The sequence below is a fragment of the Micromys minutus genome, assembly GCF_963924665.1.
Source record: "Micromys minutus genome assembly, chromosome: 4".
Lineage (NCBI taxonomy): Eukaryota > Metazoa > Chordata > Mammalia > Rodentia > Muridae > Micromys > Micromys minutus.
This window is the reverse complement of record NC_137973.1, coordinates 28,892,542-28,947,357: the sequence shown is the minus strand read 5'-3', so window position 1 is coordinate 28,947,357 and position 54,816 is coordinate 28,892,542. Positions and strand designations below refer to the sequence as shown.

General features: G+C 41.2%; 1 protein-coding gene across 1 annotated transcript; it reads right to left on the bottom strand.

The window, feature by feature from the left end:
- Positions 1 to 14,749: 14,749 nt before the first annotated feature.
- Positions 14,750 to 17,112, bottom strand: TCHHL1 (trichohyalin like 1; the record flags this gene model as incomplete). The annotated part of the gene is given in 4 exon segments (XM_080916612.1): positions 14,750 to 14,879; positions 14,881 to 14,897; positions 14,901 to 16,490; positions 16,972 to 17,112. Coding segments are annotated over 4 exon segments (1,878 nt in total).
- Positions 17,113 to 54,816: the final 37,704 nt, after the last annotated feature.

Sequence of the window (54,816 nt, the reverse complement as noted above, 5' to 3'; positions counted from 1 at the left end):
TTAATTTTGTGTGTGTCTGGTGCCAATGGAGATCAGAAGAAGGCAGTCGATGCCCCTGGAACTTGAGTTACAGACAATTGTGAGCTATGCAGTAGGTACTGGTAACCAAACCCAGGGCTTCTATAGGAGCAAAAAAAAAAAAAAAAATACTTTTAATAGTTGAGCCATTTGTCCATTCCTCCCTAATAACCATTTTTTTAAAAGTGTTCAACATCATTTGCTATCAGAGGATAGCAGGCAAATTAAAATGACTCCGAGATTGTATTTTATCTCAGTCAGAGTGGTTATCATCACAAAAAAGATAACAAATATCGGCTCAAGTGTGGTGCCCACAGACCCTACTGGTAAAAAATGTAAATTGGTGCTTACACTATGAAACTCGGTGTGAAAGGCCTGAACATGCTAAAAACTACCCATGACCCAACAGTGTCAGTGCATGTCATATACCCCCAAGACTCCATGTCTCACCAGTGAGCTGCTTGCATGTCATATTCGCTGCTACTCTCTTGGCAAGGGCTAGAAAATGGAATCAGCTTAGATATTTGTCAGCTCATAAATGGTCAATGAAGTGTGCTATATATGTGTAATTTTATTCAGCCCCACAGAAAAATGAAATTCCATTAATTTTTCAGGAAAATATATGTAACTGGAAAAGATTCTACAGAGTGAGGTAACCCGGTCCCAAGAAAGACAAATGTTACATGTTCTTTCTCATAGGTGGATTCCTGCTTTAGATTCTTACCTTTGGGAATGTAACTTGGAGTGTCTACAGCTGTCAGCAAGCTAGAAAGGATTCATGAGAAAGGGAAGAAGAGGCCTTTGGGATGGAAGGGATAGTAGGTCACATGTGATAGGAACGCTTCTGGGGTCTGAAGGCTTAACTGAGAAGGGAGTAGTGACATGGGGAGGTGAAAGAATGCTTAGCCAAACCTTAGGACCTGTGAAAAGGCTTCATTCCAGGGCACAAACAGATAGACTAACTTTTAGGAGGAGGAAGCAAATGGCCTCTATTATTTCAGAAAAGAAACTACAAACCAAGGCAGGTTTGCTCCTTTGCTTAGACAGATGAGTGAGTTCTAGCTGCTCTGGTGGCAAATGTGTTAAACAGTTATCAGTGAGCGATGGGAACGAAAAAAGTTCACTAGTGACTGACAGCTGATGGAATCATGCTATATTCTAGGGGAAAAATTGTTAGAGACAATGCCCTGTGATTCCAAAGTATACAAATGTGTATAATTAGGAATGTTTTGTTTGTAATCTGGACACTTGTACATTTCTTAATTAACAGTACTTAGGAGAGGGTTTCCACTGGGTGCTAAAAAGAGATTCAATGCATCTCACAAGGAGACACAGGACATGTGGATTCAAATTTTGCTTAGTATATAGTGGGGGTTGATATATAATATTCAGACCAGAGGAGAGAATGCCCATGGAGAACAATGGGCCCATACAGGCTTCTGCAGCCACAAAGACATTCTGAACTTCTGAATTGGCTCCCGAAAGGCAGGTAAATGATGGGCCTTCTCTGAAAGGCAGTGGGAATGTAATGCTCAGACCTGGAAACTTGGGAACCTGGGAACTTGGATTCTTTGCCTCTGGCTTCCTCTGTGGCCCATTAACCTACTTTTCAGCTTCGGGTTAGCAGAACTCCATCACTGCTAGGGAAGGAAATGAGGGTGGATTTCAAGCATTCACAGCCTCAAGCTAAACTGGCTACACTTGATCCCTTAAGTGTCTGAGGAAAAATGAAGGGAGAACAAATACTGTCAGGAAATATTATCCAACAAGGTAACTAACAAAAAACCCAAACCATAGCTGGAAAATGGAACACTGATGCCACATTTCTAGATGAGAAAACAGAAATGAAGGAAAAGTAAGAAAGACTACAAGACTGTTTCCTTTCTTATATTTTCCTCATAGAGCACAGATCATTCTGGAAAATGAAACAGAGAAAAACCTTTCAACAACTGCATCGCAGAGGTAAGACAGTAAGTCATTTCAATGAACTCATTTTGCTGGTGCTATGAGTTACAAAACCCTAGTATACTTGAATAAACCCATTCTCAGCCCAGAATAAAAGCAAAAAGGGGCAAGATATGAGAGTCAAGGACAGCACACAGCAAGAGGAACAACCAAACCATTACAAAATGATAAACTGACATCCCCAGAGAGACATCAGGAATCATAAGGTGTTCAGATCCAGACTCTAACACCCAGTAATGATAGGAAGCATGGGTGCCAGAAGAGAGCTAAGCACTGAGCTACAAGACTCTGGAAGCTAGTTTGACTTGTTCTGAGTCTTGGTTTTAGTCATCAGCCATTGCAAGAAGCAGCTACTCTGACCAAGGTTGAGAACAGCGCTAGCCTAGTGGTCACTTAGAAGTCAGTTTTACTCTGTGTCTATTTAGCCAAACACCTGTAGAATGTTCCCCGAGGCAGGGCTCCTGACTCTTCAGCCATAGGTTTTTTGAGTTGCAGTACCAGGCATTGTATTCCCTACTATGGAGCAAGCCTCAAGTGAACTGAGAAGTCCTCTATTCCTGACCCTGGATTTTCATTTAAAGAGCTAGGCTTGGCACTGCACTTCCTTAATCCCAGAACTCCAGAGGCAGAAGCAGGAAGGTTTCTGAGTTTGAGGTCAGCCTGGGCTGCATAGTTAGTTCCAGGACAGCCAGGGCTATGTAGAGAAAACCTGTCTCAAATAACAGTAACAACAACAAAAACGAAACAAGACAATAACAATAACAAAAACTCCCAAACAGATGCCAAAACAAAGGCATGGCCTCTGAGAAGATTCGATCATGAAAGACATCTCTGTTCAAATTCTTCTAAACTTTGACTTTCAGGTTAACTTATAAAGTATCAGGTTTCTTTTCTTTCTTTCTTTTTTTTAACACCAGAAGATGGCATCAGATTCCACTATAGATGGTTGTGAGCCACCATGTGGCTGTTGGGATTTGAACTCAGGGTCTCAGAAAGAGCAGTCAGTACTCTTAACCACTGAGCCATCTCTCCAGCCCCAAGTATTAGGTTTCTGTATGGCCTTTTCATTTATCCTCAACTTTTGTTAACTCTTCTCCTCCTTTTCACCTTTCCTTATCCCCCCAACCCCATTCTAATACTTCCCCCACTCTCCCTTCATGTCAACATGTTTTTACTACCCCTCCCAGCTTCAGTATTCCCCTCCCCTACTCGGTCCTTTTTTTTTTTTCTCCTGGCCTCTGTAAACACTCCAACTTAAACACAGAAATCTGAAAACTTGAGGGTCTGTACATGAAGGTGTACAGAAACACAGGGTGTTTGTGTTTCTGGAAGTGTAGAATGCTTTCCATTCCCATCCAGTTTCTTGCAAACTTCCTAACTTCACTGTTATGTACTGCTGAATAAAACTCAGTTGCACTTGGGTACCACATTCACATGACCCATTGGTCAGCTGACCTCGGCTGATTTTATTTCCTAGTAATTGTCAACAGAACAGCAGTGGACTGATGTGCAAGTATCTCTGTGGTGGGATATGGAGCCTTTTGGAGGTGGGACAAGTAGAGATACAGCTGTGCCATGTGGTAGTTCTATTTTTAGCTCTCAGCACCAATTTACACTCTCCACACATTCTTGACTTGTGTTGCCATCTTTTTTTTTTTTTTTTTTAATGATAACTACTCTGACTAAGATGACATGGAATTTCATGGTAGTTTTCATTTGCATTCCTCCGATGACTATTGATGCTGAATACGTTTTAAAGTGTTTCTCAGCCATTTGGGAACTGTGTTCAGTTCCATAGCTCCTTTCCCCTTCATATTTAGATGATTCAGTTCTTTGCCTCGTAGTTTCACACTTGACTCGTTCTTGTTTTTCCGAGGCCTTACAGTACATCATCAAGTGATATAGTTGATATCTGTTTGCGATATAGTTACATAGAACTCTAACAAATGTCCCACTTAGTTAGGATTGTCTATATTTCATCTCTTATGTTTTAGTGTGCAGTTTTTTAGTTATTATTTAATTCTAGGACATCTAAATTCTTTTATTTCTTGATTTTAGTCCTCAGTGTACTGTTCCAGTCACCGTGCTTCCCAGCCATGGTGATGACAGACTCTTATTCAACTGGGGCTGCAAGACCAAACAAACCCTTCTTTCTGTGCTGTCTTGATCGTGGTGTTTTATCAGAAAAATAGCAAAGTATCTAATATGGGAGCCTTTTCTATTTGATTCTAACAATCTTACCATGAGCCCGGAAGTTTGATTTTTATTTTATTATTCAAAAAAATGACAGAGCTATGGAAGTAACGCAGTTATAAAAGTGCTTACTGACTTAAGATCTCCAGAACTATACTCAACATTGTGGTGCAAACTTTCATTCAAGAACTTGGGAGGCAGAGGCAGGCAGGTTTGAGGCCAGTCTGCTTTACACAGAGAGTGATTAATCTGTCAGGTATACAGAGTAAAACTCTGTCATGAAGAAAAAAAGATCTCCAGAACCCATGAAAAAACAAAACAGGTATGGTTATCAAATTTGTAATTTCAGTTCTAAGGAGGCAGAAATCCCAGAGGTTTATCAGCCAACCAACATAGTCTGACCAGTGAGTTCTATGCCAGTGAAAGCCCCTGTCTCAATACAATGTGACTGGATCCTGAGGAATGACATCCAGGGTTGGTCCCTGGTCTTCACATTCAGAAACACCTACACATATGTGAACCCACATGAACACATGTATACAAACATACACCCAACATACACTATTTCAGTCCTAATGTTCCTATACATTATTCCTCATTTTCTAATGAAACTATCTATGTACATGTGATGCATTACCATAAAATCACTTCTGACAATAAGAATTTCCACTCAGTCTTTCAGAAATTTTAGGTATTTTTTTTAGAGATAGCTACTCCTCCAGTGTTACTTTGACCATAAACAACTTTGGCCATTAGTTACTGACCTTGTTAGATGCAATGGCTTGGTAAGAACTATAAAGCCACTGAAGTGAATGCTACAGATTCATTTCTGGGGAGCTTGATAACTTTTGCTTATTGCATTCTGAGATTTTTCCCACACGTATCCTATTTCATCTCCATTCCTTATGTAGGGACACTGAAGCTGGGAGCTTGTAATTCACAAAGTCACATAGACCTGGATCTTAAATCTTTTGGCCACCAATTTTGCTTGCTTGCTTGTTTTGCGGTTTCTTCCACAATCTCCAACTTTTTGTACAGTAAAAAAATATCTTCAATTTTCTTTTGGTGTTTGGTATGAAAACAGCCTTTGTAAGGAGTTAGTTCTAATGTTATGTACTCAACAGTATGTATTCATCATTCATAAATTTGCTACTGTTGAGAACAACAAAGTCATAAGGCCAATTCATGGCACTGTAAGGATATCTACTATGAGTCACTAAAACACAGCTGGCATCAGGCATCAGGCATCCTTGGATTGGAAACCAGCACAAAATGACTAACAACTAATGTTTGGGAAGCCATAAATAGTGATGTCATCTGTGACATAACTACGTTTTTATGAAGTTGTCACTTTTATGTGATTCTGTATAAATACGGCTATATGGCCAGAGGGCTGAGACTTTCTTTGCTTTTGCATTTGCCAGTCTGTCTGCTTGTCAGTAGGCCTATCATTATGTGGCCTGTGTACACCCTTCTCCACCCCTAAAGCCCCCTGTGTGTGCTGGCAGCTGCCTGAATAGCAGCCCTTATGTGGAATAAATAAATAATGTCTTACCTGTCAGTGAGTCCTCACATTTATTCAACCTCTCAGCCTCTCACTACTCTCCTCTTCCTGGCATCGGAGCAATGACCCTAACAGACGACCACATTGTTATGTTACGGGCATTGGCTGAAATGTTTTCTGCTACTGAGGGAGGCAGAGAGGAGTCTGACTCAACCCTGTGTGACCCTGACTCTCAAGACTGTGTGACCCTGGAGCTGGGTGCCTAAAGGGAAGGACTTTCATTAGGATAATCAATAAAGTAATACAATTATAGATCTTTGAACAATATTCTGTTTGAAAGGAATTATATTGTGACACCTCTCCACTGTCGTGGTAAGTCAGTCATTAGCAGTACTGATCCACTGTCTCTGGTTTTGCACAATATCACAGCCACAGCTGTCGCTGATGCTGAGGACATCATCTCTAATTCCTGGTGTCCTTCTTGCTTTTACTTTCTCTTTCTCTCATCTTCTTACTTCTTCTGTCTATTCTCTCTTCTGCCTTATTTCCATCTTTCCTTCTTGCCAATACGTTGAACTTTCTGCTCTCCCCCTCCCTCTTCCTACCTTTCTTTCCCCTGTCTCCTCTTCTCCTTCTTCTGATTCCAGTCTTTCAAGAACATCTGAGATTTCTTTGTTTCTATCTTTTCCTTGATTCTTTTAATCACAATTTTATTTCCTACAAGAGAATACAACATCAAAGTAATACTGGAAACAGATATGTCTGGCTTTACTCTGCAAAGAGAAAAGGAGCTCTTATGACTCATATGCCCTGCTTATCCAGGGAAAAGATCTTCTTGCTAGATATTGAGGTATATCACATGCCTGGCAGTGACGAATGATCAAGACCATCACTCATAACTAGGATAAGAATATCCCCAAGCCTGACTTCATGCATTTCATAATAACTCTTCATATTACCTGGGGTGGTGAGTTTACCTTAAAATTTCCCTTATTAACTCCCATCCTCATGGAAAGTAGCTTGGTTCTGTAAGAACTACATTAATTTCTTCAGAAGGCTGGCTGTTTAAAGGTAAATGGCCTTTATAGGCTTATATATTTTAATCCTAGGTCCCTAGTTGGTGGAACAGTTTGGGAAGGTTTAGGAGGTGTGGCCTTGTTGGAAAAGTGCATCACTGGAGCTGGGCTTTGAGGTTCTAAAAGATTCATGATTTCCAGTGGGAGCATCACCTTTCTGCTTATGATTTTGGATGATTAAGATGAGAGCTCTCAGATGTTTCTTCCTCTGCCAGCATGGACTTTAACCCACTAAGACCATAAGCCAAATTAAATGCTTTCCTTAGTAAGTTTCCTTGGTCATGGTGTTTGGTCGCAACAATAGGAAAGTAAGCAATATCATGCCTCCATCTCATTCTTTCACACTCACTCTCCTCTAAAGGTCTTTATCACCTCTTATACTAACAATGAGATCCAAGGCTCTCGCACACGAGCTTCTGGGGATGCATTTAAACCACATCCAAAGCAAAACAACCTGTGACTTGTTGGAGTCTCTGTAGCCTCTGACCTCATCTTCCACTGTCTCTGTCATTGCTCACCCATTTCTTGGCATGAGACCTGTCTTAAAGATGCCAGCACATTGTCCTCAGAGCCTTAGCACATGCTATTTTCTTTGATGGAATGTGTTCTATTTTGGAACCATCACAAGGTTTCTTTCCCCACCTGCTGCAGGTTTCAACACACACACACACACACACACACACACACACACACACACACACACACGTACACTGCACACTCTTCTATCCCTAACTGGATTTCTTCTCATCCTTTTATTTGCCATAATGTGTATTTCTACCTAGTACTCTATAAAATTGTTCTTTAAATCTATGCATTTTCTATTTTCTGCATGAGAACATAGCTTAGGGGACAAAGGTTCTGACTATGCTGTTCATTGATTTAATCTCAGCACCTAGACAATGGCACCCCACTGGTAGACTCACAATAGTTATCAACTGAACAAAGAAATGGTTGACTTTAATCATCTGAATTCCAAATTGCTTGTTAATGCTATGCTGAGCTGGGCCTGCATTGAGGTCCTAACATATCTTCATTCCTACACCCATTTACTACACCTTCTCCAACTATTTAAAGCACACAACATAAATGCAAGCACAGAGGCAGGAAAATCAGTGTGTGATAGGACACTCTGACAGCAGAACAGTAAGACAAAAAAAAATTGAACGTAGAGAAATACAGAGTTCAATTAGCCAACCCAATAGTAAATGCAATTGTTGTTCTTGCAACCAGTCTTGGGCCAGAGATTTCAGGTACCAGTTCACTGGAGAAAACACTCAGCAGCCCTTTGGTCACAAGATAGAAAAGAAAAAAACTTCCAGCCTTTTTGTGGGGAAAGAGGAATGTTTAATATTGAAATCTGAAAAAAATATCTCATATAAAACATCATAAAAGTGGGTCTCAACAGTGTTTTGCCATCGAAGGCAGTGATTACTGTCATGTGTCCAGAATACTGATGGTTTCATCAAATTTTATTCAATGAGCATAAAAACTGAGGATCTGACTTTAGAATGTAATGCAGGATGACAATTCTGAAACATGCAGATCAATATAATTCCTCTTATGGCTGCATTAAGATTTAACTCGACACTGGCATGGTAGCATACATGTAATCCCAGCACTTGGGATGATGAGGCATTAATGTCTAGAATACTCTGGACTATTGATGAGTTTAGGGCCAGCCTAGACTAGATAACAAGGCCCTGTATTACAAAACAAAACAGAATTCCAGCTCTGAATAGAATTTAACATATTTCATGTACAAGTGCCTATAAAAATGGTTGTCCCAGCAGAAGGGTCACATTATGGTGTTTGGTGAGAACATAGTGTGCTGGTTCTCTAGGTGTTGTGTTGGGGAGTTGATTTTTATATTCCCTAATCCAGAAGAACAGGTGTTAGGCAAGATGCCATCAAACTGGAGATGCTATAGCAGTCTTCTTTTTTGGGTAGACAACAGCCACATTTCTTCAGGGAGATGGGCAAGGTCAAATTTCTGTCTGTTAGAATCCCTGACTTCCTGCACCTGTGAGTAAGAGCATCAGGAATGATGCCACTCCAAGTGGCATGAACTTTCATCAGGAACAGAGAAGTAAGCAGAAGAGGTATTAGGTGTAATTATGAGGTGGTGCTGATGAGCTCTGGGAAACCAGCTGCCTCCTGCCCTATTGAAGGCTTTGATCAGGGGATAGTACTCAGGACATCGGCATCTTCAACAGGCTTGTCAAAAATCACAATAACAGCACTAATGCTCTTACTGATTCTGTATGATGTCTGCTGAGAAAATCTGGACTGGAAGGAAAGGCAGAAGTACCCTTTGCCTTTAGATGTCTGGACTCAAAAACTGCCCCACAGCAACGAAGCAGGGAAGGAGTATGCTGGGGTATCCTCTGCCTAGTAAGCACATCTAAGAAACTGAAGAAGATGGAATGGAGGTTAGGCAGCCTGTGGACAAGTCTTGGCTCTGTTTGCAAAATCCCAAGTGACTATGAGAAGTTACCTAACTTCTCTAGAAGTGTGTTACTTCAATATGAGGTTTAGACATCCCGAAAAGTAGTTTCCTTAGGTAATGTTCAGGGTTACTTGGTGAACTTGAATTTTTAGGCATTTTTTACATGTATTTTATTTTATGCGTATGAATGTCTTACCTGCATGTATGTATGTGCACCCTGTGTATGACTGGCGTGATGCCATTGAAAGTCATAAGAGGGTTTTGGGTTCTCTGGGACTGAAGTTGTATTGAGTCAACACGTGGGCCTCAGCTGAGCTATCTCTCCACCCCCTTTACGCATCACTTTTTGGCAGATGCACAAAATAAAACACAGAGAAGTTAAGAGAGTTGCCCAAGGACACACTGCATCTAGACAGACCTACAACTGAGTCTACCCTGGGCGCTGTCTGGATCCAGAGTCACTGCCCCTTGTCATTACTTTATCCTTCATTTACTGTGTTCTTAGAAACTTGCATTCAAACACTTTGAGGGGAAACTGTGCATTTTTATTCTGCATTTTTATAATATCCAGTGGGAGTCATGTACTTTAAATGCTATAGAAATGCCACATGGTTTTCTGGGCAACCTCACATATATCATTTATTTCAGCAAATATCCTTATTAAAGCATACTACCTAAATCATAAGTGTACACCTTTATGAATTATCACAAAGTTAATACTCTCATGTTATCTCCACCCAGATTAACAGATAGAATATCATCTAATGCCCATTAAGTCTTCGTTCTGTATATATTCTACCCTGCTTCCTAGCGATGGCACTATCCTGATTTCCAGCACGTCAGCTCAGTTTTTCTTCTCATTGTAAACTTAATGTAGTCATTCAGCACAAAGGGTTTTGTGTCTGCCTCTATTTTCTTCATCCTCATGCTTGTGAAAGTCTGTAAATGTACACAGGTTTAATTCTTCTGTTTTTGTTGTTGTACAACCATTCACTGTATGTATACAACACAGGGTCTCTTCTGGTCCCACAGGTGGCTAAGGGCCAAGGTCAGGGCCACCGACTGGGAAGTGATTACAGTGTGCTGAAGTAGCTTCCAGATTCAAAAGCTTCTGGAGAGAATCCTCTTCTCGAAAGTGTTACAGCTCCATAAGACAGCCGGTCCTTGATGAAATAACTCGTGTGTGTTTTATTCTTTGTCACATATGCATTTTAGGGTGGGTTGGAGTCTAAAAGCAGATGCTTTCTATTGGCTTGTTCTGTGATCTTGAGGACACCTCATCTACATGTGGAGGAACTTTGTGCACTGCTCCTCTTACATAGTCACACATTCCAGGACAGGAACCTGGCTAGGAGTAGATGAAATGCCTACCATCCTCAGGTATGAGAGTACCAGGGTTTCTGAATTCATTCGACCTTACCAATTTTTTTTTTCTGGTGACACAGTTCCATTTGCCCCATAGATTAGATGACATTTGCACAGGTGGTACTATTATAAGAGAAGTTAAGGAAGCACCTGGGGACACTTGAGGTGTTAAAGTGGTACAATGATTCATTTTCTCCAGTGCTTATAATCCATGTAGCTGTGAAAATAACATTTAGAGAACAATTAGTGAGAATTATTATATAGTAAGCACTAATCTGAGTGGTATCAGTTGCAAGTGGATCAGTGTGAGATTATTAAAGGAGGTAAGACTTAATCCAGGGCTTTAATGACAAGCTACAGTTGAAAGAAGGAGGGGAAGAAAGGTTCAGAGATGGTGAGCCATAGGACTAAGAGGCACAGAGATGGCAGGAAGTTACATTATTGCTAATTTCTGGTTCCCTCTCTGCATGACTTTCCAGTTGTCTTATGCAGGGCTTGCATCCTTTATGAGGGTGAGGACCAATACCTTTTTATTCACTTAAGAATGCCCATATCAACCACAGTGCCTAGCATAGAACCAGTGTTTGGTAAATATACTTAAATACATTCAATCCCATTAATGTCCTTATAAATTTAGTAGGATAGAATCAAAGTAGTGGTTAGAGACAATTAGACGAGCAAGCTGGTGTTCTCAGGAAGATTTCTGCAGGAAGTCGTGGTCAATTGTAATTAGAGGGATATAATAGAAGGTCTGGTCAATTTGGGCTTGATGTGGCACATGGGAAAGTATAAGTAAGGTATCACTGAGAGTTCTTAGGGAGGTGAAGAGATGAAGACGGTGTCTTGCAAAATTCAAGAGTGACTGAATGGGAATGGACTCAGTGGAAACCTAGCAAAGACGGTGTTGAAATGATGCAGACGTTCATGTGTTTGCTCAGCAAACACCTACTGGAACCATAACAGATATGTGAGGTCAAACTCTAGGGTCAGGATAGAGATGGAAATACTCATTGTAAATCTTGCCACCAAAGACTCTACACTGAGAGGGATGCCACTGTAAATACACCCGTAATTAGAACGCAGGAGAAAGTTAAAAGCAGAAACATAAATGTTATGAGATTACATCTCTTGGACAAGAGGGACCTCAAAGGTCAAAGGGTTAAAGCAGGGCTTCTAACATCTCCCTCCTTACCACCTCCATGCTGTGTCCCCTTTATTACTGCTACCTGGAGCTCTCTTGTTTATTTCTCATTCTACTGTTTGACTCTTCCTTCCCTTACAACACTATAAGCTCCAAGGCGAAGAGTTCTTATTTTTCCTAGTTTCAATTAGAACCTTAACACTACACCTACTATCCCTTACTACCATAGTTTTTATTTATTTATTTTTAGTCACATGCGGATGTCTGTGTCTGCATGTGGCTATGCACCAGAACGCCACACCTGAGGAGGTGAGAGTCATTGGGCCTCCTAAAGCTGGAGTTACAGGCAGTTGTAACTAAATAATGTGAGTGCTGGGAATTGAATTTGGGTCCCCTAAAAGAGAAGCAAGTACTCTTAACCACTGAGTCCTCTCTCTAACTCTGTTCTCTGCATTTTAAAGACATAAACATTTTAGAACAAATAAAGTGTCATTGGGGTTAGGTCCCACAGGGTAGGCAGCATTTAGACATTTGGTAAAATGGGAGGGAGAGACACTGGTTTAGATATGTGAAGTCTTATGTGTAATGAAGGAAAGATGATCTGTCTGGAAGATGGATGTACAGAAAGGCCTTATTGAAAAATACTGTGCTGGATTAGAAAGGAATTAAAAAGAAACAAGGGAAATGCTTTCAGTTTTTGTGTCTTTGAATCGGACAGACTGGGGACTGAGTGAATGGCAGGAGAGAGGAAATGGGGAGGACAACTGTAAGTGTGGGGCAATGGCTAGCAAATCTCAGAAGTGACAACTGTGAACATATATAGGTTGGGCTTAAACATGTGGAGTGGGGGCTGAACAAGGCAGACTGAAAGTGTTGGTGCAGAAGAGATGCTAATAGCATACACAGAGAGGGGTGTGAAGGGGTGAGCGAGAGAGAGAAGGGCCCACGCTCTTGGAGACTGGAGGTGATAGATTTGCAAGGGACACGGAGAAAGGGCATAAAGAGAACATTTGTGAATAGATGGTTTTCTGTTCCTCGTGCTGCAATGTCCGAAGCCGAGGACGTTTTAGGTATGTAGATGTGTCAGGTAGAGGTGCAAGTTAATACATAGATAAATAACCATAATATATATGCATATGGTATATATTCCTTGCCATGGTGCCCAAAAACAATAGAGAGGAGAGGACACATGTGTATATTACATTTATGAATATATATATGAATAATATATATATATATATATATATATATATATATAATCCTTTATTATCTAAATAAAACCTCCTCATAATGTCTGAGTTTTTATCATTTCACAATATCCAGAAACCACAAATGAGATAGCCATTTTCACAATGATAAGCATTTAGCTTCCATCTGTGCGTGGCTATTTTTAATACACTACAGGGTAGTGTATCTTTGTAGGAAGTTATTAGTCTATAACTCAAAGTTATTTATTTGTGCTTCTACCTGAAAAAAAAAAGTGTTTAAATACATGGTACATGTCATTGAGTTGCTTTCCTAGAGGCAACGCTAACTTACAGTCTCACTCAATTTGATAGTCTCTGTGATCCCACACTTTCAGCCTTACTGCTACGGTATTAAAAACAAGTAAGAAAATTGCTTTTACTGAATTGACAAATGAAAAGAAAAAGCAGTAAACTGGTTCCCTGGTTAAAAGTACTGGCTGCTTCGTTCCCAGCACCCACAGTGTGTGGCTCACAACCACTTGTAAATCCAGTTCCAGGTTATCAATGTCCTCTTCTGGTCTCCAAGGGTTCCGTCATCCGTGTAGCAGACACAGACACATACAGATGTACATACATAAAACAATATTTAAGAAACAATAAAATTATTTTTAATGTGCTTTTCCATGAAGATTTCATATGTGTGAGTCAACTTTCAATTATTGTAACAAATGGCTTCTGGAAAAGGTTTTTTTTTTGGCTCATAATTTACAAAGTATCAGTACATGACCAAATGGCACTTCACTTCTGGGCCTGTGCATGTCAGTACATTATGACAAACACCTACACTGGGGCAAAGTGCTTATGTTATAGAAACTGAAAGGCAAAGAGAGGGAAGACCAGAGTCCCGTATATCCTTGAGGAGCGATCTCTCAGGCACATGTGATCTTCCATTACATCCTATCTCTTAAAGTTTCCACTACTTCCCAATAGCACCATAGGTCAGGTACCAAGCTTTTACCATGTAACACTTGGAGGGACATTCCAGATCTAAACTGTAGCAGCACGGATAGTGGCCATCAGTAAGAATCTCTCTCATAAGTTAATTTTGATAAAGTTGCTAGTAAACTTTTGCTCGTGTGTGTGGGTGGGGGGGTGTTATCTCTTGTCATTTGGTTATTTAAGATTGTGTTTTATAAGCTAGGGGTATTCCTTATATTTTAAGGTAAAATGTGAAGAACTGGGAGCCGGGAGCCAGCTCAGCTGTTACAGTGCCTGCCATATAAACAGGAGGACTGGAGCTCATATCCCCAGTACCCATGTGCAAAGCCAGAGCTGGTGGCTCACCTGTAATCCCAGTAACTAAGGGGCAAAGATAGGAGGATCCTTGGGAACTGCTGGTCAGACAGTCTAGCCAAAACAAAACAAAAAACAACCAACAAAAAAAAAAAAAAAAAAAAAAAAAAAAAAAAAAAAAAAAAAAAAAACCAGAAAGAGCCAGAGGTGGAGAAAGATGGAAAAGGCATATTTTTGAATTTTAAGTTTTCTAAAAATATTCTAAGTGATAGAAATTAAACTGAAAAAATATTGGGGCAGAATGGCAAGAGAAAGAAGGCTTCGGGAAATATAACTCTTCCTGGGCCATTGTTAAGATCATTCTCTAATTATAGTATTCACAAGAAAACAAAAAGCAAAACCCCACAAGTAACTAAATTTTTTTTCCTACTCAGCATCTTTAAGGTAGATGAAAAACGAAGAAAGAAATGAGCCAACAAAAGAAATTGATCACCGGGGTATTTAATTGTCAACTTTAATCCAATGTCCCCATCAAGCCAAAAAGATCAAAATTTATTAGACTCACTGGGCCTCTGATTCCTCTGCCTCTAGAGATTTTCTGTTTTCACTTCCTGCTGTGGTCTCCAGAACCTCCCCTCCTTCACTGGGCTCCACAGCTGCCCCAGGACCTCTTTTGGTCCTTGAGTTCACTTAGCTTCTCTATGGCAGACTATTCCTGTTCCTCTGGGAGCTGTCCATCTTCTTGGATTGACAGCACTATTGCCTCCTGTTCTCTGCTGCTCTCATCTGGCTCTCCCTGCTTCAGGGCATCTGAGTTGTTATTGTGACTTTCTTGCTTAGCATCTCCATGGTGGTCTACCTGACTCTGTGAATTCCCTGGTCCATGTGGCCCAGCTGACTGTGAGCTGCTCTTACCTACCTCTGGAACCAGGCTGTTGGGAGATTCACAAAAGCCCTCATCACTCTGTGTAACTGATAACTCAGGATCTTCTACCTCATTGTGGTCCTCCTTCCTGACTGACTTTTCATGAGTCCTGGCACCCCTGTCCTTTTGCCCTTGGGATTGCTTCTCAAGTGGTTCCAGCTCTTGGGATCTTTCTCTTGTTTCCAGTGTCTCTTCAGCTGCAGGGGTGTTTTTGTTGATTGCAAATGTACCTACTGTGTCTTCCTTGCTGTGTCTTGCCTCTTCTCCTGAGATAGAGTCTTCCTTAATTTCAGGGAGATTCTGATTTCCTTCTCCAAAGCTTGGATCTTGCGCAGCAGAGCCCTTTTCAGCATCATTTTCCCTCTGTGATCCTGGGAATTCTTGACACTTCTCATTCTGTGTTTCAGCTTCTGGTGCTGGAAATCTAGTTTTTCTTTCATGTTCTTTCCGCTCCTCCTCCCTTTCACCTCTACTAGATGTTTCTGAAACGTTGCTTTGGATAGACTGGTCCCTTGTTTCTCTTTCTTCTGCTGGCAATCTGTGGCTCTCAAATGCTCCAGCATCAGCCTGAGGCTCCTCTAAGTCGGTGGTTTTGGGTGTTATTATGCCAGCATCCTTTCCAGTTTCTCGAGTCTCAGATAGTCTAGTATCATCCATAGGCTCGAAAACTTCCTGTTTCTGAGCTGATTTCCTGGTAGCAGCTACTACTGGCAAGTCAGTGTGTGCTGAGCCAGCCACTTTGTCTTCTTTCTGCAGGAATGGATCTTGTGTTGTAGAAGCACGTTCTTCATCTTTAGTTGGCCTCTGTATCATATGGTCGCTTTGCCTCCTGGATGGTCTACTTATTTCTCTTGGGATCTCCTGTGTTGGACTGGTGCTCTGTTTGAGTACTTCTACTGCTGTATTTCTCTTAAATTGGACTCCTTCATATTCTGTTGCTGGAACATTTTGTGCAGCTTCCTGAGCATCTTGTTTTGGCTGTTGGTCCTCAGGGTCATTTGGCTCAGACACATTTCTTGGTAGGCCATGGCTTTTAATGTCTTCCCATGAGCTCACCCTAGGCTCATCCCCTGCATCACCTTCTTCATTGCTGGGCTGACCTGTTAATACTATTTCTGATGGAAATATGAGCCTTTTTTGAGTTGGCCTAACCTCTACAACCCGCTGAGTGCTTCCATCAGTTGCTCCCAAGTCCACAGCATCCATCTCCTCTGATTTAGACATCAATCTTGATTTTGAATTTAGTGATGATTTGTCAAAACGAGAGGGGTTCAATAGGCTGAAGATTGCAAGGAGAAATTCCTCAAAACCGATGGTACCATCTCTGTCAGAATCCAGAAGGTCCAACTTTCTCTCCACAGCATGAAAGACATTTGGCTGCATGCAAACACAAAGACATCGAAGTTTATTCACAGGGGGTCATGAGTTCTGAATGTCTCCATGTCTCCGGAGAATTTCAAAAACAACTTTTTTTTAAACCTTACTCCCTTTAACAGTGAGATAGCCTTAAACAGTGAGAACCCATCCATCCTGGATCCACGTTTTCATCTCAGCACTAAGCCTAGCACCAGCAATTACATCACGTGTGTGCTGACTTAGAAGCATAATAGGGTTGTGACTCTGTGCAGAAGGCTGCCTCAGTGAAGCAACAGTTGCATAATGGAAACCTCCCTTTCTCTGTGTGACTGACTCAGCAATTGCATAGAACAGACAGCTGAGACTGAAATTTAAAGAACAAGCTGTTCAAAGGTCAGTGAACGCAGAGAGCCGGTTAACCTAGTGAAAACGGACAGATGGCTCTTATGCTCATTCTGCTTGGGTTACAAAGTGGCAAATGGGGTAAGAGTGAGCTCCTCACCTGAAAGAAGTTCCCAAGTTCTCCCTCAAGGAGTTGTCTCAGCTCTCTGTGGGTCAGCACTGCCTTCTTGTCACCGTCTTCACTTGCATACTTGTGGAATATCTCAAGGACACAGAAGATACCTCTCAGGAGCCTTGACATCTTTACAATCTCAGAAGAGGCTGCAAGAAAGAACAAGGGCTGGTAGGTATTAGAACAGACACTTTATTCTGTGCTGGGACAAACAGCAACACTCATGTGTTATGGGAACACTTTATGTCAAAAACATAAAGAGAAAACAAGAAGAGAAAGAAAAGGAGTCAAGCCTAAGTGTTAACACACACAAATGAAGCCAGCAGAGGGGGGTGAAACCTCTGAACCCCCTGAGAGGGTCTATCTTTTTTCTTCTCACCTTAGCTCAGTCTAGCCTTATTGCTAAGAGCATATAACTATCAAGTTAATAAAGCTTTTGGAAGGAAGAGAGGTCATGTTCAGAAAAACCAACTCTTGTGTAACACATTTTTACCAAATGACATTGTTCAGTCCTGGCCTTACCACATTAGTCAGCATTTAAATTAATATATCTTTACATCTTAATATAAATCTGAGTCCCATGCCTTATTAAGTAGAATTTATGGTATAGACCTTGTATTCTTTGAAAGACTGCATCTTGGATGGCAGAACTCCCAGCATAATATTTTGAAATGGGTTGGCTTCTCTCCTAGCCACCAGCACAGTCTCCACAAGTCTTATGCATAAGCAAGGCAAGCAGCAGAGCCCAGGCATGCTCAAGTGTATGAGACTTACCTTGTTCAGGAGTGAGAGCAAGCGGAATGTGGGGCAGTGTGGGGCAGCGGGCTGTGAGCCATGTAGGCACTGGGACCTTTTTATTGAGTCTCTAATTGCTTAGTTAGAAGGAGACACCCTCTGGGTGTAATGACCTGATTCATCAAATCATTCCACCAAAGCCAGTCCCTCTCCTTCTCTGCCTTCAGCTCTCCCTGTGATGATTCCTCCTTTACGTTGCTTCGGTTAAGCCTTATCTGATTCATTAAAAAGAAGAGGAAAGATCTCTTCTCCATGTGCTGATTTTTGCAGCTTATAATTTTGAAGTATTTCTAGGGCTTCAGGGTGGCAAAAGAGACTTGTTTTCTTCTAGCCTTTCTGTTCTTAACCCGAGGACATAATTATATTTCTGATTGACAAATCACAAGACTGGCAGGGACCTCTGAAGTCATCTTGATTCCACCCTCTGCCTGCAGTCTGGCCTCTGTTTGACCTAACATTGAGGAAGGGGTGTCAATCATGTATTTAAAATGAAGCCCTGCTTAATCATGAGACAAGGTTGAAGATACTTGTTGATTCAGCTGTTTTCAGGTTCTGCTTTCCTTGCTCAAAGGCCAAGTTATAAAAAGGTAATTTATTGTTAGATACACAAAACCTTACTCCCACAAGACAATGCTATATTTTAAATATAATTGACATCTGCTTTTAAAGGTCATTTTTATCACTGAAGGGGCTGAGACATGGGCATCCACATTGCTACCGTCTCTCTGTAATGGGAGCAGGGAATTATGGAAGCTGAGGTAAGACAGGAATGAGTCTAAGATGCTCACTGGGAAGAATTTTTTACTGCCATACAGTTTTATCTCCTTTTTTAGAAATATGCAGTTCTTTTATCTCCTTGGATGCTTTAAATGAGAATAGTATGTGTGTGTGTGTGTGTGTGTGTGTGTGTGTGTGTTTGAAGACATCCTTGCCACTTTTTCAGAGTTCATAAGATGCAGATAGGACCATAGAAACAAGGATAAAGATGAAGTCAATGAAAAGATGAAGATGGGAAGTTAGGTGAGACGGCAGAGGTGAAAGGAGTTGTTATTTAACAAAACCATTGTTCTGGGTTTCCTGGTAAGGTAAGTACAAGCTAACTGAGGTTGGGGAAATTCCCCTCTGGTAGTGTGTACCAACAAGCAGTTTCTCATCAACCCCCTCCTCACAATGGAGCACTGGTACCATGAACTAACATTAGCATGAGGTCAGTTTGGTTTCGATTAGTTAGCATTCTATCTATACAAACTAGTTTTCAAACAGGATGCCAGATGCTGGTTCACTTAGTATTGACTGTGATGTGTGTTCCTGCCTTAGAGTGCAATGGTCAGTCTGTGAGAAGTGGTTAAAGGAACCTGTGCATGTGTCTCAGCTGGAAAATAAAGACTGGGTGGAGATTACAAATAACTGTCTCTGTAATAACAGCCATGTCCATGGGTGTGGAGGAGAAAGGAATGGTCATGACCTATCAGGCGCTTTGCATGGGCTATTTTAAGCCTGGGAGTAACTTGTACATAGTTATTACCCTCTTAATAGATGGAGAACTTAAGGCTCTTAATTGTTGAGCAACTTGTGTGCAGACATGTGACCAGCAAATGGAAGTGTCAAGATTCAGAATCTAAATGTCTCCAGAACATGTCTCTGAGACCATAGACTTCCTAGACTTCCCATTAACCCAAAGTCCCCTGATCTGTGTAGTACGGAGACTAATTTCAGCTAAAAGAGTTCAGATTACACGACTGGAACTTTCTAGAAGCCAGATTTGAGTTCTTCTTAAGAACATTTTAATGAATAGTTGCCTGACACTAGTAGCCCCTTTCCTAAAACATGGCTTCATGTTCCTGGATCTGTGCACAGAGAGGCTGAATTGGGTTATGGAGGGAGCCTTGTCATAGGAAAATTAAGTAGTTCATGAGGAAACACAAGACACTCACAGTCAGCATTCAGCAAGTGTAGTTAGCTTGGGGACAATACCAACAGCAGCCTTCTGTTAATGAGGTGTCAGATTCCAAAGATTAAATTGTTTACTGTTACATGACATTGTGCCTTGCTTGGCCAGATGCCTTTTGTTTGATTTACTTTAACACTTATGTGTTTGTGTGTACAAACACACATGGTCTTTGGGTCCCCTAGAGCTGCAATTCTGAACTGCCTACTATGAGAGGTGGGTGCTAGAACTAGCTTTCCAGCTCATCCAGCGTTAAAATTTCTAGTTCCTATTTAGAAAGGCAAGGTTGCTTTTTTCATTATCTTGGAACACTATAAAAAAAAAGACTCCTAATTCCTTATACAGACCCTTTATTGTTCCAGTGTCTACTGAAAACCATGCTATTAATACTCATACTGTGAATGAGAGAGTGGGGTCAGAGCAAGAAGGTGATTGCTCTGTCTTGTGTTTAAAAGTCTTTAGACTGTAGTACAATATGCCACAGATAGTGCTACCATGACCCACAAAAAAAGAGCCTGGTTGACTTCTTTTGTCTTAAAGAGATCTTTGGAATCTTTCCCCTCTGATTTCATGTAAGTGTGACATAGAAATGAGAAGGGGGAGAGGGGCAAGAGAGGGAGGTTAAAGGGGGGAAAAACAGGGAAGGGGAAGGAGGATAAAGCCCAAGAACTATTTCTCCTGAAAGCTCACAACTAGAGCTTGAATAAAAGTACCAAGTAAAACATATATCATAGCTACTTCGGAAAGAATCGCCAATAAAGTAATTTATGGTTTTAAATGATTATAATAATGGGAAGTTTGGCAATAAGTGAAGTTGTCAGCTTATTTTCACAATCTTATTTTAGTTATTCAAGATGGAATGAAGGTTTATTTCAGATGGTGGTAAAGTTCAGAACTGGGAGACAAGGTGGACACAAATGGGACGCATGGCTGTAAACAGATTTGTGCAAGAGACGTGTCTATGTGGTCATTCTCCATCTTCTCCCTCCATTTCATTTTAGTTCGTGTTTTCTGGAAGACTGTAGGATATATTAAATGCATATTTGCAAGTTTTACCAAGAAGTGATATTTTGAGTTTATTTTTAGGATTTCATACTTAAGTAATAGTGACATCCTTCCCATCCCTACTCCATTTTTAACCACACACCACAGACATGCAGCTGTTTACTATCTAACCTCCTTGGTAAAGTTTGTTTTTTTTTCCTAGTAAAGTTATTAACTGAATCCTCCCAGAAAGTATTACAATCTTTTAGAAATTTTAGATATGAGATTCGTGAGGCTACAGATGGGAGACAGACTCTGCCTAAGTAAGTGAGAACCAGAAATAGGGTGCTCTATCAGTTTATGTTGAACAACTTCTAGACTGACTGAGAGTCACAATCCCTAATACAGACGTGAGCTTTCTGATAAAGTATGCTCCCCTATGACATTTGGGTGTGTGGAGGGACTCTGCAGCCAGCCAGTCACTTAATACTTGTATATTGCAAACTTTCATCAAACCCTGTGGCAAATTTTGTGAAGACTAGACTCTGGATGCACACTACAAGAAACACATTATCATCTTATTGATACAAATGGGCAAATAATACTATTTGCATATTGGAATGTCAGTATGGTGAAAGATAAAGACCAGGCTAGAAATACCAATCCTAGAGAAAACAGATATAATTCAGAAAACAGAAAAGAAGTTGAAAAACTTCTAGTTAAGGATTGATTGCTGAATCATTGGCAAGATGGCTCAGTAGGTAAATGTCCACCTGCTACTGTAGATATAATTCAAAATAGCTAATTTTTCCTCTTAGAGGTTACCATCTGAATAATAACGACAAAAATAGATGTCTGGGCTGAGAAGATGGTGAAGCGACTTGCTATACAAGTGTAAAGACATGATTTGAAATCCCCAGAACCCACAGAAGGCTGAGTGGGTTGGCATGTATCTATAGTGGTAGTGCTACTGTGGCTATTTGGGATGTGGAGACAAGAGGAGTCTCAGAAGCTCCGGAGCCAACTAGCCTGCTGTCTGCTGTGACAAACAGCAAAGAGGCTGTGTCTCAACCAAGGTGGAAGCTGAGAACTGACAGCTGAAGTTGTTCTGTGAACTCCATGCACACAATGGTACATGTATACACACACACACACACAGAGACAGAGATGGGGGGGGAGAACCTCGGCATTTCATCAAAAAAAATGGGCCTAGTGTGGAGCAGAACATTTATTTCATTGTTTAGTAAGATTTTTACTACTATGTAATATGTTGTCATTTACATTCTGAACTACTTAATAAAGTGACTTGTAATGTTAGGATTGTTTAATTATAGAACATACAGGTAAACTGAGATTTATCAGCTCTCCTCCTATGTGTTTTGTGTGCACCAAGTATATCTTCTCAGGTGCATTTGAGTCACCTGGAAGAAGAGCTTAGTTACAGATTCTTCTGGCGATGATGAGCTCTTGAATGCTGGGGAAGACTGCCCACCACGTGAGTTAGAACTAGACAGGCTGGGTTAAACAGCAGCCTCCAGCACTTAGAGTTCACTCCTCTCCGGTTTTTACATTTTAGTCTATGTGTTTCTTTTTTTTTTCCAGTTTATCCAATGTTTTTAAAATGTTCAGATACGCATGCAGTAGTCTGCCATAAGAATGGATGTATGATAGCACATATAAGGACCTACTTGTAGATACTTTGATTTCTTCCAAGTTTTTGTTATTGTTAGCTATGACATATGCATGTCTTATGGGTCAATCTCTGTGCAATCCTGCTCAAACTTTTAAAGTCATTGGCTTCTCCAAATTACCACTTAGCAAACCATTCTTATCAATAACAATTTTGTAAATGAAATGATTGATGTTTGTTAGAGCTAACACATCCTTTTATATATGTGGGTTATGCAAGTACTTAATAGTATATATACTAGTAAGTATGTATATATACATATATGTATAATCAACATGTACAATGAAGTTAGTTTATGCTTACACTCCATCTGCTTATCAGATGACTAAGAAATGATTTTGAATGGACAAATGAGGAACTCCATAGGGTCCAACTTTGAACTTAATTTGTTATCTGACCTTGAGTAAATTTCTACAGTGTCTGAATTTGATTACCTCAGTCATAAATGAGGAAACGGGGATAAATTATCTGGAATCACAGGACTTTGGTTGGAAAGACACGTGTCTTACAAAACAATTGTCTTGTAGTGTTTTCTGCTGAACTAAAACCTCAGTCAGGGCTGGCATGGTCACTGCTGCATTTCAGTCCAGCTCAATGCCTGGAGCACAGTTGTGTTTAGCAAGTGTTTACTAAGGAAGACTACTAGCAGAGGACTGGGCCGATTCCTGCCATGACGCCTACTTTCTTGTAGATTTCTCATATGTTCATGAGTATTGAACTACACAGTGGAATCCTTCTTATTCATGGACTATCCACCTTATGCTTTGCACAGGTCATTTTTACTTTTCATAACTCTAAAGACTAGGGCTATTGTAAGGCTACTGAGATTGAAGAGATTATATAAATTGTTTTACATATTTCTTTATTTTTTTACTCTTTCTCTCTCTCTCTCTCTCTCTCTCTCTCTCTCTCTCTCTCTCTCTCTCGTGTGTGTGTATGTGTGTGTGTACTAACATGAGTGCATGACCATGCCATTCATGTTAATACACACACACACACACACACACACACACCATTTATGTGTTAGTCAGAGAACCACTTGTGGAGTCTGTTCTTTGCTTCTGCCACACAAGTTCCAAGAATGAAATTCATCAGACTTGGTGGAAGTGCCCTGTACCACTTAGCCATCTTGTCCACCCATAAATCTGGGTCTCCATTCATCTGAAACCTAAGTTTGTCTGCTAGACTTTGCTGCCACCTCCTTCCAGGATTGGCGAGATGAAGCTAACAAAGTACTGTGGACTAATAAACTTATAAAGTACTGTGGCTTATACACAGCAGAAATCTACGTCTCATAGTTTGAGACTCTGAAGCCCTGAAATAGAGTTTTCATGTGCTGTGGCAGAGGCCGCCTTTCTGGTTCATCAAATCTCTACATAATATTGGTACTACTTCCACTCATAAGTACAGTACACGTACTGGCTAGTTTTATATCACCGTGATACAAGCTAAAGTCTTTTGAAGAGGGAATCTCAATTAAGAAAATGACTCTAAAAGACCTGGGCTGTGAGCAAGCCTGCAGGGTGTTTTCTTAATTAGTGATTTATGGGGGAGGGCCCAGCCAATTGCAGGTGGTGCCATACCTGGGCTGGTGACCCTGGGTGCTAAAAGAAAGCAAGCTGAGCAAGCCATGAAGAGAAAGCCAGTAAGCAACACCTCCTCCATGGTTTCTGCACGGGCTCCTGCCTCTTTGTTCCTGCCCTGTTTCTGTTCTGACCTCCATCAGGAGGTGGAAGTGTAAGCCAAATAAATTCTTTCCTCCCTATGCTGCCTTTGGTCGTGATGTTTCATTAGAGCAATGGTAATTCTAACTGAGGCAGTGCCTCTGTGCTTTAATCACTTTCTAAGGGCCCCACTTTCTATTACCATAGGTTAGATAGTTAAGAATGAATTTTGAAGAGATAGAAACATTCAGTTCATTCCCTCAAAACTGGGAGGTTGCTAAAGTCTATTCGACTTTGAACCATTTACAAAGATATTTAGAGAAACACTTGGTGTTTTAACCTTTAAAGAAGTACCTGAGGGTGGTGGTTTATACTTGTAATTTCAGCACATGGGAGGCTGAGGCAGGAGGATTGCAAATTTTAGGATAATCTGGACTGTGTAGAAAGACTCTGCTCCAAAATAAATTAATAAATAAAATAAAACTATAAAAACCCCAACAGAATTTGTAAGAAAAACAACAGTGAAAATTAGTTTAGTAATATTATAGAGAATAATTATTTTAGAACATGCTATCCTGGTAATCTTTACTAGAAGCACCCCCATCTGGCTTATATTTGGGGGAGATATCTTAGCTCAACAAAGTGCTGGCCTTGCATGTAGGACTTAGGTTCCATTACTAGAATGCAGATTAAATCAAAGCTAGGCAAGGTGATGAGCAACTGAGATCTCAGCACTGAGATAGTTGAGATGGGCAGATCTTTGGGTTTGTTGGCCAGCTCGGCATCGTAGGAGAGCTACAGATCAATGAGAGGCCCTGACTTATAAACAGGCCACATGGACAAAAGAATGACACATGTTCTTTGGCCTTCATGCATGCATGTACACACACACACACACACACACACATACACACACACACACACACACACACACACACATGCATTTTTAGAGTAAAAACCATTAGAATCCTTTAACTTTCTTCCATCACATTACAAATGTACTGGCATATATTTATATTTTATTTATATTTATATTTTTTATTTGTGTTTCACCTGAAAAGATACTTATCCAAACCTGGTTTTCCCTTTCTCTGTGGATGCTCTCTTCTGCCTTCTCATAAAACTTGTCATATAGAGATTGGTGTGGTAGCACATGTCTGCAATCCCAGCACTTCGGGGGCAGAGACAGAAGGATCACCATTTTGAGGTCAGACAAATGTCGAATAGAGCAGAATACAGAATAAGCAGAATAAAGCAAAGGAAACAGGAAAGGAAGAAGATACTTAAGACTGTTTTCTGAATAATTTCCTCTTCTTTCTACTTCCTCCTCTTTTTTTAGTCATTTCTCATCAAAGTCTTAAAACAAGCTCAAGCATCCCATTTTGCAAAATCCCATCATGGATCTCAACCCCATCCTTTCTGCATGTGATAGCTCACATTCTTGTGAGAATTGTTTTCCCAGGTTTCTGATTATTTTCCTTGGGTCCCGACCCTGCCCCATCGTCTATCATTGATGAACATGTTACCAAAACAAGCACTTTTTAGCATTATTTTACTTGGTTTCTCAGAAGTCCTTAATATCTTTTGTTTGTTTTAATTACTTACATTCCACCTGTTGCCCCCTATTTCTGGTCCCCATTCCTACAGTTCTTCATCGCATTTCTCCTCTCCCTTGCCTCCAAGATGGTACTCTCCCCCCAACCCCAGCAGGCTTTCCCCTTCCCTGGGGCCTCAAGGATTAAGTGCATTGTCTCCCACTGAGGCCAGATCAGGAAGTCCTCTGCTGTATATGTGCTGAGGAAGGGGAACTGGGCCTTGAATCTTCCCTGAATATGCTGCCTGGTTGGTGACTCAGTTTCTGGGAGTTCCCTGGGGGTTCAGGTTAGTTGAGATGCTCAGCTGTTTATGGGGTAACCCTCCCCTTCATCTTCTTCACTTTTTCCCCTAATTCAACCATAGGGGTCCAATGGTTGTGTGTAGGTGTCTGTGTCTGTCTCAGTCAACTGCTGGTAGAGCCTCTCAGAGGACAGCAATGCCAGGCTCCTATCTGTAAGCACATCATAGCATCAGTAATAGTGTCAGGCCTTGATGCCACCCCCCCACACACACCATGAGATGGATCTCACGTTGGTCCTTTCCATTTTGTCCCTGTAGTTTTTTAGACATGAACATCTCTGGGTCAGAATTGTTTTGACTATGGGTTAGTAACCCTGTCCCTCCACTTGAGACTCTGTCTATCTACTAGAGGTGGACTCTTCCAGTTCCCTCTCTTCCTTATTGGGTACTTTGGTTAAGGTCACTCCCACTGTGTCCTGAGAATCTTTCACCTCCAAGGTCTCAGGTACTTTCTAGAGTGCCCCCTCTCCCTCCTATCCCTGAGGTTACATATTTCCATTCATTCTCCTGGCCCTCTGAGCTTCTCTCCAGTCTCCCCCCACCTCTCCTATACACCTTTCCCCCTTTCCCTCCCACCCAGGTCCTTTTCTCCCTCTGCCTCCCATGATTATTTTTTCCCTATTCTAAGTGGGATTAAAGTGTCCTTGCTTGGGCCTATCTGTTTACTACATTTCTTACGGTCTGTGGGTTGAATGCTAGGTATTCTATACTTTTTGGCTAATATCTGCTTATCAGTGAGTACACACCATGCATATCGTTTTGAGTCTAGGTTACTTCACTCAAAATTATATTTTCTTTTTTTTTTTTAAAGATTATTTACTATGTGAGCACACTGTCACTGTCTTCAGACATGCCAGAAGAGGGCATCAGATCTCATTACAGATGGCCACCATGTGGTTGCTGGGACTTGAACTCAGAATCTCTCAAAGACCAGTCAGTACTCTCAACCACTGAGCATCTCTCCAGCCCTGAATTATATTTTCTAGTCCCATCAATTTGCCTTCAAAATTTATGATGTCCTTGTTTTTAATAGCTAAATTTTATTCCATTGTGTAAATGAATCACATTTTTGGTATCCATTCTTTGGTTGAGGGACATCGGGGTTGTTTCCATCTTCTGGCACTTATAAATAAGACAACTATGAACATAGTGGCACACATGTCCTTATGGTATGGTGGGGCATGTTTTGGGTATATGCCCAAGAGTGGTGTAGCTGGGTCTTCAGGTAGAACTATTTCCAGCTTTCTGAGGAACCCAGAGATTGATTTCCAGACTAGCCATACCAGTTTGCAATCCCAACAACAATGGAGGAGTGTTCCTCTTTCTTCACATCCATGTCAGCATGTGTTGCCACCTGAGTTTTTGATCTTAGCCTTTCTAACTGCTGTGAGGTGGAATCTCAGGGCTGTTTTCATTTGCATTACCCTGATGACTAAGGAATTTGAACATTTTTTAAAGTGATTCTCAGCCATGCAAAATTCATTTTTTTTGTGATTTCTCTATTTAGCTCTGTACCCCATTTTTCTTGGGTTACTTGGGTTTTTTGGAGGTTAATTTTTTGAGTTATTTATATATTTTGAGTATTAGCCCTCTACCAGATGTATGGTTAGTGAAGATTTTTTTCCCAGTCTGTAGTTTGGTGATTTGTCCCATTATCAGTGTCTTTTGTCTTACAGAAGCCTTTTCAGTTTCTTGAGGTCTTATTTATCAATTGTTGATCTTAGAGGCTGGGCCATTGGTGATCTCTTTAGGAAATTCCCCCTATATGACAATGAGTTGAAGGTTCATTTCCACTTCTATTAGATTTAGTGTATCTGGTTTTATGTTGAGGTCCTTGATACACTTGGACTTAAGCTCCGTGCAAAGTGATAAATATAGGTCTATTTTCATTCTTGTTCATACAGACTGCCAGGTAGACCAGCACCATTTTTTAAAGATGCTTTCTTTTTTTCACTATATGTCATTGGCTTCTTTGTCAAAGATCAAGTGTCTATAAGTGTGTGGGTTTATTTCTGTGTCTTCAATTCTATTCCACTGATCGACATGTCTGTCTCTGTACCAATATCATACAGTTTTTACCACTATTGCTCTGTAATACAACTTGAAGTCAGGGGTGGTGATTCCCCTAGAAGATCTCTTATTGTTGAGAATTGTTTTAGCTATCCTGGATCTTTTGCTTGACCATATGAAATTGAAAATTGCTCTTTTCATGTCTGTGAAGAATTGTGTTGGGATTTTGATGGGGATTTCATTGAATCCATAGATTGTTTTTGATAAGATTTTCACTATGTTAATCCTACCAATCCATGAGCATGAAAAATATTTTCATCTTCTGAGGCTTTCTTCAATTTCTTTCTTCAGGGATTTAACATTTTTTGTCATATAGATCTTTTACTTGCTTGGTAAGAATTACACCAATGTATTTTATACTATTTGTGGCTATTGTGAAGGGTGTCATTTCTCTATTTCTTTCTCAGTCTGTTTTTCATGTGTATAAAGAAATTCTATTAATTTGTTTGACAAAATACAATACCCATTCATGTGAAAAGTCTTGGAGAGATCATAAATTCATGGCACATAATTAAACATAATAAAAGTAATATATAACAAATCGACAGCCAACATAAAGTTAAATGGAGAGAAACTAGAAGCAATCCCATTAAAACCAGGGACAAGACAAAGTTATTAATTCTATCTATTCAATATAATACTAAAAGTTCTAGGTAATTAGACAACAAAAGGAGATCAAGGGGATATAAATTAGAAAAGAAGAAATCAAACTATCACTATTTATAGATGATGGGACAGACAGTATACATAAGCAACCCCCAAAATTCTACCAGAGAACTCCTACAGCTGATAAACAACTTCAACAAAGTGATGGGATATAAAATTAACAACTATCTTTTAACAGTCAGTTATAGTCTAGTTTTTGCGACACCAGGATGTCATGAAACTCACCTCTTCTACGTCTACCCTTCCACTTTTGCCAGGTATATAAAGTTAAGAATAGTTTATCATAGTTAGGGACTTTAAAAATCCCAGTCTAAAGTTTTAAATATGATTTTTAAATATGTTTTTTTTCTTTTTAGTGAGAGAGTCCACAGATTTCCTCAGAACATCAAAGAGCTCTGTTGTTTATTGTTCATCATAGAAAAAACAAAATTTTAAAAGGCTACAATGATTGAAGTCTTCTAAAAATTAGGAATATGAAACAAGTATCAAGCCAATTAAGACAGAATATTGTAATCAATTAATGAGTGGTAAAAATAATATATATTTTTGGAGGAAGTTGTTTTGTTTTGTTTTGTTTTTTAAACAGGATCTCACTATGTAGCTCTAACTACCCTGGGATTCACTGTGTAGACTAGGCTGGTTTTGAATTCACAAAAATCCACCTGCCTCTGCCTCCCTAGTCCTGAAAACAAAGGTGTGTGCTATCATGCCCAGCTGAAAATAACACATCTTTGAGTCTCAGTGGGTAGAAATATTGAGTGTCTAAGTGGTTAACACAAATTTTAGGGAAGAGGTGCAATTCAGTCTGAATCTTATAAATTGAATATAAATTTCTCTTGGATAAAGGAGGCAAGGAAAAATATCATTTAGGTACAATTCTACCAAAAGTCTGGGAATCAAGGAGATCAATTTTGTCCTAGTGGTTAGGTTTGAGTACATAGTTGGTGCTAAGGATACTGTAAGATCCGAGTTGAGAAGGTGATCGACACTAGAGTGTGTCTGTCATAGACAAGCATTAAATTAAAACTCAAGATCTACGTTTTATCTTGCTAAAATGTGACACATGTCTTAAAGGGGAGTAATTAAAATCAAATTCTAAAAGGTTTTGTAATTTATGTGCTTGTCATTAGCAACCTGAGGGTTCAAAAACTGATAGATGATTAGAATCTTTTGGACTAGATTTAGATTATTGCATGTGACTCTCAGCTCTTTGCTAACAAGGGAATGTACTTATTATATGTTACATATTACATAGATTATAATCTCCAGAAGATTACAGTGCAGAACACTTGCTCCAAAAAACAATGATCAAGATTGAATAGATATAATAACCATGTGTAATTGGTATAGTAGATGAAGCAGACATGGGCCTCATGTTTAATACTAAAGACTATTGAAGTTTTGTTTAAATGAAATTAAATTCTAGAACTAAAGATCTTTAGGAAAAAATGAGAATAAAATGCACATATTAAGATGATAAATCAGAAAGGTCATTATCTTTGTCCCTGCATTTCCTTTAGACAGGAACCGTTCTGGGTTGAATTTTTTGAAGTGGGTAGGCAGTCCCATCCCTCAACCGGGGGCCATGCCCTATTCACTGGACATGGTCTCTACAGGTTCTATCTACTCTTTGTTGGGTATTTCAGGTATGTCATCCCTGTTGGGTCCTGAAAATCTCTTGCTTCCCTGGTATCTGGGACTTTCTAGTGGCTACCCCCAGTTTCCTACACCCCATGTCTACATATTTCTGTTCAATTTCCTGACCCTCTATACTTCTCCCCATCTCCTCCCATACCTGATCTTGCCCCCTTCCCGCTTTCCCTCCTCTCTCCCTCCCAGATCTCTTTCTGTACCTCCTGTGGCTATTTTGTTCCCCTTTCTAAAGTAAGACTGAAATATCCACACTTTGGTGTTCCTTCTTCTTGAGCTTCATATGGTCTTGGAGTTGTATTATGGATAATCTGAGCTTGTTTTCTAATATCCACTTATCAGTGCATACATACTATGTGTTTTCTTTTGTGACTGTGTTACCTCACCCAGGATGCTATTTTCTAGTTCCATCCATTTGCCTGAGAATTTCATCAAGTCATTGTTTTCAATAGCTGAGTAGTACTCCATTGTGTAAATGTATCACATTTTCTGGATCCACTCCACTGTTGAAGAACATCTGGATTGTTTCCAGCTTCTAAGCACAAGGACCCCAATGGAAGACTTGGGGGAAGGACTGAAGGAGCTAAAGCAGATTGCAACCCCATAGGAAGAACAACAATATTTACTAACCAGACCCCATAGAGCTCCCAGGGACTAAACCACCAACCAAAGAGTACACATCGAGGAACCCTTGGCTCCAGCAGCATAAGGTAGTAGAGGATTGCCCTAATCTCGTAGTGGGATGCTAGGGTGGTGAGGAAGGGAGTGATTGGGTGGGTGGGGGAGTGTTGCAGTAAATAAAATGGTAACCTTTTATCCTGTGCTGATGTTGGCACCAGTAAGGCCACACAGCACTGCAGGGTATCTTTATCTCCATGCCACCCCTAAATACTTGAAGACCCCAGTTTCCTTTGACCAGGAGGTCTGTTCTGCCTGCTCTGGCTGTTTTGTATCCCAGTCTCCTAAAACCACCCCAGTATGTTTTTACTCACTTCCCCTCGGCAGGTTGCTGCCAAGTTTTGTACACACACATACATCCCAACTCCTTTGGGGGGGGGGCTTTGCTGACCCCACCACTACACCCTCTTTTGAACTCAACTAACTTGCCACATCAAAGAACACACCAAAATACACTGATCCAATTGGAATAATATAATTTGCCAAATTACTCAATGTTAAGGCTACAACATATAAACCAGTCTCTCTCTCTCTCTCTCTCTCTCTCTCTCTCTCTCTCTCTGTGTGTGTGTGTGTGTGTGTGTGTGTCTGTATGTCTTTCTGTGCCTTGCCAGTTTCTTTGTGTGTATTCAATGCTCAACACTTGGAAGACTTTTGACAGCAGTAGTGTAAAAGGAAGCGTATTCTTCCAGTCGTGTTAAAAGGAGTAAAGACTTGTTGAGGGTAATACTCTGACCAGCAGAATTGCAGAGAGATTATTTACTCATGTTGAGAAGGTGAGTTTTCAATGATGTAGCTACTTTTGAGTCATTTCTACTCCTACTAAGTTACCCCTCACCTGTACCTCTGTTAATAACCTCCTAAAAACTCACTGGTTAACCAAGTTAGATGTTGCTGTTCTGTCATGGTCTTGGGTGAATAAACACATGTTGTGCCTTCCCAGGAAAAGTCTGTTACACAGCAGTTTTCCATCCTATTTCCTAGCAGCAGTTGAAGTAATGCTACTAGAACCTCTAGTTTGAAGTTAAAGATGCAATTGCCTAATAACATCAAGGTCTTGCTCTGATAGGTATACATCATTCAGCTGTAAAAAGATGGTTGGCCTTCAAGTTTTTCTGCCACTATGTTATGAGTAGCTAGATCTTTACTAATACGCTTGTCAAAGAAGGGCATTATTAAAATTGATGAAACAATAATTTCTTCTGTAGAAACTGTTTTTCTCATTCGTAAATTACTACAAGAAGTATGAATGGTTTCATTACTGCCACTGAACTGTAGCATAATTGGTAAGTTTAATGTCCTGGAGCTGGGGATTTACGAGGACAATCTTTTATGAGGATCCTAGGGGAAAATACTGAATTTCTTCCAGAAATTCTGTGACAAACTTAAAAGAAGAAAAAAATATATATGTGGAGGAAAAAGTGGTTTTAGTGTTTGGAAGAGCAAAAAGATTCCTTAGCTTTGTTTTTATAAACATCTTACAATTGTATTAAAGTATGAAAGAGTCTAGACTCTTTGCAATTGTCTATTTATTCAACCAAAATGACATTTAGGAGCTGCATTGTTAGCCTTTGACTAAAATGTTGACTATAATTTTAGAGCATTTTCCATGATTTTCATAAATAAAAATACTAATTTTCTTTTCTCCCCCCTCTCCCCCTCAGTCTCTCTTTTCCAAGATAGGCTTTCTTTGCGTATTTCTGAGTGTCCTGGAACTTGCTTTGTAGATCAAGCTGGCCACTTATTCAGACACCCACCTGTTTTTGCTTTCTGAATGCTGAGATTAAAGGAGCGTGCAACTACACAAGGCCTATAATATTGATAATCTTAATAAAGTCTTTTTGAAAATCTTCTCTATTTACTCAGTTAAATAATAGAATTCAATATAATGATAATAGAGTGGCACGGAGGAGTTGTCTGTATTTGAACTAATTACTATTTAGCATTTTCTGATTCAGTCACCTCATGGACTATATTGCTTAAATCACTGGGTCATTAAGTATGTCTATAGAGTTGCTCCTAAATTTTAGGTCATGTTCCATCACTGGCTTAAGCACAAAGTAGCTACTCCATTTAAGAGAGGAATAGCAACATTGGGAGTGCAGTATGTCATGACCAGTGTGAGTCACTACAAGAAAGGATACAAGAAGCAGTAGTATTAAGAAGAAAACACTTGTAAAGAGTCTATGTAGTACTGGAAATAATATAAGGGTCTCCTTAACTTCATCCAACACTCAATGAAAACTTTTTGACCCCCAAACAAGATAGATGTTTACAGGTTCTTAAGTAGGTTCCCTCTAAAGCAAAATATACAAAACTAATAATATTCTCAAACCCAACAAAATTTGGGGAAAATGGAATAGCAGTTATAAATTTGAATTATTTGAGCAATACCTTGATTTTGCTTTATGAAATTTTAAGTGAAGCTAAGTATACAAATATAATGCCAAATTTTAATTTGCTGTCCAAGTCTTACTCTTAAATAATATAAGAGTCACTTTAATTGGGAAATTTTGTAGGAAAAAAATCAAAGATTCTTTTTTTTTTTTATATTTGGACAGAGCTAATAGTAAAAATACCATAAGATATTGGAAATACATGAATTTCCAGATTAGATATGAGTTATGATAGACACATAATTAAAACAGACAAGAAAAATTATTTGCCAAACATTTATTGATTTTTAACAGTCTAATTATTTGAACAAGAATGTCTCCCAGGTAGTATAAGGCCTCAAAGGCTTGTGAGCTGATAAGTATAATAATCAAGAGACCTCTAGAAATTTGTCCTCTGTTCATACATTTTCCCCTTTCCTTCTTCCATCACTCTGTGAACTCTTATTGGACCCAAACAAGACAAATGTTTACAAAATCTTGAGTAGGTTCCCTCTAAGCCAAAATGTACAAAAGTAGAAAAATTCTCAAACCCAACAAAACTTGGGGAAATGGAACAGAGTGCTACAACTGTAGTTTTAAATTTGAGTTGTTTGAGAAACACCTTGCTTTTGCTTCATGAGATTTTTTTAGGTGGTGCTAAATATAAAAATATAATGCTAAATTATAATTTTCTGTCAAGCATTTCTCTTAATAGAGATTTGTTCCAGTTATGAACTGATCTCATAGGGTATTTTCTGCTTAAAACATCCTCCCCCTGCATTATTTGAGGACTGTAAAATTTCAGCCTGTTGATGGAATCTGTCACAATTATGCAACAAAACCCGTGAAAACCATTTGGAGGTCAAGACAAATTAAATTTAGGCCAAAGAAAATATCAACTTGAACTTATAAAATGAAAGCTCTAGACAAAATAATCCACCACTAAAAACAGTGACCTAATTACTTTGAGTATCAGATTGCTACATTATTCTTGTTATTTATGAAGGCAATAAATCAATGTGTTCCTCAAACAAAACTTGTTCAAAAAATTAAATGGCTTATTTTTTAAAGTGTATATTATATCTGCACTATAGAACGAAGACATCTTTCAAAACAGAACTACCTGAGGAAGAATTAAAGACAGGAATTGAAAGAAATGAAATGGATATAGTTTAAGATGCTGTAAGAAAAGACACATTCTAAGATCAGAGAGTTTTCCCACAACCAGAAACACGTGAGTTATCGCAGGATGCCCCAGTGTTTCTTATTTTCTTTTGCTTGAAGATTTGGCTGGTGCCAGGATTTTGGCAACATCTTTTAAGGGCGGTATTGAGACCTCTGCTCTTGGATGTACTCATACAGAGGGCTGGAACGCACTGGGACGTTGGCAAACTGGCGTGTGCCAGGTTCCAGGATTTGGCGGCGCCCCTGCTCCTCCTGCCTACGACGGACCTGCTCTTCTTGGAATTTTCTCTCCCGCTCCTGACGACGTCTTTGTTCCTCTTCTTGACGTAGTTCTTGTTCCTGGCGACGAATCTTATCCCGGGCAAACTGCTCCTCGGCTGGGTACTGAGCATCTCGCCTCTCCCTCCGCAATTGCTGTTCCTCGAGCCGGCGTTTCTCTTCCCGGAATTTCCTGTCAAGCTCCTGGCGGCGGCGCTGCTCTTCTTCCCGGCGAAGCTCTTCTGCCTCGCGGAATTTTCTCTCACGCTCCTGGCGCTCTTGACGAAGCTGTTGCTCCCGTTCCTGGAGACGCAGCTGCTGCTCTTCCTTTTCTTGCCTGAGCTCTACTTCCTCGCGGCGCCGCTGCTCTTCCTCTCGCTCCCGGCGGAGCTCTTGTTCCCGGCGGAACTTTCGGTCCCGCGGCTGCTCTTCCTCTCGCTCCCGGCGGAACTCTTGCTCCCGGCGGAACTTTCTGTCCCTCAGCCTCTCTTCCTCCAGTTCCTGGCGGAGCTCTTGTTCCTCAAGGAATTTTCTGTCACGCTCCTGACGCCTGAGCTCCTCTTCCTGGAGCTCCCGGCGGAACTTCCTGTCCCGCAGCCGCTCTTCCTCGAGTTCCTGGCGGAGCTCTTGCTCCTCACGGGATTTTCTGTCGCGTTCTTGGCGCCTCCTCTGCTCTTCTTCGCGTTCCTGGCGGAGCTCTTGCTCCCGGCGGAATCTTCTGTCTGGTTCCTGGACCCGCAGCTGCTTTCCCTCGAACTCCTCCTGGCGGCGCTCTTCTTCCTCACGGAATCGGTCGCGCCTGAGCTCTTGTTCCCTGCGGTCCCTTCTATCCCTCAGCTGCTCTTCCTCCAGTTCCTGGCGGAGCTCTTCTTCCCGGCGGAACTTTCTGTCACGTTCTTGGCGGCTCAGCTGCCTTTCCTCTAGCTCCTGGCGGCGCTCTTCGTCGTGGAATTTTCTGTCGCGCCTGAGCTCTTGCTCCCGGCGGAACTTTCTGTCCCTAAGCTGCTCTTCCTCCAGTTCCTGGCGGAGCTCTTGTTCCTCACGGAACTTTCTGTCACGCTCCTGGCGCCTGAGCTCCTCTTCCTGGAGTTCCTGGCGGAGCTCTTGTTCCTCGCGGAATTTTCTGTCGCGTTCCTGGCGCCTCCTCTGCTCTTCCTCGAGTTCCTGGCGGAGCTCTTGTTCCCTGCGTAATTTTCTGTCACATTCCTCACGCTCCCGGCGAAGCTGCTCCTCCACCCTTACACGGTCTCGCTGTTGGCCACGCGGCTCTTCCTCCAGTTCCTGGCGGAGCTCTTCTTCCTCACGGAATCTGTCGCGCCTGAGCTCTTGTTCCCTGCGGTCCCTTCTGTCCCGCAGTTGCTCTTCCTCCAGTTCCTGGCGGAGCTCTTCTTCCCGGCGGAACTTTCTGTCACGTTCTTGGCGGCTCAGCCGCCTTTCCTCTAGCTCCTGGTGGCGCTCTTCGTCGTGGAATTTTCTGTCGCGCCTGAGCTCTTGCTCCCGGCGGAACTTTCTGTTCCTAAGCTGCTCTTCCTCCAGTTCCTGGCGGAGCTCTTGTTCCTCACGGGATTTTCTGTCGCGTTCCTGGCGCCTCCTCTGCTCTTCCTCTCGCTCCCGACGGAGCTCTTGTTCCTGGCGGAATCTTCTGTCGCGTTCCTGGCGGGGTTCTTGTTCCCGACGGAAAGGTCTGTCCCGCAGCTGCTCTTCCTCACGCTCCTGGCGGAGTTCTTGTTCCCGACGGAAAGGTCTGTCCCTCAGCTGCTCTTCCTCACGCTCCTGGCGGAGTTCTTGTTCCCGGTGGTATCTTCGGTCCTGTTCCTGGCGCCTCAGCTGCTCTTCCCTTCGTTGCTGGCGGCGCTCTTGTTCTTCATAGGATTCTCTGCCGCGCTCCTGCCGAAGTTCTTTCTCACGTTCTTGAAGGCGCTGCTCCTCTTGGAATTCTCTCTCTTGTTCTTGACGCCGCCTCTGCTCTTCCCGTTCCTTCTGCAGCTGCCTTTCCTCCTCGAGGAACTTGCCACCTCTCTCCTGTTGCCCTCTTCTCGATTCCTCCAGGAGCTGTTCTTCCTCCTGGAACGACTCATCTCGTCTTCTGGCTTCCCGCTGGCGCTCTCGCTGCAGCTGCTCTTCCTCTAGGATCTGCCGGTCGCGCTGCTGTCGGCGCCTCCTCTCCTGCTCCAGCTCTCTCTTCTCTTCCTCTTGGTCTTGCAGAGGCCGCCTATCCTGGCGTCTCCCTCGCTCCCGGGAATCTTCCAGTTGCTGGATCGTTTCCTCTTCCTCTCTGCGTTTGGAGAAGAGCCTGTTACTACGAACTTTGGTTTCTTTCCTTGGTTGCCACTGCCATGTCAGATCCCTGCGCTGATCTTCATCCCGCAGCCGCTGTAGGTCCTCCTCTTGATACTGCCTCTCCTGCTGCAGGCGCCTCCTTTCTCTCTGCAGCCGCTCTTCCTCCTGCAGCAGCCGCTCTTCCTCCTGCTGCAGGTCCTCCTCCTGATACTGCCTCTCCCGCTGCAGGCGCCTCTTTTCGCGCTGCAGTTGCTCTTCCTCTTGCTGCAGCCGCTCTTCCTCCTGCTGCAGATTCTCCTCCCTGCGGTATTTCCTCTCCAGCTGCTGGCGCCGCTCTTCTTGCAACAGCCGCTCCTCGCGTAGTTCTTCCTCCCTACGCTGCCTCTGGCTGGGTTTGGCGTATAGTGTGTGGCGCCTCTGGCTTTCTTCCCGCAGTTGCCCTCGTTCCGTGTTGTCCTGGAGCTCTGCACGTTGCTGCTTCTCCTCCCGGAAGCGCTGCTCCTCCCGGTCGCGGAACCGCTGCTCCTGCTCCAGGCGCTCCTCCACCTGTTGCCGCCTCTCCCGCTGGTTACGCTGGCGCGCCTCCTCAGAGAGACGCTGCCCTGGGAAGTCACGGCGCTGCTCCTCCTGCTCCAGGAACTGACGCTCATCCAGCTCCTGACGAAGCTTCTGCTCCTGCCTGCGAGGCGTAGAGTAGACTTTGTTCTGACGGGCTTCTGCCTCGCTTTCGAGCTGCCACTGCAGCCTCTGGGTGATGCTCTCGTCGGGTTCCTGGACCCGCATCTGCTCTTCCTCTTCAGCCAGCTCCTGCTCGCGCCTCAGCTGCTCGCGCCTCAGCTCCTGCCTCAGCTCCCGCTCCCGCCTCAGCTCCTGCTCGAGCCTTTGCTCTTGTTCGCGCCTCAGTTCCTGTCCTCTCCTCAGCTCCTGCCTCAGCTCCTGCTCGCGCCTTAGCTCCTGCCTCAGCTCCTGCTCGCGCCTTTGCTCTTGTTCGCGCCTTAGTTCCTGTCCTCTCCTCAGCTCCTGCTCGCGCCTCAGCAGGGGTTCACGTAGCTCTTCTTGCCTGCGCTTCTGCAGCCTCCTCTCTTCTCTTTGGCCCTTGCCCTTGAGTTCCTGTCTCTCTCGCTGTTCCTCTACCTCAGAAAACTCCTCAGCGTCACGACCCTTACTCCAGCTTAGCGGCTCTTTCTCTGCAAGGCGCTCCTCCAGTTCTTGCAGTTCTCGCCTTTGCAGTCGCTGCTCTTCCTCGCGGTGCTGCCTGTACCGCTGCTCTAGCCTCTGCTCCTCAGCGCGCTCCTCCTGCTCGCGTCTTTTCTGGTAGCTTCGGCGCGCAGGTTCTTCCTCCAGTTGTCTGTCCCGGTGCTCGAATCTCCTTTGGTCTTCTTGCCTGCGATCTTGTGACAGGTTTCTCTTTTCCCTGGTCAGGGCTCTCTTCTCGCCTAACTCTGCGGCCTGATCTAGAGCATAATAGCAAGCTTGAGCAATCTTGAAAAGGAACAGGAGGAATTCGTTGAAATCAACACGCCCGTTACAGTCGCGATCCAGAAGTTCTAGGGTCAGGTCTACGGTCTCAGGGTCATGTGGTCTCTATGAAAAGATTAAAACACAAGTTTTATAATTATTTACAAGTAGTAAAGTTTTGCTCTAGTGTTAGAGGAAATATTTGGACCGATTAGAAAATGCACAATGGGACTGGAGAGATGGCTTAGACGTTAAGAGCACTTGACTGCTCTTCCAGAGGTCCTGAGTTTAATTCTCAGCAACCACATGGTGGCTCACATCTGATGCCCTCTTCTGGTGTGTCTGAAGCAACAGTGTACTCACATTAAATAAATAAGTAAATAAATAAATAAATCTTTTTTAAAAAAAGAAAAGAAAATGCACAGTGTATGTTGTCTTGTTTTCCCAGATATATGAACAATTCATTTCAAACCGTACCCTTGTTGGAAATTTTGTAATTGTGTGCTGGTCAAAACAACAAATTCTTTCTAGATGAGTGAATAAGAATGGTTTTATCCTTGTGATCAATAAAATAAAATTTTATAAAGATGTCCAACAGATATTTCTGCTTGAAAGAGCCAGTGCTCCTGATTTAACTTGTATTCTATGTTTGAAGAACTGAGATATTTACAGCAATGCCATTTTAACTGAGAAAAAGGCAGATTTCTGTTGCTGGAAGTTGGGGGGGGGATCTCTTCAGGTCCATTACCTTGATTAGGCATGTTTAGTGGTAATGCCCTATTAACTTACACTTCATTCCTATTAGCAATACTGTCAAGACCATTAAATATATGCTATTAACTTCTTTAGTACTCAATTACAATACAGATTTAAATACCACAGGCTCAAAAATGGATGTAGACCTGTCATGTTTTAAAATAATATCAATCAATTTTCATTGCTCTGGTCTTTCTTGAGAGAAAAATTGACAGCCCCACACCTATAGGTTTCTTTTGTGTCTGTGAGTTATTACCTGAAGGACATCTCCAAGTTCTCTCTCAAGGAGGTTTTTCAGGTCTTTCTTGCTAAGTGATGCTCCATCAGAACTTTGTGATGCATATTGATTGAAAACCTCCGTGATATCAACAATGCTTCTTATAAGTGGAGACATTTTTCTTAAAATTCAAGTAAACCTAGAACAATAAAATAGGATTCAAAATCAAATCTCTGCTTCTGGCTTTGGGGAAATTTCATTTACACTGGTTTAAGCAGATCTTTGGACATGTCACTCACCGTTATTGCAAATTGCATTTTCAGAGCATTTTACTATCGAATACCATATTCAGGAGGAGGAAGAGAACTATTGAAAAATTCTAGGCCAAGACATCATCTTCCAACTATATTACAGTCAACTTTTCACTGTCCATCAGTATACACTATCTATAACCTCCCTTCCCCTGTCTTTGCTTCAGCATCTTTCATAGCAGAGAGTGGAGAGATGAGGGCAAAAATTTAAATTCTACACATATTGCTACTTACAGCAGCTCTTAAAGTTGAGCAAGGAAGATAGGTAAAAACAAAGAGAGACTTGAGCATCTTCAGAAGTAAACATGTATGCCAATTGTGCATCCAAAAACATTGCAACGAATAGAACAGTGCAAAGGAAGTGTGAGTTATTTCTTAACTATATAGCCCATAAGAAACTAATTCATGTCATCAAAAGAAAACCTTGTAACATCTAGGTAGAGCAAGGCAGAAAAGCAGAATGTATGTTATCTATCTTAACTCAGATATGGTATGGCTATCCAATCTTCTATTACTAAAATTTATTTGAGAGCAACTTTGTGATTGGCTGTTCAGAATCAGTGGGCCCAACAAACCTGGAGAACTTTGGATAATATTGTTTTTAAGGCTGGCTTTGTTAAAGTCAGGTAACTAATTTGAATGTTGGATACTGAGGATGTAGCTCAGTGGGAGAATGACTGCTAGTATGTTCAAGATAGTATGTTCAATTCCCATAATGCCAAAAACAAAGCGAAATATACAGCAACAACAAAGCAACAGACTGGTGTTAAAAGAATATTTGGATGGCTTGCTGGCTGCCTGAATAGTACCTCACTTAGATGAGTTTTTTATACCATTTCAACTTCAATACCTCATATAGCAATTCAAATGTGAACTGTATAAAAATGCCTATGTATGAAAAAGAGACCAGAAGGGTTTGCACACTTTTGAGGTCATAGTTTTTCAGGAAAAAAAAATGAGTCTCATAAGAGGCACACACAATATTTCTTGATGTGTGTAAATACTGAGTTTAGAACCTTGGGAGAATTGTTGCTTTTCATTCAACTAATGGCCCCAACCATGAGGAGATGGAGTAAGCCAAGCATGATAGTTCATTTCCTTAATCCTACCTTCCCAGAGGCAGAGGCAGTTGATTTCTGTGAGTTTGAGACCAGCTTAATCTACATAGTAAGGTCTAAGCCAAACAGGGCTAAGCAAGACCTTGTCAAAAAAGAAGAAAGCGAGAAGGAGGCAGATGACATGAGATTTCGCCTACACTGGAAGGTGGAGGTCCTTTCTGGAAGATAGGACCTACCTCTATCCTCCCAACATGTACCATGGCTAGAAAACAAAGAATCATGGGCTAGCATCCCATAGAATGGAACTTACCCACTTCACCAGAAGAAGAAGTCAAGTGCTCGCTGACACTGCTGGCAAGTGTGCTAGGTAACTGGGAGCCTGGCCTTTTATAGGGGTTTTAATTGTGCCCCAGGGAGCAACTTAGGAAGGAGACACCCACTCTGTGGGATGACCTGATTCATTGAAATCCCAGCTCCACCTCTGTCTCCAGGAATGGCTTGTTTATCTCACTCTTTGCTCACGTAGCTATTTGGCACCGGGTTCACAGGACTTGCCTCCTGACTGTGTACTGGCCCCACCTAATACATAAAGGAGAATATTCTCCTGATTTTCTAATTTTTTTTTAAATTGTTAAAAACATTAAAACAAAAGTGATGGGTGTTATAAAATTTGGTTTATTATGACTTCACAAAAGAACAACCTCTAGTCATTATTTTAAGATTTATTTTTAGGTGTGTGTGTGTGTGTGTGTGTGTGTGTGTGTGTATGCATGTGCACATATGAGTTTCAGTGTCTACGGATGCCAGAGATTTCAAATTCCCCTGGGACTGGTCGCCCAACATGGATAATTCGAAACCAAATTCAGGTTCTTTACAAGAGCAGCAAGTGTTCCTAACTCCTCAGCCATATTCCCCACCCCTTAAACCATTCATTTTTATAGAAAATACAAATTCTAGGTTGAAAATAAACAGCACTTTTTTTTTTTACATAAACCAACAAGTACTAACTAACTTTATGGTATGTAGCACACCATGAAGCCCTACCTAGAGGACTGTAAAGATATAGAGGGAGTGAGTAAATATCTTTTTTAAAAATTCAGATGGAAATTTATTTTACATTCTATTCCTATGGGTTTTTTTTCTACAGGTTATGGGTTGCTTCTTAAGTAACTAATTTTGAATATCTTAAAATATGTGTTAATCAAACTGAGAAACCATATTGTGAAATTTCATTCTTAGAGATATTAAATCTAAATGAAAATTTGCTCATTTGTTTTTCTTGCTGGCACATTGAAGCCCCTGGAGAAAAAGAGCTAGTGTAATGCATCATTGCAGATATAATCATGTCATTCAGCCTAAGTTACTAATGGCTATGACACCTAAACACTTGAGTTGGCTTCTTCTGGAAGCACATTAAGGTCATTCTAGCCCATTAGAGCTTTCTCAACCCTGGTGATCATTTGTGAATCTCAGTGCTATTTTATTGTAAGGAACTGGATTCACTCCTGGTTGTCAGTGACTCCCACCCTGCCATTTCATACTACATGAAACTTTGGTTCATAATAGGTTTATGGAGACTATTAAATGATTCAGCAGCTTCTCTGAAATTCTGTCTCCGTCAAAGACAAGTATTGGTTTTGGGAATTTTGAGAAGAATTTAGATTCCTTCTTGATACCCATTTCTTACTCTGCTTTCTAGTATCCCTGACACGGACTAACTAGAAAGTTGAGGTGATAAGAGATGAAAAGACTTTTGTACATCTAGTTCATTTCTGCCTCTTCAAGGCCTTCAGTACCAAGGTCTGTGATTTCCACATTTTGTCAGAACTGTCATTATTTATTGGGGTTAGGGAATTGATTTAATATGGCTAACCCTTAAAGAGTAAGTCTTCTCTGACTCAGTTCTAACTAATGTTTTTTACAGGTTTTTTATTCTTTGGACCAACTTCATCAATGGGCACAGGTAACTAACTACAGATCATCAAAAGCTTTTTTGTCTTTTCCTATTTTGCCTAGATATCCTTCTAGGGGTTCTCTATAACCACATTATGTCTCTTTGTTATCCTCTCTCTCTCTCTCTCTCTCTCTCTCTCTCCACACACACGTATTCTCTCTCCCCCACTCCTGTGTGTGTGTGTGTGTGTGTGTGTGTGTGTGTATTGACTGATCTGAAACTTCTGACCTTCCTATCATCACCCCACAAGTCTTATTTTTATCCATCCATGTTTTGTTAAAAATTCAAGTCTAGGTTTTTCCTTGGAAAAAGTTAAATCTTAGGTTTATTAAAGCCTTTCTTATGCATTTCTGTCTAAAGTGAGTACAACATAAAGGAAAAATATTTTAAAACCTCCATAAGTCTCAGAGAATTGATTCCTCCACCTCCCCCTCTTCTTCTTCCTTGTGTCTTTGTCCATTTCTAAATAAGTTCAGTCTTATTACAGTGTTATAAAAGCAACTACCCATGTTCTTTTATTTCAGACTAAGTATTAAATAGAATATCATTTCAGGGAGCTAGACCACTGGCTCAGAAATTAAGAGCACTTGTTGTTCTTGCAGAAGACTATTTATAGCATGTTAGTTCAGTTACAGGGGCTTCACTGCCCTCTTTTAGCCCCTACAGATTCAGGCACGCATAGTATGCATGTACAAATATGCAGGCAAATTTACACATTTCTAAAAGAATATAGAAATAAACAAGAACAGTCATATGTGGTGTTACATGCCTTTAACACCAGCACTAGAGAGGCCTCTGTAAGTTCAAGGCCAGTCTTGTTTACAAAGTGAATTCTAGGCCATCCAGAGTTACCTAGTAAGACTCCTACTAACAACAGCAACAACAATGAAACAAATTTCAGTAGCAGTGTCTAATGTGAATTTTGGACAAATTTTTTAAAAAAATTGTCTTATAGTTTCATTCAAAGGTTTAGAAAGGCCAGCAAATGTAGAAAATTAACTTCTATCAAGTTGGCCTAGGATCTTTTTATTTAAAGCTAACTAAAAATACTTGAGACTGATAGTGTACATTCATGGTTCATCAAAGATAATGTTTTTATGTGGAAATTTTTATATTTAAAATTACATTTATTTGCTTGTGTGTAGGGCATGAGTGGGAAGTTCAGAAAGCAACTTATGGGACTCGGTTCTATTCTTCCACCACGTGGGACGCAAGAATTGAACTCAGGAGTGTGGGCTTGGCAGCAAGTACCTTTACCTACTGAACCATCTTACTGGCCCTTGTCTTTGTGTTTTAAGACTGGAAACTGAGACACTTGAGAGGTCACATTTATACATTTGTTTGTGTGAGTGTGTGAGTGTGTACTTGTGTTGTGGCACAGGTGTGAAAGTTAAAGGACAACTTGTGGGAGTTGGTTCTTCTCTTCAACCATGTGACCCTGAAAATCTAAGTAATATCATTATGTTCAGTGACAGGTGTCTTTACCAGCTGGGCTATCTTACTGGACTAGCCCAGAAATAAAATTTATGTCACTCATTTATTTTAGCATCATTCAACTATGAAGCCCTTCGAGTGCTGAATCCCTTGAGGTAAGACTCTAATGTGGTAAAAAAAACAAGAAGGAAAGAATTAGGTTTTCCTGGTTTTTAATATTACTCAAGGGCTCATTACCAACCCATATCCTTGCTAGGATCCAGGAACTTAATAGGCTTGACATTTTGTGGCATTTAACCAGGGTTAGGTTCAGCTTGAGATCAAATAGATAATTTACTAGACGAACAGTTAGATCAAACAGAGAAGGTTCCATTGTCCTTATCAGCCAGAAGACTTCTCAAGATTTTGATGTGAACCAGGATGTTGATAATATGGGAAAACATCCAAAGTTAGAATGATTTTAAATGACTTTGAAAGGAGTGAGATTCTTGGTAAGCTTTAACACTTCTTTTCTGGAGACTTTTTTTTTTTTTTAATGTACTACATCTTTCAAATTTCCCTACTATTTCCTATTATTCAGTCACTGGAACTCCCATCTGCCAGGCAAAAACCTAATATAATTAACTTGCTGCTCCACTAACGTTCTACCTCCTACTCCAAACTGTCCTCAATCTTCACATGTGATGACCTTCCATGGAGAGACTATGTCTCCCTATAGGACGCATCATCAACATCATGTAACCTCGGATACTGGTTAGATTTTCATATTCGTCTCTAATTTAATGGATGCTTGTTTGGTGTCCTCAATTAGGTTGTAAGTTCCTTGAAAGCAGTTCCGTACCTTTATTTCTACTATGTGCTTAATCCTCACTGATACAATTCATTGTGTCTTGGCAGTTTAAGTGGCCAGCAGGTCAGAATGGGATGAGTGTCTCATGCTAGGATGGATCATCTCTTTGAGTGACAGAACGGTTGAGGCTTCTCACCATAATGGGGAATCAGCCCTTCTGGGGCCTCGTTTGAGTTTTGCTGCTTACAGAGCAGGTGAGGGAGGATGCTGCGCTCCACCCTGTCTTCCTTCTTCCTTGTCCGTCACTTCACCCCTCTGTTAAATGAGGACCTACAAGATATGAATCCCTTCCTCAGAGGGGAGCTGTGATAATTACAGCTTGTAAACTATTTTGTGATTCTTAGCTATAAAAGAGCTAATTATTATGATCATTAATATTCTTAATTTTTATCTTCTTCAAGGTAAATTATCCTTACTTTAATTACACCCCCACCCTTTAGGTAATTATACCTCCAAGTGTCAGCAGACGCTTTCATCTCACGTCATGCCATGCAGGATGACTGGCACGGGTGCCCAAGGATAACACTACAGCCTTCCCGTCACAGTGGCAGAGTGAGCCTGGCTTTCTCAGTAGATTTTTAGGTCATTTTGTTTTCCCTGTTCTATAATCATAGCTCTAGCCCATCAAGTGATTCCTCCAATTTGCAGAGCATTTGGGAATTGTCAAAAACAAAACAAAACAGAAATCTCAACCCTAATGGAACAGATAGATTTAATTTTTACAATTTAGTGAATACCTTAAATAAAAGAAGCAGGTACTTGGGTAGGCTATAGATACTGTATGATATCTGTTTTGTAGAGGGTCCCAGATGTATGAGAAAGAGCTGTAGCTCCTTGAGGTGCTGTGTGACACTCGATGTTCTCTTTAGGTTTAGTTATATCTCTAGAAGAATAATGACCCTTCTTTGGTGGTGAGAGACAGGGAACAGGTATCTTTTGAGAGTTTGTTAATGATAAAAACCCTTGCCATAAAGGAGGTGAATGCTAAAGTTTAACACTAAACAAATGTTTTGGGCTGTGACTTTTTGAATGTAGAAAAGAGAACAGCAGGCATGTATAAGTTTGACTTGGCAGGCTTGCTTCTAGACCCAGATATTTGTAATTTGATGTCCTCAGTTAGTGACTTATGATCCTATGCTTTGGTTATGGGAATCCCACCCAGGACTCAAGTAAGACTGGAAGTAGAAGAAAGCACGGGGTCAGGTTCAGACTGAATTTTCAGTTTGCTGGTTCACCATGATTCTCTGGAGTTCCATATCAGACTCTGTATCCTGCTTCCACATTTTCTTACTGGTTTCTCCTTGTTGTGTCCTTTTAAATTCTCCTTGTCCACTTCCCCCTTCAGGTCATCTAAAATTAGCTCAGAAAATAAGATAAGGGTAAAGGGGCTTCAGGGGGACCAGCCAGATTCCTTTGTTCCTTTGCCTCAAATGAGAACATGACCAAGCTTTATTGAAGATCAAAGACAGGCTACACATTTCTTGGTTCTTCCAACAGTGAGTTTCTTGTCATCCAAACACATTTATTAAGCCCCCTGATTCATTTCAGTCATAGCTGAAGCCTAGAGCACTTGATGATTTAGAGCGGGTAGGTTGCCTTAAGAAAGTCTTAATTCCAAAAAGAGGGATATGTTTTCATGATGAGCCTGTTCCATTGTATTTCAGTATCTACGTTAAGAAAGTTTGTCCCAGGATCTCAGTGATACCCAAATCACTTAATCCTCTACAGAAGATGGCACAGTAGAATTTGCATATACACTGTGCATATCTTCCCATGTTTTCTCTGGATTACTGTCAATGCCCAATTCTAACACAAATGCTGCAAAAACAGTTCTCATACTGCGTGGTGTACGACATAGTCCAGTGCCTTGTTCCTTTCTTAGAATAGAATAAAGGGCCCGAGAAATACTTGCAAACTGAAAGAGACTTACTGAGAGAAAACCTAGGACTTTTCCCCATTGTTATTCTCTAAGTAATTTGGAGCAGTATTTTTTTAATTAAAAGAATAAATTTAAAACTCACTAGAGTGATTGCACAATTCACATTAGCCACTCAGCTAGTCTGTCAGGTGTGTAGTTGGAGGTTTATCTCCAGGTGAAGAATGGTGTGGATGCTGATTGCTGAGTATCTGACCAAGCCCAACCTTGCTGCGGTTCCCTGCTGGCTCATCATCAGTTCTGGACCGAGGGTGAATCATTAAAGGTTCATCTATAAGGACATCTTCTGAGAGTACCTTACAAACTGCAAAAGTAAAATATGCTTTTGGCAGCACAACTGGGATCTTTGAAGTGAATCACAACATGTACATATTAAAAGGAGGGATAGTTACAGTGTTTCACATAGGGGAACAAATCTATTTTTCTGATATTAGTATAACCTTTTCTCTCAGGGTCAGCATTTTTCAAAATTAGCTCATAGAGTTAGGCTGTTAGGCTTCTCAAGGAACAAAACTCACTGAAGTCTTTGAATACAAGTTCTAGAAGACTGACTTCTGTATCTCCATCTATTCCATGAATTCCACAATGGTTTGCTGCCCAGTTTACCAAACATCAGAAGGAAAGAATAAACCCTGGAAAAGACATGACCCTATTCCTTCAGGGACTAGGAGAGTCATGAAGACCAGCTACAGTCTGTGAGCTCTCTACAGGCAAAGAAAGAAGGACTGCTACTGGGTGAAGTAGTCTGGGAAGGCTTCAGCGAAGAGAGGAGGTTTATAATAGATTTTAGGCAGAACAGGAGGTGTGGAGACATTTCAGGTAGTGAGAGAAAAGAGTGTGGGATCAAGTAAAGTCTATTTTGAAATAAAGGCAGCTGCCTAGAGTGTAAACTTGATCCTCCTTTAACACAGGGTAATGTCTCTCTGGCCCTTTTAAACACTTGATCTTACAGAAGAGAACAAGGGTTTCAACCATGTATTTATTAAGTTATGAAGGAACCAAGTTCAATAAAATGCAGGCTCTATGAAATTAGATTCTGTGGGTTGGTTCCCTCCCTCCACTTTGTTTCCAGTGCCTGCCAACCAGCACTGAGGAACTAATTGTTGATACATGTCAATTGAATTTGTGTATCACATACAAGAACATGCCCAAAAACATGACCAGGAAGTATCCTGTTAGAGTTCACAATCACTCTTCAATGGGAAGACGAGGAGAAAAGGTAGGAGATGAATGTTTGAAAGAAAAAAAAGTCAGAGTGACTAGTAAGGGGGTGAGGAGTTTTATCTTCCTAAATCTTGCTAGGAGAACAGAAGAGGTGACTAGATCCTGGTTTAGAATAAAGACGGGGTGGGCAAAGGCAAGAAGCCGACAGCCTAGTGACTTCTTTCTTCTGGAGACTAGCAAAAGTTGGGAAAAAGAAATTATTTTTGCCACGGGGTTGGTTTTGTATCTGTATCTCAAAAACAATTCAGAGTGTTATCACCTAACTAGTCTAGGCTTCCTCTGCTATTACTATTTAAATGAGGACTTGAATCAGCAGATTTTGTCTGAGGCATCAGCCTAGATGAAGTAGATGGGTTTTGCCCACATTAGAAGGAAGCTCTGAAGCTCATGTTCCAGTGTAGCCATTTACCTCATTCTGCCAGCTCCTCTACACACAGGGTCATGTGAGCAACTCAGTCTAAGCAATAGTGATTGTTGTCAGGACTGGAGACGTAGCTCAAAGGCTGACTGTGTATGAAGCCCTGGCTTTCTTCAGCACAGGGTGGAAAAGTAGGTGTCTCATTTAGGTCTCACATCAATTCTGGCTGGTAGACATGGTTATTCTCAGTTTGCAGATGAAGAAAGAGACTTGGAGATGTTAGGTGATGAACCTGAGATCAAAGAAATTGGCAAGTGGCAAAACTAGAATTTGAATGCAAACCTAACAGCCCAGTAAAACCCCATATTCTTGACTGTCATTTGATATTCTTCCCTTTGATACAGGAAGGACCAGATTTAGCCTTTACCAAGCGACTCCTCAAGGTTAGAAGGAGTAAGTAGGGTGACTTTCTGCTGCAGTGTCAGCTTCATGAAGGAGATCCCCACAGCCTGGGTAATCTGAGTAAACACTGAGGTTCAAGGTTCTGTTGGGAAGCTAGGAGAAACTTATAACCAACAAAACATGGTGGGATAGACCTGAAAGTTTGAAACTGTAATACCCTCCCCCTTCCCCGCACCCTGAAAACTCGGTTCGGAGAAACTTATCTTGGTCAGGACCAGTTTGTGCAGCATGTGGTGGTGGCATAGCCCCTAGAGTGCCTCTGTTATCAGATACCAGCAGACACTGATGGGTGTCATGAGGGGAGCTTGCAGACTTGTAGCAACAGCTTGATTATAATCATTAAGCTTTTACAGGACACTGAATGCATTGCAAAGGGTTTTTACAACCCGTTTTTATTGGTCGTTCTTCATCCAGCCTTGTCTGACGGAAGTGCTGCCGCCTCTGCTCTTCCGGTGTGGAAACGGGGCCACTGAGAGGTTAAGTTGCCTGCCTTAGGTCATCCAGCGGCTGAGCTAGGGTTTGGTGGATCAGCTAGGAAGGGCTTTCTCCTTTGAGCCAATCTGCTGGTGTAGTAACCTAGGGATTTGAAACAATGAAAAGGATGTTAGGGATCTGAACCGGAGCAGATGTTTGAAATTTGTTTTCTCCCCCCCCCGCTATGAATACCACATGTTGTATCAAGAATTTGATGTATCAAAACCAGAAGAGATGTTGTTGCTCCCCGTCTTTTGGGTTCTCCTTTTTAAATAGTATCATCTTTCCCTCTATTCTCCAAAAGATGAAATTAATCTGAAGAAATGACTCCAACTTCTAGGTGTTTAGAGGTAGGCACAGATGGTGAGCAGTTCTGAGCTTGCTGATTAGACAGACGGCAAGGGAGAAGCTTTTTGGGGACGGCATCCGCTGTTCTGTACTTAGAGCTGTAGTTCTAGGTTCATGGAGTCCTCCCAGGGATTCAGGCACTGTGCTCCAGTGTTAGTGAATCTGGGAACTCAAGGCAAAGTGGAGAGTCATCTACTTATTTGCTTATTGCTATTTAGAACCGGTGAATCTCCAGTAAGAATCCCACCAGAACGTATTTCTGAAATTTGTGGGTTGCTGACTGTTTTTTTTTTTTTTTTTTTTTTTTTTTTTTTCTCTGACATTTGATGTTTTACAGAATGTTTGAGCATGAATGCTTCATTCTGATGGGCAGTCTTATTTCTGTGGCTACTCACTGAGTTTCATTTGTTCCTTAAACTTACCACAGAAGGAACTGTTCCCTTCAAAATTCTCATGGGAAATAGAAGTGAAATATCTTCCATATGTTATGGACCATTTAGGGATGAGCCTGTAACAAACACCAGAAAATGAGCCAGACATCTTCTAACTAAACTTTAATTTTGCCCTTTGTCCATTATACCATCTATAGTGTGGCCTTGATTATACAGTACATGTACTATAGAGAACCTTTTTGTGTAAGGTAGTGTGAGGATATAAGAATGTGTTTTCTTTGGGGACAGTTAATTTTTTAATTGATTCTTCCTGACCATATGGTAAATTAAGAACCTGGGGTTCTGTCTTATATGGGCATCTCAGAATTGGTACGCTCTGTGATCTTAGGTGAGTCAACTAAACTCTCTGAGCATGAGGTATCTAGTCATAAAATTACAATAATGACTGCTCCATTTTTAAGACTGTGTGTGTACACACATGCGCTGTAAGAAGTAAGATCACAAACGGTGGAGTATGTTCAGTTCTTAGGAAAACAATATGGAAGAGAATCTAAAGTTCTGTATGTCCTTTTCATCTCCTGACAGCTAAGTTGGAATCCTGGGAATAGATCCACAAAGAGAGAGGTGAGGTTAGGAAGAGATTCCTGTGTGGGGAACTCCACAAGCCCCGGGTGGAAGAACATTCTCCATTAGCTAGTCCATGAACACTAAGATCTGCCCTTTCTCTACTTTAACCATCTGTCAGCAGTTTCTGCTCTTGCAGGATATTTGCTGTGATTATTTCTGAATTAAATATGTTTTCTACAAGGAATCAGGATTGGGGAACAGACTCATCCGATGGCTGCTCCATCTTCCGGTGGTCTTTCTTTACTAACTGGGTGTGCCAAAATATCAAGGCCTCGGTTCTCCAGCTACTTTTTGTATCAGACCACTGGGATGTGACACCTCAGCAGCTTTGTGCTGTGAGAACCCAAAGGGGTTCAGTTTGCTGCTGTACTTAGAATCTTATGGTGCCCATTTTTGGAGGGTGGGGTGGAGACAGCCTTTAGAAGGCTTGCCTAAGGCACAGGATGACTCACAAACACAAGGGAGCAGGGATGTGAGGGAGAGATTCTTTGCCCCTGATCTCATTACCTGACCGTGACACCACCTAGTCTCTTTTCTGCCATGGACCCACCTGCTTAGGATTCCAGTTCTAGAGCTGTTTTGTTGTCCTCTCCCATTGCTGTTAATTTTTGACGTAATTCATTTATCTAAATCACTGTTCAGCGTATTACCTTCTTGGGGTTCTCAGATGGTTGTGAAAAGTTTCTCACCCCCTTTCTTCCATTTGGAAGAAGCCTTAGTAAGTGTATCCCTCTGGTTACTCCAGATTCTGATTCTGGTACCTTGGTCAGACGGTAGGATAATATCTCACAGGCTACATGTACCGTGCCAGCTCAGAAAAGATGGGAAGCTATAATTTATTGACTGCCTTCTGTTCGTCACGCTCAGTATGAGGTACAAAACTAGTGTAATAAACCTATGCGTATTTAGCTTGTGAGATCTAGCTCTGGCATAAGAAAGGCCAGGTGATCTCCTGAGGGTCACATGACAGGGAAATAGTGAGCTGGATTTGGCAAGCATTTGTTCACAAAAGCTGTGCTGTCTGTGCTTTTACCAATGCTCCTTGTGACCCCACCATTAGAATTCCATTTATCTATATTTATTTATTTATTTATTTATCTATTTATCTATCTATCTATCTATTTATTTATTTATTTATTTATTTATTTGTGTGTGTGTGTGTGTGTGTGTGGTGAGGCACGAGCACTTGTGCTGTTGTGTGTATGTGTTTGTCTAAGTCAGAGGACAACTTTTGGAGTTTGTTTTGTCATTTTACCGGTTGGGTCTCAGAAATTGAACTTGGGTCCTCAGACTTGGGGGAAGTTCCTACTTTATTAACCTACAGAGGCACCTTGCTGGCCTCACATCTCTTGTTATTTACATAATTTTAACTCATTACCTTTGTATAATAATTTATAGTTTCAGAAAGTGTCCACGTTTTTAGTGTAGCTGATTTAACTTGCAACAGTCTAATAAAAAAGGTCAGCTGTCAAAAAAAAAAAAAAAAGTGAAATGGAAGATAATCTTACATTTAACAGTAGGTGGTCACTGTAAGCTTCATCAGAAGGGGGCACAAAGAAGAATATTTCTTGTAACAAATTATGTGGAACAGGTCAGAGAGCAGATGGAAGACACTTGTGAGCCCTAGAATATCATTTTATGCAGTGCCTACTTTGTAAGGTTCATCTGTATCAGATGACTTATTACCAAAAGAGTTTTTTCTCCTGTTTTATTCATATTTAGGTCCTTCTTCTGGTCAAGAAGGTTACAATGAGCACCTGTTGCTAAATATAAAACTATCAGCCATTTCAATTTTTCTTCTTGATAGCTGACCTTCTCCGGAAGTCATTCGTTTTTAGTCACCTAACCTTAATTAAGTAAGCACTTGTGATGTGCAAAGAACCAAAGGTATGAAGAGAACTTATACATGACCCAGCCTTTGAGGGGATTAAAGTGTGGTCACAGAGTCATCTAAATCAACACATTATTTTAATCCAGGATAAGAAAGGCAATGGCGGAGTGTGCTGTGGGAGCATACTGAAGGGCCACTTCATCCATGAAGGAGACTTAAGGAGAGCAGCTCAGTGGTAAAGGTTATGCCACATCCTGTGTGACTAGTTGGTAATAGGGAATGATGAAAGGTGACTTTGGGAGACCCAAGCACTGGAGATGATGAAGGGCCTTGTGAGCAAAAGGCCTTTGTAGGCGTTTGCTACATACACATATATGCAGGCAAAGCACAGGTAGATATAAGAGAAATCTAAAAACAGTTTAAAATCTCAGATAAAAGTGAGATCGGCTGGGGAAGGAAGTACTACTTTTCCCACATTGGAACTACCAATGAGGATGTCCGAGCACATCTACAGTCATATCACAGACACAGAAGATTAGAATTCTAGCCATGCGATCCCAGACACAGTGTTCTAAAGCTCTCCGGATTATAAAACGCCATTCAGCATCGAGAAACCTGGTTGAAAAGTGGGAAAAGCATCATATTTTCATGAACAGGGGTCTCTGCAGAGGAAGAGGAAACAATAGACAAAAATGTGAGAACTGGGGGGGGGGGAGTGTGCTTTTTACAACACAATATTCAGTTACTCTCAAGCATATTTCTTTGCCTGTGTAATCCGCTTGCTTTAGCCTGGTAGATGTGCGTCTGTGTTTTTGCTGGTCCTATCTCTAGAGCCTTTCTCTAGAGTGCCATCCACATCCATTGTGTTGTAAAGACATATCTCAGAGCTCCTCTTATGAGGAACATTGTATATTGTCCTGAAGCTGTTCCTATTTTAATGTTAATTCCACTTCGAAAAGAAGGGCTGCCTAGTCCAGAGGTGACTGCATTTGTACCTTTCCATTTTTATTTCTTAAATAAAGGAGAGATCCAGTGATTGGGAGGGGGAAAGGGAGGTGGAGAGAGAGGACCTGGGAGGGAGATTCAGAGGAGGTGGGGTGGGGAACACATGGCATCTGAAAAAAGCGACAAGTTTTAAGGAGTCTCTTAGCTGGGGAATAGAGAGAGTAGTGGGATTCTGCCCAATCTAGGCGCTTTGATTGTATTCCTAATTACAGACTGGTGCTTTTATTTAATGGGTTTGCTTGGGTTGAAAATTTATCTCAAAAGAACATCTCATTAATTTTTACCCGATGTTGATGATTTCTCCTTAGATGCTTTCATATGTCTTAGGTCTGTGTCAAAGGTGGCCTAGCTAGATTACAGGAGGTCAGAGCTAGACTCTGAAGAACTAAGCTCAAGTCTAGCCATTTCATGTTGATGTGCCGAAATCCTGGGGACAAAAACTTCCCTCAGTGTCATGTGTGTACCTATGATGTATTCTTTAAAGGGTTGATATAGATTTTGATACGGGATTATAAAAGGCTGTATACATACGGGAGGATGACATCAACAAGATGGTAGATTTCTGTATCAGCAGTCCCAGTGTTGATTCATTCTGGGTATCAATTGGACCTGATGGAGGGATAGCAAGAGAAGTTCTAAAGCATGATTTCTGGAATCTGTTGGGAAAATATCCTGTGCACTGTGTAAGGACTGTTTTTGTACTACTCAAATGGAGGAGATTTGAGTACAGTGTTGTTATTTTTATTTTAAGGTTTACCTATATGAGTACACTGTACCTGTCTGCAGACACACCAGAAGAGGACCTTGGATCCAGTTACGAATGGTTGTGAGCCACCATGTGGTTGGTGGGAATTGAACTCAGGACTCTAGAAGAGCAGTCAGTGCTCTTCACTGTTGAGCCATCTCTCCAGCCCTGGTATTGCTATTTGTATGACGCATCACCTGTCCCAATGTTTTGTAAACAACTTCTCCATCAACTTCTGACTGGTTTAATAAGGA